This window comes from Sparus aurata, chromosome 19, assembly GCF_900880675.1.
Source record: "Sparus aurata chromosome 19, fSpaAur1.1, whole genome shotgun sequence".
Classification (NCBI taxonomy): domain Eukaryota; kingdom Metazoa; phylum Chordata; class Actinopteri; order Spariformes; family Sparidae; genus Sparus; species Sparus aurata.
Genome location: NC_044205.1, coordinates 8,849,940 through 8,910,887, shown reverse-complemented (window position 1 = coordinate 8,910,887; position 60,948 = coordinate 8,849,940). Strand labels below are relative to the sequence as shown.

General features: G+C 44.0%; 2 protein-coding genes across 4 annotated transcripts in view; both read right to left on the bottom strand.

Moving 5' to 3' along the window:
- Positions 1-1,751: 1,751 nt before the first annotated feature.
- mkxa (mohawk homeobox a) lies at positions 1,752-31,982 on the bottom strand. Its single transcript, XM_030397540.1, has 7 exons — positions 31,792-31,982; positions 30,347-30,550; positions 27,681-27,840; positions 24,179-24,332; positions 19,721-20,083; positions 4,669-4,702; positions 1,752-4,543 (listed from the first exon to the last, which is right to left on the bottom strand). Exons 1-7 carry the CDS (start codon positions 31,854-31,856, stop codon positions 4,336-4,338), a joined length of 1,188 nt encoding a protein of 395 aa, XP_030253400.1. The 5' UTR covers positions 31,857-31,982; the 3' UTR covers positions 1,752-4,335.
- Positions 31,983-44,254: 12,272 nt separating this feature from the next.
- Positions 44,255-60,948, bottom strand: part of odad2 (outer dynein arm docking complex subunit 2) — a 204,766-nt gene continuing 188,072 nt past the window's right edge. For all 3 annotated transcript variants that reach the window (XM_030398319.1, XM_030398317.1, XM_030398318.1), the window contains 6 exons: positions 58,825-59,005; positions 58,661-58,722; positions 56,145-56,259; positions 51,367-51,555; positions 50,922-51,143; positions 44,255-45,477 (listed from right to left, as the gene is read on the bottom strand). In XM_030398319.1, coding sequence (XP_030254179.1) covers positions 45,361-45,477; positions 50,922-51,143; positions 51,367-51,555; positions 56,145-56,259; positions 58,661-58,722; positions 58,825-59,005 — 886 coding nt within the window. In that variant the 3' untranslated portion in view covers positions 44,255-45,360. The remainder of the gene's footprint in view (positions 45,478-50,921; positions 51,144-51,366; positions 51,556-56,144; positions 56,260-58,660; positions 58,723-58,824; positions 59,006-60,948) is intronic.

Sequence of the window (60,948 nt, the reverse complement as noted above, 5' to 3'; positions counted from 1 at the left end):
CACTCCCTGCACTCTTGTTTTCTCCTTCGGTATCGTTCTCAGTCGTCCTTCATGACATAAGAGGGGTCTTGGCCTCAGCTTTGTGGCAGGGCTCAAGTTCAGGACGAGCCGTGGCATGGTAGAGCCATTAATATTCAGGGAAGAGAATGGAGACTGAGCCCTGAGGGAAAGGACACACCTAGGAAGCGTGAGACATAAATTCAGTCTTCCCCCGGCCTCGCTGCCTTCAGACTCACCACGCACAAAAGGCTCGGTTGTCCATTGTCGCTATCATACAGGATCCACAATACCACAAGTGTTCAAATTATATGTTCAGACTTCCCTAGGTATCCACATCATGACAGCAGTTAAAGAAAACCCAAACTTTATAAAGTCTTTATTTAAAGTAGTTTATCTCTCGCTGCTGCTGCCGCTCCCTCAAACCCCAGAGAGGCAGATTGTCATCTGATGCCGGGTCAGACAAATAAAGCGAAACGCCCGACATCCTTCTAAAGGTAGCAAAAATACACAGGAGATAGCAAACGCCGGGGCCCCGAACCACTAATGTGCGGTGTATGGCTGACGCACAACCACCGCTGTATACATTCAGCTCCTCCAATGGTTTGTCATGATTAGTTTGTTTAGCTCCTACAAACCGCTCCGCCCTGTGTGTCGTAAACAAACATCCCCTACATTGTGATCAGTGTCAAGCTTAGAATCAGGACTGTAGCCCGCTGACATCAGCAGAGGAAAACTACAATTGCCTGAATGAACGGGCCAGATTTTGTTCTTGTGTTTCCTTCCCTCTCTTTTAAAACGATGAACACACTGACACATGTTATCTTGTTGATGATTTCCATACTTCTCAATGGTTCTATAGTCTTCAATGCTACACTTCGTTGCTTATTTTCTTCCAGCTAAGCAGCTTTTTGAGCTTCTTTCAGCTAATGTTGTATGAGCCGCAAGTTTACCGTCCATGTTTCGTCCACCATTTTTGTCGACCTCCTTTGCAGCCTCAGTAAACAGACATTTTTGGTGAAAAAGCTCCGATAAACGCGGTTAGCATAGCTTGCATTGTGAAAAGGAGACAGCGCAAACGCCAGACCAACAGGGTTAGCAACCAGAGCACTGACAAGCATTTGACTGCAAAGAGCCTTTAGTATTGTAGTGTTGATAAGAGACGAAAACAAAGACAAAAGGAGCAAATGAGTCCAAAGAGGCCTCCATTCTAATGTCGCTCTTTATCCAGCAGATGTATCAACTTTTTTTTAGCATGTTAGCCATTTATAAGGTGATTGTGTAAAGTGTGCTGCTTCTTTCACTGTCTCCTCATGGCCAAAATGAATTTTTCATGAAAAATAAATAAACAAATGAACCAGCAAAATGAACATTAACGGGGCAAAATATAAAACTTGGCCACATTTCGAATTCAAATTACAAACACTGGTGTATCAACAGAGCAGCTATCTGCTCCTGACTATTACTGCCGTTAGCTACTTGGCTAAGTTAGCTGGGCAGCCACCTCCAGAGGCTGGAGCTTCACCATCAGATTATCATCTTTGTAAAGAACAACATGGTATTTCAATACTGGACGGGCCGGGGCTAGCTGGTTCACATGCTAACTTCAGTAGTCCATCTTTGAAGAATAGATGTCTTTGACATAACGTCAGCACTGTTACTTCTTTACATTCTGGTCAAATGTAATGCATTTTTAAATGTTTTCAACTTAAATTCCTACATACTGCACCACAAATAAATAAGACACACAATGCTTTTCATTTCATTCGGAGGTTTATTCATTGCTTTGACCAAGAAATGACTGTTTTTATAAAAGAAAACTTTACATGAGCAACAAGGAGATATGCATTTGGTCATTGGATTGAAAATCCAGTCTCTATCAAAACAAACAGACAGAAATCTCAATTTATATAACTTAACAATAAAAAAAAAAAACTATGGTCACCACTTTTCTTTGTTCTTTACAAAGTCTGTAATAATAATTTATAGGCTTTAATGCACGCCGTTGCTTCCCATTCGTCAGCATGGTTGTGATAGCACGGCTCGTGCTGGAGAAAGGTATGTACAGTACCAAAGTGTTGGCTGTGGTAACCCCTTTGGCTTGTACTCGTATTGTCATTGTTGGGCAGCGACTGCAGGTGGGAACAACAAAGGCTGCTCTGTTGTCTCCCGAGCCTCCTTCCCCTCGCTCGGGGTATCGTGTGAGGTGCGAGGGTCGCGAGTGGTCCAGAGGTTCAGAGGTGCGATTAGAAACACAAGGAGCTGTCCCAGCACTACCCCGCAGCTACCCTGCCTGGATCAAGTGTATAAAAAACATATGTGGGAGCTCTCAACCCCCATTGCATAAGCAAATAGTGCCCGGGGATTGGCTAGAGCGATTGATTTCATGATACTTCCATAGGCACGCTAACAGGAATAATACAGGGTTGTCCTTCATTTATTTTCCTTCTCTTCACCTTCATGTAAAAAACACATTCAACCATACCTTCTCAATGGAGTCTGTGTATTTTCTGACTTTTTTTTAACAGTTTGCACATTTAAAAAAAAAGGTCAAAAAGTCACTTTGTGCAGCATCACTCCCTCTCATAGTTCTTGACCACAAGCACAGTCCGGGTTGTCCAAACAAAACAAAAAAACCCAAAAAAAAAACCAAACAGAAAAACTGCATAATTTATGTAGGAGTGTACATTTTGACACACATAAACAGTACCTTGAAGATATACATAAAATTAAAAAGTCAGCACAGAGAGCCAACTTTCTCCCATAAGGTTGACTTGGTTTCCCCCGGCTTGTGAGTTTGGCATCGTTCACTGCAGACGTTTATAACATATGCAACGTACGTAAGGATGACAAAAGAAGCTCTTAATGCCGCACGGTTAAGTGAAACCAAGTACAGAGATTTGTTAAAAAACAAAACAACCACACATATACAGACTGACAATAACAGATACTTTGAACTGCTGCTCGGCCGACAGATAGATAATACTGGAATGTATTTTTAAAGACAGAAAAAAAAAGAAAAAAAGAAGAAGAAGCGAGGGGGAGAAAGTCAAACTCTTAAGCCTACCCTCTGGCTTCTTGTAAACAGCAATTTGAACGTAATGCTAAACAGCTGAGAAGTGCTGGGGATCAAACGGCTGGGGGAGCTGGTGCTGGCTTTTCTTTTTTTTTATTCACGTTCACTCCTGACTATCTTGTTTCCGAGCACAAACATGTGAAAAGGCAACACTGTCCACGTAAAAAAAAAAACAAAAAAAAAAGTGAAAACGCAAAGCAAAAACATCCCTTTTAGGTCGTGGCATTCTCCCGTCGGAGCAGATACCGTAATGGACCTTGCCTGTAGATCTGCGTAGATGTGTGTCACTGAGTGGGAGAACGTGACTCCATTTGGGTTCCAGCTGAGCGTTCGCGCACGTTTCAGCAACCCGAAGCCCAGATAAGAAAGGAATCCTTCGCCCGGTTGATGAAATCCACGGCCGCGATGTGGAAAAAAAGGCGGAGAACACTGGCTGCTTCCCAATCTGCTGCTCACGTTAGGGCAACTTATCTGCGTACGCAAGAGTTATTGTTGGCCTGCAGCAGTGAGAGGCCGACTGAGACAAAACAGTGTTCCGTTTACAGTCAATATGAAGACTCCAGTCAAAACAAGAACAATGCCTTTAAGGAAATTACTGCAAGGTATTTTCTGAGAGTGTGTGTGTGTGCTGTTTGAGTTCATCGATGCCTCCGACGGCGAGCTCGTTGAAGTCCTTAAGGCACAGGCTGTCGCGGGGGGAGGTTTCATTCACGAAACAAATCCTGAATCACGTCTTGCGACTCTGAACTTCGTCAAATATTTTCCTTCACAAAATTCTACAAAGAGGCACCTCAGCGTCCGTGCGTCGCATTGACCACAGGCGGCGAGTTGTTTCATCTGAACAACAAAAGGCACTTTGGCAAAAATACAAATTTTTGTAGCATAAAAAAAAGAAAGAATGATAATAAAAATTTAAAAAAAAATCAGACTTATCAAAAATAAGTTAACATTACAAAATCGTCTTGTTTTAAGGGAAATACTGCAGTGGAAGTATCATCAACACTTGTCTGTCGCACATCAACCCAGCAAAGAAAATGATGGTCAAGGCCTCTTTTTAGTCAAGAAAAGCATGAGAGTTCTCTTTTTTTTTTGTTTCACACTCTCTCATGTCAAACGCCCCTCTCCTCCTTGAACAACAGTTGTCTTTTCATTCTCTCGGGGAGGGGGGGTGTGGGGGGGGGGCCTATTCGGACACCGAAACAGGAATGTTTATCTGGTTTTTGCATAGAGAGGTGTTAAAGACGTAAGACGACGTCAGGGGGCTAGTATTTCTGCATCAGCGGCACTTTAACAGTCTTGATCTCTGCTATATGGGAGGACTTCTGGATGATGCAGCTGGTGGTACCAGAGGCCCTGTCCTTCCCCTGCGCCAAGTTGGTCAAGGCCATGGCGGCGTTGATCTCCCTCCAGTACGTCTCGTCTTTGCCCTTCGCCTTCTCCTTCTGCGCAGCTCCGGCGACGCCTCTGCCGCTGGTGATCACAAAACATGCACAGGAGAAGAACAAAACAGAGAGCGGGGAGTTTAGAGGTCAGCTCGCAGTGAATGAAAACAGAGGATTTGATCTTGGCTGCAACGTAAAAGACAGTCCACTCACTTGTCACATTTACTTGATCCATGGTCTGTGGTTTCTGTAAGCACAAAAAGGGGGGGGGAAAAAAAAAGGTTAATTTTGCAGAGTTCTCTCAGGTCAATGAGGATTTATTGAAATCTTGCTGAACATGCAGGCTCAGAAGTGTGTGTGCACGTTTTTTTTTTTTTTTTTTCGTGTGTGAGGTCTGCGTGTGTACAACCACGTCCAGCGCAAACATGTGTTGCTCTGTTTTCTCTCTTAATCAGACGCTGGACAAAACAGACATATTGCAAGAAGCCGTCAAGAAACAAGGTGACTAATAGGATCGAGTTGAAAGACAATTCTTATGACTCATAAACTCCATTCTCTAATATTTTGTTCGAAAACAAATGGGCCCGGGCCAACGTAATTGAGTTGTCTGAGGAAATTGTATCGAAAATGACTGACTGGGGGGGGGGGGGATTGATGTCTGCGCTCTTCAAATGGGAGCAATCTCTGTCTCATATGTAAAACATTAGTGGGGAATAGCAAGGCCATTAAACAATGAAACCCAACTTCTCTTCAGGCCAACCAGTGTGTTTACTTCAGCAAGAGAAAGGCCATGTGCACGTCGCGTGTGTGTGCAGTTATGCCGAACCTGTCCTCTGTCTTGGGTCGGGGTTTAGGTAAATATTGCCCAGCAGCGAGTATGATGACACAGTCTTGGCGTTTCGTGAGGCACTAAAAGAGAGCAGAGCATTTGGATTTCCTAGCTGCGCAGCCCTCCAGGCTCTTTCTTTAAGTTAGCAGCTTCAACAGCTGGAACCCAGTGAGCCTTTAAGAAGTCCGATTTTGAGCGGGCGCAGACGAGTAGCCCACCCTAGAGCGTTCAAGAGAGGGTCAACTTTCTTGAAATTTCCAGCTTGTCCAAAGGTATCAAGAATCGCTCAACAATGACTTCCCACTCTCCTACAGTTACTGTTTTCTCCAATTCCCAGATGCCACGCCACAACCACATCACCCGGGGACAAACAGCATCCTTCAGCCCCCGTGCCCGTAAAGCAAATGTCTAAACCTGAGCTGTCGCTTTAACAAGCCCTTCCTCGCGCCACCGTCACCGCAACACAGCAGTCGACGGGCGTTCCTGAGCGCTCCCTCCTGCTAATGAAAAATCTGCACCCTTCATTTTCACTGGAATTTCATTCCCATGAATGTTAGAAGGGACTGTAAAAGGTTGCGCGAGGACACTGTGTTTGGGGTTTTAGCGTCGCTGCAGACAGCCACAGAGATGGAGAGCCAAACTCCCCCAACATCGGAGAGAGCACACACAAGGTTTTAACCAATCTGCTTCGTCACCTCCAGCTTTGCCAAAGCCCTCCATGGACTTTCCAAAGATCTGGACCCATAAGTGACTAATTATTACACCAACGCTTCGCTCTGTTCCCCCCTTGTTTTCCAAGGCTGTTCCCGGTGCAGCGTGACCCATGCCGACGGTACCAGCTTTGCGAGGAGGCGGGCTAACGTGGGCTCGATTATGAAATGTCTTGTACAGAGAGACAGACTTCACTCTTCACGGTTTCCCTGTTGATGGTTCTCAGACAGAAGGGAGGAATGCGTGCGCACGTGCGAGAGGGAGATGAGGACATGATAACCCAGAAGTACGAACCGCAGAATGAGATTTTAGGTTTAAGTGCGTCAAAGGGATCCAACAAAATCCTCACATTCTTGTCCGGCCACAACTCCCCGCTGTGCTATCTCTCCCTGGGCCTTTATCTCGCTTCATCAGCCAGTCCCTTTTTTCCTTTATTGATATTTCCCTGCCTCCGTCCTCCACTCGTTCACCCCTCGCAGCAGTGATTTGCTGTAATACCTCCAGATCCAGGTAATCAAGGCTCCGACGCAGCCCAGCCAAAACAAATGCAATGTTTCCCATCTAAGATTTTTATTACGCGGCGATCCTGTGCTACGTCGTCCACGTTTCAAAAAGCTGTTTTTAAAAGCTCTTGATATTATCCATCTCCGCTTCGTCTCCCATTTGCTCTTACTCTCCATTTCACTGCCATTTTTCCAAACGTGTGAAGCCATCCCCTGCACTCCGTCTCCATCTACTCTATTGGCCCTGATTTGAAAAAAAAAAAAAAAATGCACGCCATTCCCTCATAATCACAGCTCCGTAATTACATGCCAATTACACGGTTTTCATGTGTTGCTCATGTTCTCCCAAAAAATACATTAGCTCAGTGTTTACAGCTGCGGCGCTCGGTGTGCGGATCGGTTAGTGACAGCAGGAAGGAGGTCAGTAACAGGGACATCAAAAGCCAAACAACATGCAGATGAAAGTGTCTCTGCGCCTTGTGAAGTTCGGTGTGTGAGTCTTTCCATCCGCAGATTTGAGTGTTTCCAGTGGATGTGAGGCAGCCACTGTCCAGATGCTCCGTTCAGAACATACAAAACAGTGTTTTCTGAGGTCTCAGGCAGGTGGTGGAGTTTCGGTACAATGCTTAAGAGGACCTCCAGGATCCCTCACCCCCACCCACCCCTTACCCCCTTAGACTAGGCACCAGTTCCCTCCCTCAGGAACCTAGGACCCCAGGATCTGGAAATGCACCACTGTGTAGAAAAACTCTATTTCCAAAGCCCTGTGCCTAAAACATCTAAAACTAAGATTTTTTTAAAACAAGAGCGGCGCCAAAGACTCAATAAATCGCTAATAAATCACCTCTGACTATTTTCTTATTCTTTTTTTTCTGTGTTTTTTCTACTTTTTTTTTTTTTGCTTTAATACTTGCTACTGAACACGCAGTCCGCTTCGCTGTTGCCTTTGGGCTCCACTGACAGTGGGGTTTCACAGACCGCCAAAGGGGAAAGCGAAGAAGTCTGATGGTTTCTGGCGACGCACTGGAAGTCCAAAAATACTAGCTCACTTAACATCACCGCAGCGTAATGTAGGAAAAAATGGGGAAAAAACAAACTTCGAGTAGTTTTAACAAAAACTTGATGAAAATGAGGGAAAACAAGCGGGGGCCGACAAATTAGAGAGGGAATGAGGTTACACCTGTTAACGACTGCAGAGGAGAGCGGTCGGCTATCATCGTTACCATCTGGTCCTGTTGTTAGCAACACGCAACAATAAACACGGCGGGCCATGTTGCACAAACCGAGGGCTGGGCTGAATTAGGCAGACAAATAAACACAAACACACACACATACACATTTAATACAACATTTACGTTTCAGGCTTTTAGTTGGTGGTCTTCTCCAAAGTGACTTAGTAGGTGTCAATTCTAACGTCACCGAAAATCACTCGTTGCCAGAAATAGGTCTTCGGTAAGTCTTAGTTACGGCACAAAACTTATTGGAAACCAGAAAATTGTTATTTTCTGTTGGAGTAAAGATTAAACAAACACGATACAGCTTGTTGAGCCGTAGTGGTGCTGTCGAAGTGAAATGTTTGAACTTCGGAAAAACAGGCTTGTTTTCACTTCCTGCTTACAGTTTATGCTGGAAGAAGAACTGGAAGACGTTTTGCTTCCAGTATGAACTCCGACCACCAGAACCATAGTTTATTCAGGTACATGAAAGAGGTATCGATCTTCTCATCCCACTCTGAGCAGCAAAGCTGATGAGTATTTGTCGAAAATGTAAACGTGAAAGATTGTTCTTGATCTTGGGAATAGTGGTTTGACAAGATTATCTTAAATCAGGGTCCACCTGCTAAAACAAAACCAAAGCCGCCGTCTGCTGATGACAACCGTGAAATGTGGTTGAAAGCCACAAGCTTGAAGATTAAATTGTCAATGTTTAGGAAAACTAAAGAAAGTAAAGAGAAAAAGAAGAGGAGGAGAAGTCATGGCTTAATGAATGGTTAACAAATCAACGTCTTCACATTTATTTATAGATCGGTTATAATCTATTACGCATAACAATCATAACAACTTGTGAGTTACCAGGTTGTGGAAACAATCATTTTCCAAGTAGTTTTTTCTAATACACTATCAAGTTTGAAGTTATAAATCGCGTGTAAAAAGTGTAAAACAGAAAGTTTCTAATATTACCCATGACACGTTACATTTTCATAATTTTTTCAGCTTTATCATTGAAATATATACTGCTGATGACAGAAAATACTGTCGTCGTCATTGCAGATAAAGGGCGAGTGGTTTGGAATCAAGACCAGCACACTTTGAGACCATCACAGCCCACGGTGTCTGTCGACCATCTAACCTGACTGGCTGGACCGCCCCGGGGAAAAAGAGCCTTGTTAATCTAGCTCGGGTTAAGGCTGCTGCTGGCTAATGTCTGGTCTCAGGAAAAGGAAATGGACAAAAGGGGACTCAGGCTGGCAAAACAACATGAAATCGGAGACTGTTGCGTCCACAGAGACCTGTCTCCACCACAATATCTCCGATTAAGCTGTCGCACTTGACAGGCAGACCGTTTTTTTTTTTTTTTGAGCTGGCAAGACTACAGCCGGACGAGGAGAGGTGGACTCTGTGTTTATGACATCGATGCGTGGCGCTCACACAGTCAAAGCTGTTGGACAGTGTTTCCCAGATGTCGAGCTTCTGATACGAAGATGGTGACCGCATCAACATCACCATGCCGTTTACACCCTGGCACAGATTCACAACATGTTATATTTGTATAGAAATAACTGCATGTATGATCTGTAATTTCTGTATGCAACCCTGCGTTACCTATAAATCACCTTAAAGTCATTTAAAGGGAGTTTCTCACTCAAGTCATCAGAAAAAAATAGCGAGTCATCAATAATCAAAATATTACAATGCCATTGGTAAAATCCAATAAGCCTGCAGATGTAAATGCAAGTAAATACCTAATCACAGCTTAGAAGATCAAGCAAATGTTTTTAGGATAAACACCGGTCAGGAAGTCTTCTTTCAATAGCCTAGCAACTTAAAAGTTAAAGAATAACTGAAATAACTCATCTATAAAGTATGATATACATAAAAAAAAATGCATATAATAATAAATGCATGTAGAAATCCATTACTCCAGTGGGCAGAAGGTGAAATGTGTTTACTTCGAATGAGAAGATTATTCCACGACGGGAGAAGCAGTTGGAAACAAACATACACACACACACACACACACAAATCCAAACTCAATTGTTGTGGCAAGGAAATGAGCTAAGCTGATTTCCTCACAAGCACCTGATGAGAACCAGAGTGGCGTCGCAGACTCGCCTGCCGCTGACCTGTGCAAACGCGGACCGGGTCAGAATGAGAACAGATCACTGTGTCATCATGCAGCTTCTTTGATTTCTCAGGCAGCCGGTCGAGAAGTGAGGGATGAGTCAAGACTTACTGTCACCACAGGTGAGTCACAGCGCTGCGCCGGGCAGAAAAAAATGCACAATCCTTCGGCCACACTTTCACCTCCAGCAGAGCCTGTGTCGTGAAGCCTACTGAAGCCCTACCACATGTGAAGTCGCATCCAAATGAATGCAGACACGTGACTGCGCGGACACGTTTCTTTTAGTCTCTTTGGTTCCAACCAAAATGGAGATGACGAATGCTTCAGGCGACATCTAGTGATGCTATCTTCGATTTGTCACCGACCCAAACCACAGTCTTGAGCATGAGGTAAAACACAGAGCGATCACTCACGCCTCTGGGCTCCCAAGTCTATCTTTTATACATTTCTCTAATGATCTGTGCTTTTTATAATGTCAAGAAGAGTCTGTAAATGAAGTTAGAGGTGCCTTGGCGCTCGGCCGCCGTGAACTCTGCCAACTCCACTTTTATATTACCCCTCCCAGCCATCCCTCTCCCTGCCTCGCTCTCCTCCTGTCTCTACGGGTGGTGAACAAAGTCTGCGCCTGAGGCTCCAAATAAGCGAACTGTCAATTCCACTCGGTTGGCCAAAGTCATCATACACGGCGTGAATTTAATGCCTTCTCTGATCGCCCTGACAACACTTTCATCACGTGAAAAAACATTGAAAAATTAGCTCTTTCTTCGCCGTTAAATTGAACATACACGCGGTGACAAAGCCAGACAGATACTAAGCCGCTGCCCAAAAGTGACTCTCCCATCCGCTGCATTTCTTCGTCTGTGTTGCTTTTTTTTTTTTTTTTCCACGTCTGCCCGGCAGATGACACACTGGTGTGTCTGTGGCCAGCAATGAGGATTATGCTCTGTGTCTTCTCCCCGCTGGATGGGGAAATAATAACAGTGTTTTGGGCTTTTTAAGCGCTGCCAGGTTGTCATTGTGTTTACGAGTGCCAGTAAACAGAGTGTAATCAGGGCCCCCCGTAAATTAGCCAAAATGGGAAGCGCGTCTCGACGAAGACATAAATACATTGTCACGGGTGTCTTTCTGCGTGTGTGTGTGTTTTTGTGTGTGAGTGCGTGTGACTGCCAGGGTGTCACAGACAAACAGAAAAGGGAACCAACAGGCCCGTCGTGAAGAATTGGGATTTGGCGTGACAACGGACGATCGCAACAAAATGATCGTGGCAGAAGATTGAGAGGGAGGATGATGATGGGCTCGTATGCGAAATGCTGACTTCATAACAGCAGGGACACATCAGCGGAGGGAACGGCACCCCTGATGATGAACAGATGAGCCTCTTATCGCTGCTTTGATAAGACAGGTACAGACGAGACAAAACAACCGACTCCTCCCGCTTCATCACGGGTCTCTCGGTAACATCCTCGGGGATGAGCGAACACACGCACATTAAAAAGAAAAAACGCAGAAACCACAAGTAAATCTTATTTGGAGCTTTAAGTGTTTTCCTGTGCCCCAAAAAATATCCTTTTTTTTCTGGAGCTGGAGGCCAAATGATATGTTTGCAGTGTGTGTGTGTGTGTGTGCATGTGTGTGTGCATGAGCGTGTTTGGCGTGTGTGTGTGTGTGTGTGTGTTCTCCGTCCTCGCCGGGTCACACCTCCGCTCTCTCATTAAAGCTCTCCTCCATCCCGTGGGAACACAATGGTAGCCTATTGTTCTAGACACGGCTTGCTTTTTAAAATGGAAACAATTTGTGTTTTTATGCGGACCAGGGCAGCGTGGCTCGGTTTCCCCCGGCTGGGCACGCAGCTGTGTTTTCTGAATCCGATGAGCCGATTGTGTGTGTGTGTGTGTGTTTGTGTGACCTCGGCGCGTTGATGATTTAAAAACGATCAGGTTGAGAGGGGCTGATTATTCCGCTCTCTTCCAGCTCTGTGTCAGGGAGTATAAATAGCGTCCGCGCTGGTGTTTTGTCTGTTAACACTTCTTCCGCAGGCCTGACGGCTAGAATGAACGCCGTCTCAGTCTCGCCTCGCACCCAGCCTCTGTTTAGTGGTCGGAAGCCAATATCCCAGCATCCCAATGATAGAGCTTCACCATCAGGGTTTTCCATCTCTCTCTCTCTCTCTCTCTCTCTCTCTCTCTTCCTCTGTCTTTTTATCCACCTTTCCATTCACATGAAGCTGCGCCACAGCTCGGTGCCAGCATTTAACTTAACCTCTGCCAACTCCCAGTCATTCCCACCGTCAGGCCAGCCACGCCCTGGAGGACACACACAGCAGTTACACACTCACTTGTTGCAATCTTCAAACCTTTTGTGTTAAACCCTGCTTATCTGCAACATACGGTCCTCAACCAAAGCTGACTTTAAAGGGCCAATTCACCAAACATACACCACCCACGCATTTCTCAAGAAACCTCTAAATCTCTGCACCTCTCAGTCCTCTCAGTGACACGATACTTTCTCCTGCAGCAAGAACAATCCTTGACACGGATTTCAACAGTCGAGGCAACAAACTCTGTATTGGTGAATGACATTGTCAAGAATAATCAGCTCTGATGGATTCTGTATTCTCCCCCGTGACAATGATGACATACGATCCTTTTAGCCGTCCAGGGGGGCGCGCCCTGTTGGAATTAGAAAAATAAACCACTGTTTCGCTTATTTGAATTTGGAAGACAAGCGTATCAGGATGATGAGAGAGGGCTGCACGGGGATTTTGCTTTTCGATGCAAAGACTCAGCTATAAATCTTGTTTTCAGTTCAGCATCACGCTAAAGTTCTTTTTCAGCCTACATCGGTGCGCCAGAAAATGCCAATTTCTGCGTAAAATACATTTATTGACAAAATAAAAACTCTCGATATAGGCAACAACCATCATTTTAAAAACTCTGAAATATGCCAGAATGACTCATCAGCAAGGAAAAGGAAATTAGATGCAATAATCAAAGCATACAGGAACGCTACATAATACACAACATGATGTCAAGTTTAGAACTTGACCGATATATTGGGTGGCTGACATAATTGGCCAATCACAGATACATCGGTATCAGTTACATGTCATCCGATATGTGCTGATATGAAAACTTTTTGTTTACAGATTTAAATGAAGAAAAAGTTGCCTGGTGGAATTTCTCATCCTGTAATTCCCAGTGTCTCTTACTGTTTCAGTGGAGAGAGAAGTGTATTGTTAAATTGCAAAATGCCTTTCCACTGTGACATATCCTGAATGTTCATCTGCACAGCAAGATAGCACAACCATGGTTCAATTAATTCTTTTCAAAACAATTATTAAATAAAGCCATTATATTTCTCTTAAAGATGGGATTAATGATTCCGCAGAAAGATATTTGTTTCAACCATCAACTATCTGTCTTGTGACTTACATCAGCGTTGCTTTTTTATTTTTTATTTTGTTCAAATAAATTCTTGAAGAAGAACCTTTGGACCGGTTTGGGAAGCGCTGGTTCTCTGGTTCAACTCCAGCCTCTCTAGTGTTTCTCTACCAGAGAGAACAGCTGGCAGTGTCTAATCCAGCATTACTGTTTCTGGAAAGACATCTTGCTGTTGACATTTTTTAAACTTCCAATCCTCCGAGGAGAACAAATGAAATTCTAATCACCTGTATTGCACAAGCAGACATTTGAGGAGGAGATATTCAAAGGGAGACTGTCTACATGGCCAGACAACACTTGGGGCAAGTGCAAAAATATGAACAAAAATATGAAAACTATGACTGTGAACTTACTAACCCAGTCCCTAAATCCAAGTCCTGTATTTTTGTCATCGCCGTGATAAAGTGAGGCCTTGTCAACTGTCGTCTTCTCTTTATCTCTATGGGAAGAAATACAAGGATACATAGAAATGCCTAAGTTCTTCCAACTACACCCTTCTGTCTCTTCTGTCCCAAAAGGCCACTGCTGGAGAAACTCAGCTCTACATCTGGATGGAACAAGTGCCTCCTTCTCCTCCTCTCATCCCCTCTGCACTGATTCCTCAAGTCCAACCTGAACCCAGTGAGTCTTGGCAAATGTTGCTGCCTTGGAACAACATCCTAAACCCTCCACCCCTCTCACTGTCTTCCCTTTCTCCTTTCCTATGAAAACTGTGGAAAGCGCGATTCGTAGCCAGTTCATCCACATCTCTGGATTCCTCCGATGAGGACTTCTCATCCATAACCGTCCGGGAGAGGCTCATTGTCACCGAGCGGGCCCTGGGTCGAGCATTGTCTTTCCTGTGGCTCTGCGGCCTGCAGTGAATTACGCCGCCGCTCATCAGTCAGCGAACGTGACATCAGAGTCTTAAATCAGACACAAGCACCAACCCATCCCAACAGCGCTGCTGCATAAATCATCACAGTTGGGTTTCTCTTTGGAGAGGAAACAAAAGACACATTAACGGTAAAGGAAATTCAGTTAAGTATATCTTGTTAGTCGAAAAATATGAAAACAGCCCTGACAGAAATCTCTTTTTTTTTCTTTTTATCATGAACGACTATCAGATCGTTCTACCTCGAGACACAAAATCCAAACATTCTTCTGCATTCTTTTTCCACATTAAGATCACTTTTCTTCCATTCACCTTGACGACTCCAGAGCTCCTTAAGTGCCACTAAACTCTCCAGGATTCAATAACTGTCTGGCACTCACTGTGGCCTCATTTGAAAGGCCCTCAGGACCCAAGTGGCAGCCGTCAAACGTTGCTGTTTTCATTGGGTGTATTTTTAAGAAAACTAAGTGTTGAACAGCACCTGACTTAGAACTAAGTCACTTTTTATTTACATTGGTTGATGTGCAATATAATAAACAGCAGTAACAGGTGAAAATAACTAATTAGGTCACTTTGGCAGTTTGAAGAAATTCTGGTAGTAGCCATGGCAAATGTTTATGTTTCTCTCAAACTGGATTTAAGTCCCTTTGGTAATCCATCAACTTCTCATCTGGCGTCATCACCAGGTCAAATATTTAATTGATCCTTTACTTTGGTTTATGGCTACATACTTCCAAAACTAAAGACTATTAGCCTGTGGTGTATGTATTTATTTATTTATTTATTTTTTGTGCTAATTAGCAAAGATTTAAATAGTCGGTTTTCACGTACCAAACATGGTTTCATTCAGTGGTCAAGTATTTTATAACACACATGCAACGTCCTGTTCATTGGCAAAATGTAGGCATCCAAACTACTTGACTGAGTTTTGGAAAAGATCGTGGTATTGTTTTAAATAAGTCCCTCTTTGAAACAGTCATCACTGCCAATTGGGTTTACACAAGGTGGTTTGGAGTGAAATGCCTCGGCAAATATTGGATTGGTTGCCATGACATTTGGCAAACAGTCATGTTAGGCTTAACGCTGATAAGCAAATGTTAGCATGCCAACACCCTGAACTAGGAACACTGTCTGCTCAGCTTTATTTTGGATTCCACAGGCTTTCTTGCTAAGACCTGACATACTCTACCTACAATTGGTTACCTCCGTGAGTTGGGTTAGTCGGATGGCATGAGGAGTGAGACTGGTTAAGACTTGGAAAATGATATTTGCTAATCAGAGGTAGAGTAAGGTGAAGGCAACAAGTAGCTACTAGCCGGTAAGAAGTGAGCGTGGGGTGGATGCAACCAAGACAGCTGTGGGATCAATGCTTAGCCAGTTCTTAGTTCTGGGTATTAGCATGCTAACATTTGCAAATCATCAATAAGTGGGACATGTGTGCACCATCAGCATGTTGGCATTTTCACTATGAGCTTTTTAGCATTGTTGATGAAGGTGCAACAAAAAACTCTTCAATCAATTCGGGATTTAAAGGCTTTCCGGATACTTGGATTACACCAGACGAGCACCAGAAGTTTTTTCTGTTCTTAGTTAAACAAGCCCCCATCTACTCCAGTTGTTGCTGCAATGCTTTTTTTTGCTATGAGGCTCTATAAAATATATCGTGGACCACATATTTTCTCTCCACTTTCCATTGGCATAGGAGTGAGTAGACAATGACTGACTTCTCATTTTTGAGCGAACTGTTCCTTGTTGAACCTTAATAGATGCGCCCTCGAAAAAAGGCAATCTAATCACTGGAAACTCGCTGGTGGCCAGTGACTTGCTCTCAGCTATTTGTACTTTTCCACATCAATAGAAGCACTGGCAGGCAATCTACATTCACCATCAGGCTACTGCACTCAGCTGTAACCAGAGTCCATAAAGGAGAAAACCTGAGAAAATGTACCACTGTCAACCCTGTGTAAAATGTCTGACCGAGATCTCTCCGTCTCCATCTGCAGAAACGCTGCAAGTTATTTGGCGTATAATGATCTATATGATATCGGACGGGGCCAAATCTGGTACAGAGCAAGAAGAAAAACATTGAGCCAGATTCCTGCCATTTAATATCCCATTAAAGGGTAATTTGGCATGAAACCCCTGGCATGTGCGATGGAATTCTACTGCTCCTTGTGTTCAATGAAATTCCCCACTGGCTTTGGACTGTAGGTGTGTGTACATGTGGGTGTTTGCACTGGATATGTGTGTGCATGTGCCTGTATGGAGGGCTCTGAATGGTACATGAGTGTGTGTGCGTGTGTGTGTGTGTGTGTGCGCGCGCGTGCAAGTGTGTGAGTCCTTTCAAGCCGGCAGAAGTGTAGTTTTCCACTGGGGTAAATCTACACTCTCCATCTCCTGCCACGTCTGACTGCCCTTTGTAGTCACAGATAACACTGTGGGCTCAACAACAGCCAACTGGCCCATTAATGGACTTTAAGCCAATGGGACGGTGGTTGCCAGGCACGCCACTTTTTCTTTGACCAATCAAAGTTGTTTCGTGGGCAGGAATCCGGCAAAAGAATGTGCCAAAAGACACAGTTTGTGCTCTTTGTTTCAAGTTCGAATTCTTTTCCTCCCTACAGAAAATATCAGACATTTTTTTTGGGGAACATTCATCTTATTTATTCTGTCTTTTTTCCCCTTTTTTTTGTATAATTGATATCTCTTCTGCTGCTCGGATTTTCTCTCATCATGACAACACAATAAAACTATTTGTGGCAGAGAAATGTGTTCGCTACAAAAATATCTGGGGGGGGAGGAAGAAGTACAGAGGAAATGATGCAAACCTGAGCTTCAAATTATTACTGTCTGCCTCCCTCTTTGATTTGCTGTCTGCTCCTGCGAGATCAGATGTGGAATTAAAATTTCATTTTCTCGACTTTTCCTTTCTGTTCTTTTCTTTCCTTTCTTGTTCGACCGCGGCGATCGGATCGGAGGGCCCCAGCAGGTGTTCGATCCCGTGAGTCAACACCGCCTCGGAGAACTTTCCATGTGTGGATTCAAAAGCTCCTCTTGCATGTAACAGAGTAACACTTCTGTAAAGGTGCCAGAGCCTGAGAAATCCAAGAGGGACACGCCAGAGCCAAGAAATTATATTAACCATAGAGATAAAATAGTTACTCTCTATTAAAAACAGCAGGCCGGCCAGGTGAATTAATCCTTTTTTTGGGATTTGTCTTATTAAAGTCTGGTACGGGAGGAGTTATAAGTCTCTCTTGGTCTATCCATCTCTTTCTTTCCTTCGCCATCTGTGAGTCCCAGCAGGTGCCTGGACGTGAAAAAGCCTGATGGTCGTTCAGGTCACAGGGTTTCAAGGTTTTTTGATCGCGAGGACTGTTACCGTTGCGGCGGTTGATGCATTTCATACCCCACACACGCCCCCCCCCGCTCCCCATCCCCCTCCCCGCCATCCTTAGCACTCAGATAATACGAAACACATTTGTCCGTGAGAGGACCCTTCGAATGAAACACAATAAAACCGGCTCGTCGGCTGCACGGAGCCCTCGTCCTCCGTCACTCTGTCACCTTCAACCTGACCATGCTCAAGAGAAGGTGATATCACTACTATTGGTTTTTGAACACAGGCTCTGCGCTCTCAGCTGAAGAAGAGCTTGGACGGATCCGACCGTGACCGTCCACAGCTCAGATGGGTTGCAGGCTGGAATCTCCGGAGCACGCATTGTTTTTTGCGGTTCGCGAGGGACTGGCACTTAATTTACAGTTAGGGGAGTGTCAGTGACATTACTGTGCAACATTTTGAACTTTTTCCACTTTGAAACACGAGGTTCCCGGCTGCCTTGACAATGTGAAATAACTGACTGAAAGAAAATTAATTAACAGCAATGCTGATTATCCACTGATCATTTCAGCCGTTTTTCAAGCAAAAATATCAAACATTTGTTGGTTCCAGCTTCTTAAATGTGTGGATTTGCTGCTTCTCTGTGTAGTTTATGATAATAAAGACACATCGGACACAACAGAAGCACTTTGAAGACTTCACCCAAAATGTGTTGACACCTTTCATACTAATTAATGTATTAACGATGAAATAAATGGTCAGCTTAATCAATAAGGAAAGTTATTAGTTGCAGCCTTTGCTCCAGCTAATTGCAAAAAGGTTTAGCCCCTCAAAAAATGCATGCTGGGAAGTTTACTTATATGCCATTTACTTGGTTGGAGACTGGATTTAATTAATGAATTGAACACTTTGTAGCACTTTTATTTTACTGATCCCTTTAAGTCACAACACTTAAACCCACTACACATTTTAAGTTGATTAAATAGATGAAAATAAAATGTAAATTGAATTAACTGCAAACGATAACTTTTATTTTTCCTTAAGTCTTTGCAGTTTTACACTGATTACACGCCATTTATTTCTGTCTACATCTGGTCATCATTTTGCAATCTGAACCTTTCTTTTTTTTTTCTACTTCAGTTGGTTATCATTGATTTTAAAGTGGTTTACAGAGTTGCATCCAATCCAAAAGAACGGCTGTATGACAAAAAAAGCCCCAAATAGAAACACATGCCAGTAATTAAGTCCGTGAGGCAACAAGTTGTAGGTGTCAAGAACGACAGAGCAAACTGCGCATGAGCACACATCCGGAGCGAAAGAGACAATAAAACAGTAGCTTCGACTGGCTTCATCTCACTCTGGAATGTGTTTTCCATTCTGTCGAAATATTAATCACAGAAAATGACTTCCTCTGGAGCGAGCGAGCGAGTGCGAGGTCTGAATACCTCCGACTCCTCGGATCGCTGGCGAGAGCATCTGCAGCAGAAGTGCAAAAAAAAACAAGTGACCCATATCGAGGGATTCAGCGTGGTATTTTTGTCACAGTTGCTTTTTTCTTTAACGGTGGCGTTCACTTCACGTTAAAAAAAGAAATGTATGCTTTTTATTTTAAGCGTCGCGCACACACGTAGCCTGCCAACGCGCAAAAAAAAAAAAAACACAGGCCGCTCGCTTTCGCCCCTGCTCTCTCAGCGGGACCTCATGGCGGGATCAAAGGCATGCCAAACAGTAGTCTGAAAGTGAGCGTGTTCCACATGGCCTTGTTGTGTCTGGCCTGCTAAAGCCTGGTCAGAGGAGCTGGCTGGGGGGAATTCCTTCTCTGCATTGGCTGCGGCGTTTGAAGTGACAGGACATGGGCTCCTCTGTTGTGGATACGTGGGTGCGTGTTAATGTGGGCCATGTCTTTTTTTTTGTTAAGGGATCAGGTCCCTGTTTACAGCACCTTCAATAGTCACGAAAATCACTTTCTGCAAATATGTTCAATGAAATGAAAGTATGGAGGTGGAAGAAGACAGTGTGAAAAGGCAGCAGAGCAGAGGGTGTAATACAGAGAGCGAGAGGCAGGAGGACGGCTAGAGAGGCAGACAGTTGGAAATAATGGACCAGCTGCAGGAATTAAAACAAAATGTGCAGATGGAGGGGACAAAAAAAGAACAAAAGTGAAGGATGTCGTGTGTGCGAGGGAGACTCTCGAAGGGAAAGAATGCAAGAAATGTGGCTCCTTACCAGCCCGATAAACAAAGTTCGCCTCAGCCTCGGAGGAAGACGGCGAGAGCAGCTCGTCGTCGTACTCGTTGGAGCTGAAGGAGCCGGAGTGGTTCCTCTTGCGAGCGTCCATGACGGCGTTGGCCACCATGACGTGGCGCAGCGAGTCGTTCAGGTAGCGGTGCAGCAGGCTGCTCTTGTACTTGGGGGGAGACACGTAGTCCTCGGTCAGCGAGGCGGCCGAGCGCAGACCCGCGCCCATGCCCATGCCCATGCCCATGGCCATGCCCACCATGGAGGAGCCCTCCTTCTTGATCACGCTCTGGTACATGGGTTTGGTGAGCTCCTCGGGGCCACTCTGCGTCCTCTGGGGGTTGTCAGCGTCTACATCATCGAGGGGAAAGACGACAAAAAAAAACATTTCAATGCAATTCAGAGATACATTTTCCAAGCAAAGTCTCTCCAAGTATTTCTTCCTATTTGCATTCTTCTTTTTCCTTTTCTGTGAGTAATTCAATGTATCTCCAGAATTTCATAAAACTTTGATTAGATTAGCATATTCAGTAGGTTATTACTGAACACACTGGTTTGTATATCTATTTCAAATCTTGTGTACTTCTTTGTAGACATGTTGTTGTGAATGTTTTTTGTTTTTTTTATTCCTAATATCTTAGCTGCTGTATACAGTAGAAACTCCAATTTGAATTTCAAAATGCTCATTATCAGGCAATGTTGTTTGTGTGAATCGTTTACTATGATGACATGTACAGTTTTACAGAGTTTGATGCTGCAATACATTAGATGCACATGGCAATCACATGCACTTCCTTCAGCAAAGGGCATCTTTCCAAATGTTATTTTTAGTCATGCCGATACTGTCCTGCATTTCTTCCTATTTATCTTCTTCTGTGCCTTCCCCCCCCCGCAAAAAAATCTGTGCATTATTGTATGTAGTTTCTTGTGTTTTCAAAAAAATGTCATAAATTAGCATGTTCAATCATGTTTTCCTGAAGTAGAAGATTTTTAAAACACCTCCGATAACAAAAACAACTGTGTATCAAATCATTTGAAATTTCAGCACACAAGTGTTTTCACTGGTATAATCATTTTTTGGAATTTAACATCATCTCCTATAGACATCCATTGTATTTAAATATAATGTCATTATTGCTTGCATTGATGTGTGAATATTTTCAGTATGATGACATCACAGTTTACGGGTTACATTTTGCACCAGAGCACAGAGCAATAACACACATTTCCTTCAGCAAACGTTCCGTGAACTTCTGTGCAATGCACGTTCATCCCCACTGACTCAGGGTCTGCTTATTTCCACGTTTCTCAAGTCTAAATACCGAGGCAGGGGGGAGCTGGTGCCCCTGCCCTCCTGTTGGCATCGCCTCAAGAGCAGAAAGCCCAGCCGAGACCTAAGACGCATTACCAAACCGTAGCGGATGGTAGACTACTTCCTCTCCATCAGGAGCACATTGCCCCTCTATTCCCCTGCAGAAATAAATCATTTCCAGGGTGCTCTGCAGCCGATGAGATTGAATTAAAGCGCAGGTCCGTACCTGATGAAAGACACGGGGAGGAAAGATAAAACACGGTACTGAAAAACCAGATATCCTCTGGCAGGAGGAAAATCAGGGAGACGTTTACTCTAGTTACTGTCCCTGCCAAGACTGTGATTTTGTAATTTGGGAGGTTGGACATTTGATTCAGTCTGGGCCAAATTAAAATTATAGCTCCCACATATCAGAAACACATGGAGGTAGCCGACTCGCTCTCCTTCCCCTGAGATTTCCGAGGCAGCATTCGGCGAGCGCTTCAGGATCTCCTGCTAAACCACACGACTGATAATAAATCCGACCTGTCATTATAATCCCAATGAAAGCATTCATTTACATCCACGTCTGCCACCTTTTTCAGATAAAACTTCCCTTTCCTGCACCTTCTTGACAGCGGGGCCTCTCCAGATCCCCACGCAGGAAAAACAGCATTCGCTCCCCCTCACTTGCCACCATAGCTATAAAACAAGCTGGACCATTTAAGGACAGTAAGAGGAATGTACGTCGAGTCAGAGGGGTCAGGTCTGGCCCCATAAATAGCCTCTGGAACAAAAGAACAGGCTTAAAAACATAATAGAGGGCCTTTAGAGCGAGGGTCAGAAGTGGGAGCAGGCTGCGGATAGCTTCATAACCATAATGTGACAGAAAGAAGAGTCACAGAGATATACAGAGCCTCCGGTGGTACAGTGGCCTGTGGCGGACACAATGCAAACACCATGCGCACATTCCTCCTCCAGCCACACGCTCAGCCTCTCCTCCTCAAAAATTTAATTAGAGATCCCCGACACCACAGCGCTCTTCCTCTCTGTTCGTCCTTGCGCTGCACGAGTATGTATGTTTCATATTTTTTTATTTGTTTTTGACCATGTTTTCGGCGCTGTCAGTGAGTGCAAAAAGCTGTTGCTGTAAATACACGGCTGACAGAAAGCTACTCATTTTCAATTGCAGGCTGGGAGACAGATGTTGGCTTAGCGGGGTGTCTTAATGACAGTGTGTCATAGCCCGATGGCCTCGACGTCTCCCTGCTGGGTCGCACACTCACCATTTATATATGTCCAGAACATGGCTCTGCATAGCATCAGCCCGCTCTTAGGACGGGCCGTTTGGCCTCAGTTCATGTCATAATGCTAGATTTGAATTTTGGGGGCATGAAAGTATGATGTAAGGAGCCTTTCTTGGTTACTCTGTACAAAGAGCATCAGGGTCAAAGCAGAGTTTGAATTTCCAGCCGAACTCATCATTCTCACTGCGCCACTCTGATGTGACCATCCATCAGATTGATGGATAGAGCAGCAACGCAAATGCAATGTTTATAACACGTGTGCATGTCACGTCCTGTCAGTCAAAGCAGTGTCATGGGTCAGAGTCAGACGCAGATTCAAGAATAGTAATGTAGCATTTCTCTAGAAGACAACTATAACCCCGGACTTCCTACTTTCCCATTAACAAGCAACCATAACTGAAGAGGTGGAAGGTCACAGACAAGGAGTGATAACTAACACTGCTGTTGTCTGTGAATGAGGGAGAAACACTCAATAAATACGAATATTGACAATGTCTCTTTTAGTATTTTTAGTAATAAAGGATGATATGCATTGACAGGTGGACCCCTGTTCAGCCCCAGGGCCAGTATTTACTCTTGGCACTACACTACAACCCTGATACCTAAAAGTTGGGATTCTGTAAAATAAAACAGAATCTGATCATTTGCTAATCCTTTATCGCATATTAATGCCTTAATTAATTTTTCGCAAATATGCGCTTATTTGGAATTTGATGCCAGCAACAAGTCTGAAGCAGGTTGAGACGGAGACAGCAAAAGACTAGGAAATCTGTGGAACGCTCCAAACACACCCGTTACACCTGGAACGTTCCACAGGTTCACCGCTAACAGGTGATGGTGTCATGATTAGGCATGAGAGGTGCATGCTCAAAAAGGCTCACAAACAAGGATGAGGAGGAAGGTTCAGCACTTTGTGAGACACATAGTTGTGTCTGATATAACAACAGAGCTCAGGGACACATCGTAACACTTCAAAAAAACAGCAATCTGTTCCTTTTCATGTTTTACAGTGTCCCAACTTTTTTTTTTTTTTTAAATCACTCATTTTAAATTGGTACTTAATTGGTTAAACACAGGAGGAATTTCGATTCAGGACGTCACAGTCACGAGGAGGAGTCACACGGTAGGTGAACGGCAGTCCTGTGCGCATATTTCTTCCTCTCCGTCCCTGCATCTCTTTCTCTCTCCCGCTCTCTCGCCCTTTCAAAATCGGGGTAGAGGAAAAATCGTGAAATCGTTCCTACTGATGATTATCAAATGCAAACTCAAGAGTAAAAGGAATGGTTGGCAGCGGCCACGCTGGACACACACGGGTAGAGAACCGGGCAGCCGTCGCACACTACACTACACTACACAAGCAGGCGGTGTGTTCCACGGGTAAGTATCGTGTAGTCACAATATAAACTGAAATTAGAAGCTCTCGGAATTAGCAAAAGCTTCTCTGTGAGAACAGCCCAAATGTCATGGGAGAGAGAGTGCATTTTTTTTAATTTGCCCCTACAGAAGTACTCCAGCAGTTTAGTGTGGTTGGATTGTATTATTGAATTCAAGTAAGGGGACTCAAAAGACGGGAGACGGATTTTTAAATCTATTTTTTTTTTTTTAAATACTAAGTTAAAATCTTTGCTGGAGAGGCTGAGACATCCCCATTTTTCATCTCGGGCTCCAAAAGTTGTGCACACTACAATTCCCACAATGCAACACAGGAGCATCTTTCATGAAACGCTCCTTCCACAGTTCCAACAGAGCTCTGAATAGTTCAGCTGTGACACGGGCGGTTCGTGAATTCTCTGTTGTTGTTTCACGACTCGGACCTCTTTCACTCGGAGAGAAGAGAAGGAGCCGTACCTTCTGAGCAGCTGTCGTCGCTGCTGACGCTCAGCCTCTCAGCGTTGCCCTGGACATATTTGTTGTAGAGCTTGATCCTGAGCGCCCAGCTCAGGTCTGGCTGCCTCACCGTATTCTTCAGCCGCCTCCTGGCATTTGCGAACCAGTTGGACACCTGAGAGAGAGAGAGAGACAGAGAGAGAGATGGAGGGGGAGACAGACAGACAGAGAGAGAGAGAGAGAGAGAGAGAGAGAGAGAGAGAAAAAAAAAAGAGAGAGCAAATGGACAGATATGTTATTGTTTTGATTCCAAACACCTCCACATCCATAGCAAAGCAAAGACTATCCCTTATGAAAATGTCTGCTCTCCGCCAGCCATCGGTCTCATTCAGAAAAACCAAGAGAGACTCGAGGCAGAAGACAGAAACAGAGTCAAGTTGCAGAGCGGCTCTCTGAAACCGAGCCTCGAGAAACATCCCAGACGCTCTGGAGAGACATCACAGCACGCATCTCTTCTGTCCCGGTGCCATGTAGAAACATTTAACACCCTCCCGAAGGCCGCGCCGCCAGCAGATGCAACGTTTCATTAACGAATGTTCCGACCGAGATGTACGTCCCCGATGCTTATTCTGGACCCACGCTGCCTCCCTCCAACAGTACATTTTTTCCAACAGTGTCCTCAAGATGCAATAAAAAAGACACTCGAGCCAGCGCTCTTCCTTTCACTAGGAAGGGAGACCATTAGATGTTATACTAGAATAACTTTTCATGCTCAATAGACTCCGAGCAGCTTACGGAGGGGCTGGGACAGGGGCCTTATGCTAGACTACTTATTTTTCTGATCCCCTCTTTCAGTATTGTGTTTCTCATTAACTAGGAACATCCCACATCCCTATCGTCTCCAGCTGTGGCACTAAAGGTTGAGGGCGGCACTGAGTGCACGTGACTTGGCCGGAGGGGAGGCGAGATGAGATGAGATGAGGCGAGGCGTGGGACGGCCTGCTAATGGCGACCGGAGGAGAGACAGCTGTCTATGGGGTGAGAGCAAAACGAGACAGGGGTGGCACACCTGCTCAGATGACACCCAGAGAGATTTAAAAAAGAGGAGGAACCCATCTGCCAGAGCGGCTCTCTCACCCCCGTGCCTGTCTGCACCGTATGTACCGTAGAGGAGACGGCATGCAGGCATGGTGATGGAGAGATGGCACACTAGCACAAACTCTAGAGAAATAATTTACAACATTTACATGGAAAAAAGGGACTGTTTTGCTAAAACATGACAGATTTAGTTGCTTGAAATACCTGGTGCCAGGTGGGTGTTTCCAGGGAAAACTTCACTTAAAGTGATGCAGGCTACATTACTGGCAGCGGCAGCAGTGGTCTGTTTGGACTAAACAGTGGAAGAACCGGGTAGCGCTCAGCCTCCATGACCAGAGAGGCAAGGAAGAGAACGCCGCCGAGGGCCGCACCAAGTAGTTATTTTCATATTTGATCATTCGTCGATCACTTGCCAAATAATCGATTAGTTTTAGATTAGCTGTAGAGGAAGAGTTCACCGAAAAATTCCAGTTCAATCATTGTCCACACACCATGCCGATGGAAAGTCAGGGGAAGCTTTGTACTCGACATTATTAGAAAACAGCACAAGTAGATGGGGAGAAGACATAAAATGGTTCCGTACCGCTCGCCTGGCTTGATCAAAGACTCTGGAAGCCAACATCTCCATTATAGCTGCAAAGCTAAAAGTGTTAGCATGAGCTCGACCCCGCGGTGAGCCAATAAATAATGTCTGGGTCTCTGAGCCTCCGGAGACTTGGAACACACAGGGCAAGCTGTGTGGAGTGTTTTTTTTTAACGTCTTTAAAACAATTCCCCGAGAATGCTGCAACACTGTTTTCCTGTGAAGCCGCAGAAATGTTCTGTGGACTACAATACTCCACCCGCCCACCCGTCGACATGGAGGTGAGCAGATATTGACTGAATTTTCCTTTTTTGGTCGAACTTATCCTTTAAGTTTAGTCCCGAAAATATAGGAAAATAATACAAATCCCACCCGATCGTAGATGTCAGGGTGGAGCCTCCAGTAGCTTGTTTTAATTAGTCTCAAACCAAAACCCATTTATATGTCGTTTACAAAGTTATCAATCAATTATCAATGTAGGAGTCCGTCGGCTATCACGTGACAACGATTGAGCAGATTTTTCTCTACATAAATGCACTTGTGTTTTAGCTAATAAAAAGCTAAATCTCTACACAGACTGTTCACCTGCATCTGTTCAACCAGAGCCTACTCAAACATGATTGGTCAGTACTGTTTGAACTACAAACTGACTACAAAAAGGAACCAGAACACGTCCCACACAAAACGTTTGCCTGTAGATTCTGGATTCACATGCAGGTATCTGTTAATAGAGATAAATTATGACAATTTTCTGCCGAGCAACTATTCGATCAGTCCACTCAACGTCTTTCCGTTTGAAAATGAAAAAAGCCCGAGTAAAAAAAGCTCAGCAGGCCTCCGTCGTGTGGAAAAATGCAGCAAAAGGCAATGTGCCCGCTCGTCATCGACCTCAAAAAATCATCGCCTGACCTCTGACACCGCTGCCGGTATCCCGACGTCAGCATCGATGTGTGCGTGTGTGTGTTCGCCGATGTCCGACTCAAAGCATTCCTCTGCACTCTGCTCGCCCTCCCCAAAACAAACAGCTCCATCAGGCTCCCAAAAATGAGAAACAGATTAAGCGCTGTGGCCGGCTGCCCGAGAGAGCCGCCGCAGACTGTGTGAGGCCGTATCAGTGACCTTGTCAGCCAGATGATACTGTACACACACACACGGCCGAACGTGCCAGACGCAGAACACACTCGTATACTCTACCGGCGGGTTTTCCTCTCGGTCGTCATTTTGTCAGCAGTCGGGTCGGAACACTTTGCTCTCGTATTAGCAGCAGAGGGTGCAATAAAACTTGAATTTATTTGTAAGTGTAAGTATAATTAATTAGTGGTTGGGAACCACCGAGGGGCCCCAAGATAAATATGAGAATTCATGAGGCGAGAGGAGGGAAGAGGGAAATACATTTCTGCGACACTGAAGTAGGTTTATTTTTCTAAATTTTCTCAGGATATTCTGAGGAGCTTCTCCTGTTTGTACTTCTATAATTCAAAGAAAATGTGACAAATAAAACCACTTTTTTTTTTAAAGAGTTTACACGTCAGCTGTAGCATCTGGATGAAGGTAGAAATGTTACAGACATCAACCACCACAGCACAAGAGAGGTGTAAAACAAACAGCTCAAGATGTGAAAACACTTTCTACTCGCAGCCTCTTAATTCCAAACTACAAGCAGGAGTCCTGCCTTTCAGACCTGATCACACAGAAACTCAACCACAGAAATCCAATCTCACTTTTCCCCCCTTCACTGAATCACACTGAAAAATTAAGAAGAACCTCACTTTTCCTGGCATACTTTAGCTTTAATTTTGTCCAAAATAAAAAAAAAAAAAAGCAAACAGAGAGCAGACTCACCTGGACCAGGGTCATTTGCGAGCCGAGGGCCAGCAGGATCTTCTCGGTCTTGGTGGGGTAGGGGTTGTCTCGGTGCTTGTAGAGCCACTGCTTGAGCGGCCGCGCCATGTCCTGCAGGGCCTGGCGCTTGTGTCGCACTTTGCCGCCGCTGGGACGACCCCTGTGGAGGAACACGTGGACCGTGAGCCGGACACAAAACCAAAGACCTGCTACCAGATAGCACGCAGATGCACACATGAAACCTTTATATAGTTCATGTATAGGGACACTTTTAGGGGACACTTGGACCTAAATCTGGACTTTTTGGTGTTTTTTGTCGAGGATATTTATCTTTTTCTCAATTACTCCTTTCAAACGTGTCTTATAACAAATAAACATGCAGGATTCAGTCTTTCTTTGTAGATTTATGAAGGCTGATTTGACATGTATAGGGCTGCAACTGGATTTTTTTCATTGTCGATTAATTTGCAAGTTGATTTCATGACACAAGACAAAAACAGAGGACCAAAGAAGACCAAGACGACATTTTTTTTGCTTGAAAATAATCCAAAGAAAAATGGCCACTCATTTTATTTCACTCGATTAAGCCACAGGTTGTCCCCCCGCTCACACGTGTGCACACTCCGTATTTGGAAAGTAACATGACGCTCAGGGTAACATGTTGGTGAGGTTAAATTTCAAAGTTTCCCCCTTTTTCAAATTAAAATGAGACGAAAAAATAAGGGGGGAAAAAAAATCTGGTTTTCAGAGCCATAAAAGAAAAGCAGGATTATGTTGTTTATTGAAGTCAACCAAACAACACTGTGCAGCTGCAAGCATGTTGTCTGAGCACGTTAGTCATGAAGTGAACACTGCAGGCAGCGTGCAATTTTCTCACCCAGAGCTCTGCAATTAAGAGGCTGGATTAAACGAGAGAGAGAGACACAGCCGAGAGAGAGAGAGAGAGACAGAGACACAGCCGAGAGAGAGAGAGAGAGAGAGAGAGAGAGAGAGAGAGAGAGAGAAACGGCCACTCGCAGTTTATTTTTCATTACGGGTCCCGCAAACCGCCAACACGTTGCAACGAAACAAACAAAAACATCTTTGCTCAAGGCGCACATTTCTGCCAGATTAACATTTCGCGCCCGGGAGAAGTGACTGAGGAACAATGGGTCACAGTCACAGCCAAAACCATCACACAGATGGCTGACAGAAAAACTGAAATTATAACTTCTGGTTTTCCTTTTACAAAAAAAAAAAAAAAAAAAAAAGTCCAGAGGATGCTGTAAAAAACACCGCAGCAGGAATATACCCCGACTAAAAATAGATATATTCCAAAGTCCCAAATCAGCAACTCACTCACTTTTTTTTTTTTTTTTTTAAATACTGTCGTGATAAAACGCCGCAAAATAGTCTCTATAAATTCATCCCTGCAGAACAAGGACACCCTGTGAGGTTTTTTTTTTCCTCCACTCATTTCTCGCTGAGGTCCGTCTGGTGGTTTTCCTGCTCCATCGAGGGGCTCGGTCTCACCTTAGCTCCAGGTTCTCTGAACCTGTAGATGTCAGTATGGCGCTGCGCTCTGCTCCGCTCCTCCGTTTATCTCCCCCCAAAAAAGCTCCACTGACAGCAGATGTAACATATTTCAGTCTAACCTCAGTTCTGCCTGAGGTTCGTGTTCTACAAATATTTTCCTTGTAATCTAGATCGGTATGAACATCCGAAAAGGATGTTTTAGTGCGTTCTGTAAGGTGCTTTAAACACACGCACACACACACACGCCTCTGTTTAATAATTCAATGTTCTTCATTAGAACTGATGCTTCCCTTGAGATGGAACATTACAGCCACAGAAGTTCATGACATTTACTCTTACTATTGAAGGTTACTCCTCGAGGAGATTCCTTCAGGTCACTGCGTGCTCCGTCGTCTCTCTCACACGTACGCAATTAACATTTCGATAACGGGTCACACATAATGGAGTTACATGACATTTTCGGACGAGGAGGAGAATAAAATAAAACACATGTTCCGCAAACAACGCTCTGTCCTCCTGTGATTGGCTTGGACCACACAGGGAGCTGAAGGGCACATTTACGTATTGGAGGCAGATGGAGACCTCTAGGAGACACGCTACTGAACACGGCTGACTTATTAATCTTTTTTTTGTTTTTTGTTTTTTTTTTTGTGTGGAAAATTAGCTGTGAACACCAACACCTAAATGAGGACCAGATTGGGAAGAGGCACGCGCTGATTCCCTTCATCCATCAGATCCTGTTGCAATAGAGCCACGTGGAAAGAAAAGAAGGGGGGGAAAAAAAGAGAGACTGGACGATCAGGTGTGTGTCTCAGCCTCCAGATGAAAAGTAGAAGTGGTTTTCTGTGGAAATTGTTTCTCTGAGTGCATTTTCAGTTGTATGCGTGTAAATAAAAGTGCGCACAGCTGCATCTACCCATTCAAAAATCCAATGAATCACCTATGTCATTTTTTTATTTTTTTTTATTTCTTAGCAATCTGACCAAAGAAGCCCTGTCAGAGTTTTGATGGAGAGACAGCCGCAGAAGCCCTGATAACAAAACCACCGCACACCTCATCAGAAAACAAAAACCCCCACGCTCCATATCATCCACATTTTAACACAAGCCAACACGTGCAATTAAAAGACAGCAAGAGGAAGCTCGACGTACCCGCTCCGCCTGTGCCTGATGGCCTGGTTGTCTCTGATGGTCTGGCTGCTGGAGAGGAGGTCCGGATGCTGCCCGTCGATGACCTCCAAATAATTTCTGCTGCTCATTTCCACCTCCTTCGCCTTCTCCTCGAACAGGACCTGGCTGCTCAGCTTGTTAAACACGATGGTGTTCATCTTTGGCCAGATATTCCCCCCAATTTCTCTGATGTTGAAAAATTGATAAAAAATGGGGGAAAAAGATATTTATATATAAGAAAAAAAATCTCCTTGGATGTGTCACAGTGTCCCAGTCTCTCTCCTGTGGAACGAGAGTGGATACTATAGGATGTGCGACACACTGATGCAGTCTTCAAACAGAATTATGACATTGGGTCGGTGATAATAAGACACATGACATCTACTTTAATATCCACGGTGCTCATTAACCGTTTAAAAATCAGTCCTGGTTGGGGAAGGGCACCTCTCGCATAAATTATCATTCGAACAGCTTATCTGCGGCGGGTGGTCACCTCGCAGCATGAGGATGTGACTCCTCATAGGAATGCGCATGTATTTAAATAGCAGGTGAGATTATCTTGGAGCTGGAGCGAAGCCATGCGTAAAAGCGCAGTTGGTTATGCGTCACTATAAGGTCGCTCTTTGTAAACATTTACATCTGCGATTCCAGTTCGTTGCAAAGAGTTACGATGAAGTTCATAGTGCAGATACATTTGGAAATACGTTTTGGAAAATCAGTACAGACCGCAGGTTCATTGTGGGGAATATGGAGAAATATATTTACTTCTATTTACTTTCATAAAAACTCAACTTTCCCTTGCTATAATCAACGCGGGTACAATAGAGGACTTACTACAGTTACAGTCTTCAGACTCGGTGCTTTGGATTGTAAGAAACCTGCCCGGAGTAAAAAAAAAAAAAAAAAAAAAAAAAAACACGTTAGAGTTCCAGTTCAAGCATCTCACACAGCTCCGCTCCGTCCATAAAACCCCCGATTGGTTTATTTTGACTCGTGTTCTCCCGTGTTAACGCAAACGCAAACAGCCCCGCACACCCGGACGCTTCGACAGCACGCGTTTCTGCTTCAGCTTCACTTTAAAAACATTTTCTCCGAGCAGGTTGATTATTGAATGTGTCACGCGCACGGTGATGTGGTGCCACCGGCAGCAGCTTGACCGCAGCCCACCATGGAGGGATGTCCACTGAGCTGAATCACACTAATTAAAGATCAGACTGGCGGTCAGTTTAGAGTTCTGATCTCTATATTTGAGCTTTAAATGACTAGAGGACTAATGTGAGAATAAACTCAGTCCTGCTCATTCAAAGTGTCTGCCGTTGGTTTTATCCTTCACTACATCCAAATATATTATAAGTGCATTCATCTAAAAAAAACAAAAAAAACAAAAAAAAAACAATAGTGTGTGTGAGTGTGTCTCGGTCAGTTACCTGTCCCGGGCCCCTCCTGCGTCTCTCTGCTGTGTACAACAATAATCCTGTTTCCAGTCGCCCATTCCCCGCTCACATGTTCCCCTCCTGAGATCCTGAACTCAAACCTCACGGACAGCCGTCTCCTCCTCCGCTTTATCCAGCGGCCTGCGCCGCGCCGCCCGGGACTCTGAATAGCGCACCCTGCTCATGTTTCCTCGCACGCAGCCCGAGCCTGCGAACATACTGCTGATGTATTAGGCCGGTTCCGGGGTTCGAGAGCAGCAGCCAGAAAGAGAGAGAGAGGGAGGGAGGCACCACACTGCAAAAAGTGGGCTGTCATTCACGCTGTCCCGGGGTAGAGTTTGAAAAATGTTGCTTTGGTTAAATCAGACCTGTCCATCTTGACATGGGAAAACATGGGCTGCCCCTTCAGTAATGATGCTGCTGTCAGGGATTCTGTTGAAAACTTACATCTGATTAAAAATGCATCTCTCTTAACACTTTTCTCACGAAGCACACTCATAGTCCAGGTGATGTGCGCCAAATGTGAGGTAAAAGCATGAAACTTGGCACAGCTGTACAGTTTGTGGTGCTGAACATGTTCAGATATGCAGCCATGCAGGCCATTTCACTGTCCACCATAGCCAAATTGTGTATTTTGCATCATGACTCCCTGTGTTTTCTTTCTTTTGTATTATTCTCTACATTGTAGATCAATATTGAAGACATCCAAACGATGAAGGAACACATGTGGAATTATGCAGTAAACAAGAAAAGTGTTCAACAAAGCAGATTATGTTTTATGTTCTTCAAAGCGGCCACCTTCTGCTGCGATGACAGCTCTGCTCGCTCCTGGCATCCTCTCAGTCAGATTCATGAGGTAGTCACCTGGAATGGTTCTCCAACCGTCTTGAAGGAGTTCCCAGAGGTGCCGAGCGCTCGTTGGCTGCTCGGCCTCCACTCTGCGGTCCAACTCATCTCAGAGCCATCTCAGCTGGGTTGAGGTTGGGTGACCGTGCCAAATTTGACCTCCGCAACGTTGACTAAAATATAATCTGCGGACTGATTTTGTCAACGTGATATCGTCACAACCCGGCAACTCGACCTGTGTTTTTTTGGAATGAGGCTGGAGAGCATCCCGCAGATGGGATCACACCAGCTGTGACGTCAACGGTGCAGTGGAACAGATGACATCAGAGACGTGCGACGTACTTTGTGTTGCGTGCACACAGTTATTTGTGCTGTCCCTGTTTGACATGCAACCATGGTTTCACTTAAATTTGATTGGCTGCAGACTGGCCGTGTGTCCGAATGGCGGAATTCCCCTCCTCAAACTGAGTAACGTTTCCTGCGTCCAAGCTCGGCACATGCGATACACTGGCCTGTCCGGGTAAATACGCCGGTCGCCACAAAAACAAAGACACTGGCAGATAATATGAGAGCGTTCGGTTAGTGCGAGCAGTCGGATACAGTTGAAATGCTCCGTGCTGAAATCTCCGTCAGAAACTCTTTAAAGCTGCTGTGATTAGCTGTTTCACCGTGAGATAACCAAATGCAGCAGAGTGTGTGTGTGTGTGTGAGTGAGTGTTCTACATTTGTGGGCTCAGAGAAATTAATTAGTTTTTTCAATTTGAAACAGTATCCATTATGTTGTCGTTGCATGGGTAAATTCATTTATTCTATATTATTATTATTTTTTAAACAGCCCCCTCAGTCACTTCAGCCTGCTGCCAAACTGAATTTCTCTTGAAAATTGAAATTCTCCTACAGGGGATCAATAAACATACGTCTTATCTCATTTTCTCCCCATAGCCAAAAATAGATGAATTAGCTCATTGTTATGCATTCTGCAAACAAAACATGTATTGGTTCTAGCCAGATCAAGTTCATCACGACATGAGGAGGCCCAGATGCACTGTCCACAGGGCCAGATCAACGAAAAATAAAAGTTCTCTGCCGTTCCTTTAAGGTAAGTTGCCAAGTTCATATCGCATGTCTAATTAAATATATAATTCACAAAGTTCTACACAACATGCATGCATGATATGAAACCTGATTCTCAGATACAGTGATTAGATGACAGTTCGGCTGGTTATGAATCTTTACCGGTGTGTAGTTGAGATCAAAATCAAGTCTGAAGATAGGCGTGGTCGAAGAATTGTTAATTCTTGTGTGACTGAAATGAGCTGTATTTTGTGGGCCTAATTTTTCCTAACACTCGTCACATTCACCCATTCACACACACACATTCACACGCTGATGGCGGTGGCTGCCATGCAAGGGGCCAACTGCTCATCAGGAGCAATTTGGGGTTCAGTATCTTGCTCAAGGACACTTGAACACGCAGCTAGGGGGAGCCGGGGATTTCAAAACCAGCGACCTTCCAATTACTAGACGACCCACTCTACCTCCTGAGTTACAGTCGCCCCAGTGCTACTTGTGAATTCTACCATTGGATGGAGGCAGGAGAAGTGTTTCTCTCTGCTTCTAGGTCCGTGTGCTAACTTAGCTAAGTTGTGCAATGTAAACAGAGCACAGGAATTGAATTCAGGAGACGACTGTTTGTGTCTGCTGTGAAACCAGAAGGGGTTATTTTATATAACTTACAAAGTGAAATTGCATCACTTCCATAACATAAGTTACTTTGGCGCTGTAGACATATTCGTAACTGAAGTTACATAAGTAAAAAGAACCAGCATTGGACCTAAACTGATCCTCCGACCACATCTGCAGAACTTGTCACGCTGCGCACAGAGGACAATGTTTTAATGCTGTGACAAAGCCACTCGGTGGAAATGAAACACTTTACAGCCCCTGCACTGCACGCGGAGACTGAATTAAACCTATGACCAACTGTCTGCTTCAGAAATACTTTACAGTGTAGTAAACCTGTTTTGGATGCTTGTAAAGACCGCGTGATGTTCCCTCGCCGCGGGATCACACCTTCCACCTCGGGAGGAAACGTCGCACCTGAACGAAGCCGCCCATCCTCTTGTTGTTGTTGACCTCCTTCATCCTCGGGGCTGCCTGAAGCTGGAGCTTTTGTCAGATACAGATCGGTGGTCTTGCAGCAACAATTATCCCATCAGAATCCAACCAAACAGAACAAGCTTGGTTTGGTCCCCTTCTGAAAAAAAGGGAGATTCCTACTGTATATAGCCGCGCCACCGCTGATTACTGTCGATGCACCCTCTCATTGGCTTCCATTATAAAAGCTGTCACATTATGGGCTCATGAGTCATAGGTTCTGAGGTCCTAAGCTGTGTGTTCCCTTGGGGTTTATCCAAGGTAGTGATTCGAAGGACATGACTAAGCAGCAGGAGCCATATGAAGGGTTTAGAATCCGTGTAATTATTGTTTATTTGTGCTTATTTTCATTTAACAGGGGAAGCTAACTTTTACAAACAGCTTGTGCAAACATGCTATGAATGGCCCAGTCGTGTAATCACTTTAATTAAGGCTGGGGAGGGTTTATTTACCCAGGGTTCTACACAATATGTAAGCTTTCCCCGTTGCCTGAAGTGAACTTGTTACCTCGCTTGACCTCGTCTCCGTTATCGGAACCTTCTCCGCGAGAAAAACAAAGGCTTTTCACAGCTGCGGCATCTCTTCGATCTCAATCCGTCTTCCCCACAGCCTCTGCTTTGACTCACCCCGTCCCTGCTGCCTGTTGTCAAGTGTGGGCGGACAAAACGATTCAACAGGTAAGGAGCGCAGCATAAATCATGATGTCCCGCTTCGTAGGGGTCGGTGGCAGGCAGGGCCCTGCAAGCCATCTCGGTACACGGCTGTTTCATCTCAGGCTGGAGTTCATGAATTACCCTGGCATCTGCTTGTCTTCGTAGCTCCGCTGCCGGAATTGACCAATAATAGTTTTGTGAAGCCTGGCACCCATACCAATAAAATTATATTTTCAGCTTGAAGTTGCAGACAGCTGAGATTGTGCACAGAAAATCACTCTTGTTGTGATGGTAAAAAAAAAAAAAATGAGTGACACCACACTCGTCTTAGCTTCACCTGGTAGCTGTTACATTCATTCATTTAAAAGGTTAGGCCTGCAAACAATGTTCTCTGTGGCAGCGTTTCCCTCACCTGCATTGTAGTCCCTCCGATGACAACGTAAGAAAACACCGTGAAGAGACAATGAGGACATGTGCCCGTGTACTGGGATGTCTTTTTCTCCAAGCCTCGTGTGAAGCTACATCCACCGTCTCATTCCAACGTGCCAGATATAAGAGTAGTGTTCATACATGACAGCGTTCAGCTGAAAGTTTTGAGATTTCTGTTTTAAAGACGTGTGTAAATAACGTCTCTTCATATCAATCTGCAACATAAATCTACAGGATCCACAGTAAACTCAGTATGTATTATATACACGCGTTAATCAGTCTTGTAGTTATTTATATTACATCTACTGGAGTTCATTTGCACGTGGATTTGGTCTGACCTGCCAGAGAGGTGGTTGTAGTGAAAGTTTTATGTCCTTGCTCTCATAACATTTGTTTTCTCCTGAAATGTCGCTCTGACCCCTCTACAGAACACACAAACCACGCCGCTTACAGAGGCAGTCCACATTATTCTTAAGAAATAAAATCAGCTGTAAAGACGCAGCAGGGGGACCAAAGATGAAGATCAACATTGGACAGCCTCGAACAGAGGACTCGTGTGTCGTTTATGAGACCGTGAAAGTCAAACTGAAAAAGCAGACATTCATCACACATCATGGATCCAGCAGAAAACACCCTGTTTTTTGGGGGGGTTTTTTTGCCTCGGAGTACTTCATCATTCAATGCGTATTAAAGATCTGGCTATGAAAGGTGGCAATTACATGAAATCAGTGTTAGCTTAGTGTCAACACCTTACGCCATTACAATCCAAATTATTTTTTAAAAGCCCAGTCCCTGCCCCCATAGCGTGCCCCTCATTTAAGTTGATGTTTTCGGTCTGGACCTGGCTTTAATTTTGCCATGTAAACCAAGGAGAATGACATACTGTAGCAGATGGACTGCTTATAAAGGCGCAGACATATTTGTTCAATATATTGCCAGCGCTGCTGGAAAATGTGACTGAGGAGAAAATTTGCAGGTTGTTTAAAATGACCCAATTACTGTTTTTCAGAGGGGCTTTAAACATTCGGGACACTAATCAGCGAGTAGAGACGTGTGCTGTCTGTCCGTGTCTGCCGAGGGTCAAATCAAGAGTCAAAACCAAGTGCCATTGAAAGTCACCGAGATTGCTCCTTGAAATTACAGTGGGGAATAATTGCAACTTGGAACACCCAATACTTTTTAAACCCTGCCATCCTATGTTGCCTCTCCAAAAATGGCTTTCCAAGAATACACAAATGGCTACTAAATAGGCCAATACCACTTCACAGGGCGGAGATGCCAGTTCAGTATCCAGTGTACATGGAGGTGATGGATACATCTGTCAGAGAACATGCTTTCATTGCGAACCCTCTGATTTTCTTGCATTGTTGATCCAAGTCGAAGTCAGACAAAGTGTGCTTTCTGAGCCGCCGAGCCTCGCCAGAACTACTCACTCAGGTTGGAATAACAGACACGCTCGGCTGTGTAGTTTGTAATGCCAGCGTGAAAAAAATTCAGTCAAATGTGTCAGTTACCGGTGTGTCAGCGCCTCTATAATTCTGGTCGTGCTATCTTCGGTTTGCCGAATCTTCAGGTATTTTTCTTTCTGAGTAGACAGTTGCAAAGCTCTGAAGTATTCGGGAGTGCTCGGGCAAACTGACAACAGTCAGCTCGACTGGAACAGCGGGGTTATTTATGCACCGCGTCGAGCGAAAGGACATTTGTTAACGTCAGAATCTAAGCTGAGGGTTCAAACAGAAGAGAGTAATAGTCGCATATGAACACGCGCCACACCAAAGCATAAAAAAAAAAAAAAGAAAAAAAAAAAGCATTTTGAACATTTTCACAAATATTACTCCTAATTCCGTGAAGAAACTCGAGCCGACAGCGTCTACTACAGCCCTGCACTCTGCTCTCATGTCTGGGAGCACGCAATCAGTTACAGATTTAAATAGGATGTTCCATAATGCCTTGCTGATGATTTGTTGATTTGGTGCTATTCCCCTTGGTTGCATGTCTTCCCCCCAGGTCCAGAGTTGTGATAGCCTGATGAAAAGATTGTGATGAAAACACTGGGATAATATAATTCTTGGTGGGGTGCCATACAGAGCTCTCAGGTTGGTTCACGATCCAGCGAGGGGGGAAACCTGGCCGAGCTTATGGTTCACAGCTGTGCAGCCGGGAGCATGTGCCAACTCATCACTGTCTGCTGTGTGAGGAACTTGGCATTTTTTAGCATCTTTACTTGACATTATCCTTTTGTCTGCAAATGAATATAACTGCCTGTTGGCTACCACCGCCCTCTCCTCTCCAGCTCGCCCGTAACCGTGAGAACGAGAGGTCCAGAAAAAAGGCTTTGGGGCGTGCAAAAAAAAACTTCTGTGAACACAAAGACGGAAAGTACGCCGTACATCACCGCGTGACGCATTACGGGGAAGGTCGCACAGCGATAAAGACAGCAAGTCAGTGCACAAGAAAAATACATGTTGTTCCTCTCAAAAAAAAAACAAAAAAACACGCCTTTGCGGCCAATCAGTGTGATCCTAAAAACTTAGTCATACCTTCCAAGTTTCATCAAATCAGAGCAATGGTGTCTAAGATTTCACAATTTCCTCAATTTCAAGGTCAGTACAGAGGGAGAAGCTATGATCTCTTAATGTGGTTGACAGGCATATCCAACAACCCCATGCCTCCCCCCCCCTCCGTCTACCATACGCTGACTACAACAGACAGACATCAGATCTTTGCCGCGAGTAACGACTGCTTCATTAGAAATGCGAAGGCGTTGAGTGCTGGAACAGTTTCGGGATGAGTCAGGATGAAGTCTTTGCGCGGACCAGCCTACAATCTGATCCGGTTCATCGGATCATCAGAGAAAAAATGTCGGGGTGTTGATAAGAAAGAAAGTTGCGCTCTTGAATGTATTGCAAATTTTGGCTCGCGCAGTTGTTAGGGTCTTGTCAAACCAGATGTACGAACCAATACATCTTTGTAAACGTCTTTGTAAAATACGTGATTCTAAAAAGCCTGTGACGAGGGAGTGCAAGGTCAATTCACTGTCAGTTTTTAAAACAATGTATGACAACAATATTATGATTGAGTCCCGCTGCATTTATGTTGGACAATGGAGTGTTGAGGATGAGCTCAGGAGTCTCGCGGCCTGGGGAGTGAAGCTGCTCTGTAATCTAGAGGTTTGGCAGCAGAGGTCGTGTGGCTCCGGCACCACTCGGCGATGCTCCGGCCTGCTCAGTCGTCTCCTGGATCCGCACACTTTACACATGTTATGTAACTATTTGTATCAGATATTCTGCCAAAGTTCATATTTAGCCATCTCCATTGGAATGGAGATTTTGCTGCCATCTTTAATTTTGGTGTGAACTTCCGTCTATGATGCAAATATGGTGCCGACTCAGTCCAATGAGCACTGCTCACGTGGCACATAGGCAGAAAAGTTCCTAGCTTCAAGGTTTACTTCCTGGTTGTGTTGCCCACTGAATGTGGCCAGCAGGTTCCCGCTTGGTTTATAGACTTTCCATTGTGATGACATTACAGCTTTTTAAATCACTTTCTTTGGACCAGAAAGAGGGTTGACAAATTTAAAACCTCCATGGATCAAGAGTTAGAAAGAGTCACAGCTGACCTGTTTGCAGTGCGAGGTGTCCTGTCAACGGTTTTACAGATGTCTCTTTTATAATGGTGCTCAATGGGGAAAAATACTTTTTGGGCCACAGGGGAATTTTATTTGCTGCAGTATCATAAATGGCTAACCGGCAAGATTTGCAGCCAGGCTGAGTCACCATAGCCAGGTCCAAATCATACATCCATGCCTAAAGCTAAGGCCACGGTTTGATCATTGTCGCAGGCAGTGGCCAGGTGTGACAGTGGCACTGAGATTATTTAATGTGTGCAACTGAATGAAACTTCAAATTTAAGGTCTTTAAGGTGGGACCATCCAAAAGTGTGCGCTGTTGTCCCCACTTATACAACGCCTCACTTCCTGCAGGTTTGTCGGACCGCGTTATTCACATTTTCTGCCAGCAAATATATAACCGCGTGTTTAGAAGTGAATTTATCACAGAGGGAATGATTTAATTTGAGCAGACTAAAATACACTCTGTACTCAGTCAACGTATCTGCTTGTTTGCTATCACAATCTAGTCTCTCTCCTTAGTTTTACCCCGCTGCGCTCTGTCTAATTCCCTAAAAACAGCGTTTTCAGACTGTTGGATGCTGACTCACAGTGTCTCTCAAATGAGAGTGACACTGGGCACTTACAGCACAGTGCGTGGATAACAGCAAACATGCAAATACAGACGGCATAGAACGGATTTTTGTCTGCTCCAATTTAAACTAATCTTTGCACGATTGTGTCCGTAGAAAACCCAATTTTTGTGCACGCAATAAATCTTTTTCGGCATGAAATACCCAGAACTGAAAATTGTTGGTTTGTTTTTAACTTACATGACCAAAAGCCACAGCTTTCACCACCAATGAGCCTATTACTAATATTTTTATGGAGAATCGTTGCACCCTTGAAATCTGACTCAGACACTGCTGTATTTGCCCGCTCACGTCTTTGTTTTGTTTTTTAATTGTCATACCAGCTTGTCATTTACATTTTATGGATGGGACTGTCAGGATTCATTAGTGCTGTGAAAGCCCTATAAAAGTCCTGGAATACTACTCAGAAATGCGAGAGGGGAATCACAGGACGGCACTTCAGCCTTTTCAGAGGAGCATGGAATTGGGAGATCTCCTGGAGGAAAGGAAACGGATGCAGGCCGCTGAGCAAACAGCAGATGAGCATGACACGCGAGGCTCGCTCCAACAGACCTGGTGGTGTGAGCATGCTGTAATGTTATAAAAACCTAATTTACGGATTGAGAAGAGAAGCTGTGTTCGCCCGGCGGCCGCCGGCGACCAGAGAGTGCTGCTCTGTTTGGACGGAGCTCTGAGAGGCCGTTGTGTACATGCATGTTTTTGATGGCAACACCGCCGCTGCCGCTGCTGTGCAACAGTTTGTGATTTTATATTAGAAATGGTCCTCAGACACTGTAGGGAACGGAAAAGCCACTTCTAATATCTGGAAAGAACTTTTACTGTTCACTAGTTTCTTTTATGAAATATTTCTGCAGAACGCCTGGGGAGATGTGGGATCTTTAAAAACTTCAAAAGAGCGGCTCCATTTCAAAACAATTGAGCTAATATCACAATATGCAGCACACTCTATGAAGAATAGCCTGACTATAAAAATAAGTGATATATATTTATAATCCTGTCTGCCCAAAATTGCGGACAGACAAATTTCAGAACTTTGACTCAGAACGCTTTTTTTCCCACACGTAAATCTTGTGTGATGCGAAAAAAAAATCCTCGGGAGCGGTTGCGTCCATCACCCTGACCTCTGGGAAACCCCTGTGAGAGTCAGGACAGGGTGAAGGTTAGGCCAATGGTGCGACACACTAGTTGAGATACAGGGGTGCGGCAGATGCCAGGACCCACGTTACCTCAGAACAGGAACAACAACATCAGGGATATCCCTCCACTATTTCCATCCCTTCCGTTAAGCGATGAGAAGCATCGGATCTTGAATGGTGACCAGAACGGCAAGAGCTGGACGTAATTGCTGCCTCTGCTGAGGCGTGGAGGCATAACCTCTAATTTCCCGTGAATAATGTCCCCGTGTCAGACGGCTAGCCAAAGAAAGTGGCAGTTTCTTTTCTCAGAGGGTTTGTGGCTCGACTAATACACTCAACTGTGGCTTTATGACCAATGGGCCCGAGGGCCAGGCTCCTGAAGCTTACTACCACCTCTCAGCCTTTCCCCTGTGCTCTGCAAGGAATAACAGGAGGTTCAGAACGGACAGTAAAGCTCCGCTGCCTTTAACATTGACCACCAAGGCTCATCAAATTCTGAAGACATGATCGGAAGCTAATTCGAAGAGGAAGGGTCTCTTCTTATTGCAAAACATATATTCAGCTGGCCTGTGCACCCAGAGAGCCAGTTCCATGTTTACAACGAAAATCACATTGTCTTTTTTTCGCATTTTCAGAAGCAGCCACATTATGGGAGGTTGAAACGAGGGGTATGTCATTGGTTGCAATCTGCAGCCTCACCACTGGATGCCGCTAAATCCTAAAAAAAAATGCAGCTTTTGAAGGAATAGCTGAACATTTAGGTTAATACATTTATTTATAAATTCATAGTTTCCAATTTTTTGCGTTCGCTGTGGAGCTGGAGTCGGGACGCATTTAGCCTAGCTTAGCATAAACACCAGAGGCCGGGGAGGAACAGCTAGCCTGCCCAAGTACAAACAAAGAAAGTTAGCCTAGCAGCCTTAGCTCGTGGTATTGTGTTTGTTTAATCTGTATAGGAGGTGAAATCTAATCAGGACAGGTTTTTAGTTTTAGGGCAAGCAACATTCTGAAAATAATTCATGGCGAACAGTCAGGAGCACAGAAGTACAGTGTGGACAGACCAACACGTAACGCCCACTAGAAGTGCAAATTGTACATATGTTATTACATTTGTGTTTGTGTGCATACAAATAAACTTTAGGTTTCTACTAATTGGCTTTTTAAGCGTTGCGTGTAGGCATATATTTTCCCTTTGGGGAGAGCATTGCTAGCTGCTATCCCCCTGCTTTCAGTCTCCACGCTATTTTAACCTTATCCAGCTCATAACACACTGGAAAATGGAAAATATAGCAAATAAGCCACTACCCAAACCGTTGAACAATTCTTTTAAATTTTCAAAGGGGAGCAGAAGGAAAAGGTGCCAACGTGAAGAGAAATTAGAGAGCTAAATATAAAAACATGAAGAAAAAGAAATCTGCAGGAGAACAGGAAAAGCCTCAGCAGCCACAAAGAAAACAATTTCCCTCTCTGTTTGTTCAAGTGCCTAAATGCTTTCCCTTCAAACCTTTTCAAACTCATTCTGACTTTGGTCATGCTGCAGCCGCTGTAAAGCTCGCTGCATGGAATTAAAGAGCCATTAATCACTGTGAATTTATGAGACGGTGGCTTCTTTCAGCTCCTAGTTTTTGGAGGTTTTTTTTGGAGGAAGTTGCTTCTTCACAGTCACCCATCCACTCTCCTTCATCCGTGCTCTAACCGTGACCCCCGCTAGCAGCTGGTAGCGTTTAAACTTCAAAGAGTGATGCAGATTTTCGACCGCATATTTTCAATGTTTTGCTAATTTTCTATTTCAGCACGCGTCTGATATTAATAATGAAAGTCCCATGAGACTGCGGCAGCCTCTGCGGTTGAGGGCAGAGCATCTGAGCTAACCGGGACCAGGACAGAGGGATCAGAGAGACAGAGGGCAGCGGTGTCGGAGGCCAGCGGTCTTTGACTGAATTCTGCAGCGCACGAGGTTGTCAGGCCTGACGTGGCCTGTTTATAATGAACAAGGAACAGAACACAAAAGGATCAGACCTGAACATTACCACTGCAGTGTACAGTATAGGAACAAGGCAGGATTATAATGAGGGCAATAGCGTTTTTAAAAAAGATATTCTGCAACAAAGACAGTTAAAAACATAACTACTTATGGGAAAAAGCTGCTCAATTTGCAGCATTCTCCCAAAAATCCTTTATTACATTGTTTTATTGTTGGTGCTGACGAAATGCCACGCATGTGCTTTGGTACAGAGATGACCCCAACTGGCAAAGTTTAATATAACATTTTTGTTTTTACTGAAAAAAATAATGAGCTTGTTTGTTAAAATCTATTTTATTATTTATAATAAATATCTCTACAAAATCTGAAATTACTGTAAATAAATTGCCAGTAATGTGGAAAATCCTCAGTTCACTGTCATACATCATGTCTACGGTGGAGACACACTGTTGTATTCCTGATTGTTACAGACATTTCTTATCCACTTATGATAACACTGCTCGAATTTATGTGTTCATATTAATGTGCGGTATTTATACAGAACATTTTTGCAGACTCCACTGGTGCTGCGTATCCAACGGCAAGTTATTCTACGTGTCCAATGGGTCATTGCTGGCTGTGTTGCTTTCTGAGTTTAGACGTCTCACGGACATTCATGTAGGTACAGGAGCATACAGACTGTATAAGAAGAGGTTGAGCCACTCGTGCGGATGTGGCTACTGTTTAGATCCTGTGGTCTTGCGTGGATTATTTAAGGAATGTTACAGCAGACAACACAGCTTCGAAGCGTTTCACACCGAAAAACGTATGAGGTATTTGGCGTGGGATCAAACACGACAGATTATTTGTATCGGTTTGACAGTCAGCTAGCAAGAAGACGGCTTCCTAAAAGGTTTTCACTATGTTTTGGTCGGGTAATTGATGTAAACACAGAGCTGGGGATCAAAGGATGTTCTAGAATGGAAGCAGGAGCAAATAAATACACTCATCAATCAAGATAAAAGATTTTATTTGAGGACCTTACTCAGATCATCTGATACAACATATTATAACACTTGTGATGCTAATATTTAGAACACTTTTCTCATTCTATTTATTTGAAACCTTTTTTCAAACACATTTGAAACAAACTCATTGACAAAGTTTGTGTACAACACGACAGATGCTGAGGTAAATATTTGCCATTGATGTCAGAACCAGCGCTGTAAGGGACTGTACGATAATTATTGGGAGTGGCATCAGGAACAGGGTTTGACAATGTTTTCATTTTGTTGAATGGAGGACAGTCTGGAGCGTCTTTCACTTTTCTTTTACACTTAATAATTACACTGCAGACTGCAATTTGCAGTTTTGATAAACAGTAGGTGTTAATCATTACAGTCAGCGGTGATTTAACATTTTCTATCTAAAAAGGGCACCATTTTTTTCTGAAAGCTACATTTTCACGCAAGGTTTACCCGCAATATAGTCGTATAGCAAACAACGGGTTTGGTTGTACTGAAAACGTATTACAACTTACCGCGGTAAGAGCTGCTGCCTATTACTTGTTGTGAGCAGTTCCAGGCAGGATTTTTTTCTCAGCGCATCGCGGCACAGACAGAAATGCGCATTTACTCATTGACGAGAGGCTACCTTACTAAGCTAGCTAAAGTTACAGCTCAGCAAGGAGGGCACCACTAATGTTTACATCCTGCATGGTCACAAGCACGGGACTCTCAATCATAAGTAAATGTACATTTCCTTCTGCATGGTGATACAGTTGGAAGGGGTCATTCAGTACACAGAAAATGGTTGTTTTAAAAGTTTATGGAAAGACACATTGCTGTTAAGTTGGCCAAATGAATTTATTGAGAACCTCAAGCGTGTTTTAGTTCCATTATATGTGAGAGATAGCAAATGTCTCCAAGGCTTAATTTTGGGGTGAACCATATCGCTTGAAATTATTGTTGAGTTGAACTCTCAGTGTTTCAGATTTGTTGTGAGTGGAGTGTCAAAAGCATATTAATAACCCTGAGCATATTATTGCCATTTCAAAAAATGCTCTTTTCCTCACCCAGATAATTTTTTGGATGTGAAGAGCTGCTGTGATAATTGATTGTCAGTGAAATAATCGGGCCTTCGTGTTTGCCAAAGCCAGTAGACGGATGTTGCGCACACAGCCAGCAGAAGCTTCCTGGAGCATCTCGTCTTCAGAGCCTATGAAGTGGATGAGGGGCTGCGGGAGTACAGAAGACAGATGTTACAGCAGGCATCACTGTTTTCCAACAGTGTCCTTACAACTAGTGCCCAAATAGGTAGCTGGCTGCTAATGTTGCCATGTCAGCAGTAGCGGTGTCAGTGACTACTGGCTGGCTGTACGGTGACAGGCTGCACTAGTCCCACGTGTCCCTCTGTGTGTGTGTGTGTGTGTGTGTGTGTGTGTGTGTGTGTCCCAATTTACCCATCCAAACCATGCCTCAGCAAAGGGGTTACAGCTGCGAGCACACATGCTCCTGCAAGTTTGTTCAGATGAAAGTCATGCAGGGCAGGCTGAACATTAAAAACCTGAGTATGAACCCACACCACTTGACAGCCTTTTCCGCCGCTCCAAAGGTCAGATTCTATCCGACTATTAGTGGCTTGTGTAATGGATCTCGTTAGATCTTATTGCAGAACATGGTTTTGCGCTCTCAAGAAATCTCTCGCTCTGGAAGTTTATTTTTTGGTTACATAAAAACTCGACGTTTGAAAGATTTTCATGCGTTCAAAGAGTCGCGCATTGTGCACAAATGCGCTCAAAGTGAAAAAGCTGGATGGAGGGTGAGCTGTTTTCCTATTTAATCTGCAGCAAAATCACTACATTATGTTTGTGGGCAGCTGCGGGGCTGAATCAAAGTAAAAGTAAATGTAAGCATAAATACTCTGGTGCACTGGCTGAATCTAAATGTGTTCAATGTGTGCTCCTCGGTAAAATCACAATGGTGTGCCACTGAGGTTTCCTTAAGCCACACTTGTAATTATTTCGGATCGTCTTGTTTACATCCATAATGAAGCAACTGCAACATTACATCCCTCAGCTAAGCACTTAAGGACTCCCTGCTTCTAAACATAGTGAAGCTTTGATAAATACAGTTACTGCTCAGACGTCTCAGGCACTTTTAAGCCCCATATATCAACGCCTTGTTCTCCACTGAGTGAAAAGGGATTCTGAAGAAGGTTTCTTTACCAAACATCGTGCTGCTGCCGGCTTACAAGGGGTGTTTGAACTCCATCTGGATCGTTTCCCCGGTTTCTGTGCAGCAATGTCACATCCTTGTTGATCCTGAGCAACACACAAGACAATATCTACACTGCCACTGTCCAAGGAAGCGATCCAAGACCTAATCCTGTTTAAAATGTACACACAGCCACAGATTTTTAGTTTAAGGCATCACCGGTCCGTTCAACACTGGAAGTGATGGGATGCCTTTGTCGGTTTTTAAAAAATTAAATGCCTCTCTCAACCCCGTACAATCAGGAATATTTCGTAAGCAGACGTTGCCTAATCTACATCCATCTGATCAGTGCTGGGGCAAACCTGACACTGTTTTCCTCTCAGGTTACCATTGTGTTCACAATGCATGTCAGAGCGGAGCTGAGGTTGACCCTGACCCCTCTCCGTGTTACATGCAAACTTTAAACGCTGCTCTACACATTCGTGTGGTTAGCAAATAGCCAAAGAAGGCGGGAGAAGACATTCCCGGGATTTTCAGCGCAAAGACAAACAGTGAAAGGAAAACAGATGAAAGATGAGGTGAGCCTGCTCGTGTGAATGAGCAAGAAAGGGCAGTGAACCTACACTATAAGTCCTGTTGAAGCCCAGAAAAATAATATCCTTTCCTAATCAGCAGTCCAGGATGCCAGCCTCTCTCAGTGCACCAGTGTGGAGGAGTAGATGTGAAAGATTTGCCCATCGGGTTTTTATATGATTCTTAAATAGCGTCCAAAACACCTCAGCAAGCAAACTTACATTCTGAGGCTACAGAAAACATGCAGCTTGCTAAACAAGTCTCTTTTGTGAAAGGAGAGGATGCCTGAGGAGTGCCAGAGGCAGCGTTTTTGCCAACCTCATAGCATGTTATTCAGACGCCGCCAAATAAGGTCTCCTGAAGCGCGCAGCTAGGCTAAGATAAGCGTGTCTCTCTTTGCTGCCTTTTTTCCTAGCTTGCTCTTTCCCTCCCAGCTGGGATGTGGAGGAATATAATACGCCACTTGTTAGATATTCCCTGACTGTGGCAGCATGAACACTTTTGTCGGGTTTGAAAACTGCACTGCATTTTTTTTTGCACTTCAGAGAGCTCCAGCGAGTCCTGACCTCCAAGAAGGGAGCTGGGGAACATGAGGCGTGAGGAGAGGGAGGAACGGGCACGCAACTCTGTGAGGGCTGCATATATTTTTGCAAGTGCACATCCTGCAGCACATGGACGTGTCATGGTGTAAAGTGCACGCTTTGGACTGCGTCTGCCTGCAGGAGTTCAGATTTGAACAGCAATTACAGCTCCACCAACCCCTCTCCATCCCAGCATTCCCATGTTTTAGCCTCCGCCGTGGAGGCAAACAGCACAAACAGACAGCAGTGTTTAGCTGAGGTTGAGGGGAAGTTAGTGAGGGAAGTCAAGGTAAACAACATTCCCTGCTGCATCCAGCAAGCCAGAAACTGCCTTTTCTGTGTCTCTAAAGAGGAAGAGGAAAATAAGGGAGGGCAGCTTTCAAATCCTTAAGAGGAACATTTCTGTCCGAACCTAAAGCCTGTTCAAACCTGAGGAACATGGACTTGGGATTTCTCGTCCCAGCATGCGGGAGAGAGCCTCTAAAACATTACACTCGACAACATGGTAGTCATAACAGAGCAGCCAGGACACGGTGCCTGTATCATCTGCTCACCACACCCGCAACCTGATGTCATGTTCCCCAAAAACCAACAGGAAGCTGTCGAAGTAAACCTGTGATGCTCTGCTTGGTTTTATTCCTTCCCTAACATTTAGTGTAATTTCTGCCCCACACAGCCTCACTGAGCACTTTCACTTCTGAAGTCTGACCATGTAAGAGAGAAAAACATACACCAAGTGTGCCGAGCAAGGAGTGTGCACATGGTGCAAACACTTTTCTCATTTACATTAGCAAGAGCCTAAAATACATACCAGGACCTGGCAAGAGCCACGCTCTGGCACACCTTCAGTTGAAAATTGCCAGTAATTACCATCCGCATTTTGTAATTTTCACCAATTTACTTCATAAAGCTTTTCTTATGAAAGAGCCTCTTTAATACAAATAGCTGGCTGAAGCTGTCTCCAAGAATTTACGATTTCAGCAAACAATCCCCAGTGCTTTTTGGAAGCGACGTACAGCGCAGAAGGGGGAGGCGTGCTGATTTTGTGCCCGGCACAAAATGAGGCACATCCGTTTAAAACTGCGAGATACCAAGAGGGGATGTCAAATCAAACTGTGAGGGCGATTCATCTCTCAGGGCTAAAATTCTCTTTTCCATGGTAGGAGCTTCCTGTGAGAGTGAGCACCTCAATTCCCTTTTTCTCCTACAAGGTCTGATTTGGGAGGAGATTCCAAGGAAAATATGTTGTCAGAAAATTTAGGAAATAAAATAACAGATGACGGCGAGTTGTGTCCAAAACAAATCAAAACCTTTTATATAAAAATGTGTAACACCTCCAACTTTATACTTGGTACTTAGTATTTACTTTTGATAAAATAATTTAATTGACTCCAGACCAAAACAAAAATAGACTAGGAGGGGTCACTAATGTGTTCTCCAGTGTGATGTATTTTCTTTTCAATGCTTAATTCCCCCAGTGAATCTTAAGGGACTGGGCTTACACCATTAAGTGTGCTGCAGAGGGAAAGTTACTTTCTAAACCAACTCCGGAGTGAGAAACCTTCGCTTAGTGGAAATAGTATACTACACGTGGGTGAACGTGTTTTGAGAGCTTCTCCACGGCACAGAAAAAGCTCTTTGATATACGGTTGCAATAATACGAGAGGCAGTCCAGAATTTTACACAGGGCCGTAAATTAGATGCAGAGCCTTGTATCAGTCCTCGATACACCCTCCCCGGTCCATGTATTGGTGATAGCACGCTCTCTCTACCAGCTGCCTGTATATCATGGAGCAGGGCATTACAGTCCGAGCCGAATCCGGGAGACTGACAAGCTCCCACACTGTAATGTGTCCTTCGGGGTCAGGCAGGTATCAGCCTCTGTTCCAGACTGGCTGAGAACCGAACAATGAGGCTGCCTGTGCTACATTTCCACGTCCGAGATTAAGAACAAATGCAATGCTGGGTGCAGTTACGTGGCCTTTGGTGATTAAGCTCTTTAAAAGTCCAAAAATACATTATGCAGTAGTTTTGCAACTCTTAACTGGTACATTAATAAGGGCAAACACAAAGACAGATTAAATAGGGCGGTATGTCATGGATTTGCACACACACACACACTCACGCCCATACGCAGAAAGACTCACACTAGAATTTCAAATATAGACATGCACGCACACACGCACACACACACAACACACACACACACACACACACACACACAAAAGGAGGGCTTGTCCAGTTTTTGTCGTGGCTCACACTACAAAAAGCATTCATCTTAACGACTTTTGCAAATTGGACATAACTCTTTCTGAACACCCAATGTTCAGTCCAGCTACCAATTATGGCTAGTGTTGAACCACATACACTGTAACAGCAGATCAAGCTAAAATACACCATTTAATGAACATGGGAAAAAAATATCTGGCTGCAATGGCATAACCACTTTGTAATTTATATTGCAGTTGTTATTTTGGGGGAGGGAAAAAAGGATTTAAACTCGCTGTAGCCACAGACAGATTTCTCATGTGAAAGTCTCTCTATGTGAAACATGATAAAAAAGTTAGCGAATGATGCCGAAATACGGCTTCATGATCATCTGTGACAAGACATCAATTACAGCAGAATCTTAGTATAAAAATCTCTGCGTCTCTGTCAAACACAGACAAACATAAACAGTGTCTGGAGCTGAGCATGGAAACACGCTGACAGGCTCAATGTTAGACAAAACAATGCTTGTTTCTTTTTGGAAGAGCACTACACAACTGCGATGATGAGGAGAGCTGGCAGGCGTAGCTTTACAGAGTCAGAAAAAAAATGATCCATAAAAAAAAACATTGTTCTCTTTTCGCCTGGAACAGCTCTGCCCCCACGCCACTTGGCCTGAACCATATCGCTGCTACATTCTACCCTGATGTCCAGGAACAGCCCTTAGCAACAGTTACCCCCCACTACAGACCTTTGACTTGATCTGTAATGGCATCTAGGGTCTACCGGAGAAACACTGAACTGTTTGCTTTTCTAAATTCCCATGAAGGCTAGAAAGTGGAGTCATGTTTCCGCGGCAGAATAAAACCAACTTTGTTTCTGCTCCATTGGTCAAAGGCTCTCAAAATAGTCAGCTTTTCAAAGTTTATTACTCAGTGTTTGTCACACTTCACTAGAACAAGTGCGGTGGGAGGGGAAGGCAAATTTTCCTCAATCTAATTAAGCCAGATTTAGTCGCAAAAACAAATTAACTAGATAAAATAACTACTTAATGATTGATCTTCAAAAAAGCAGAAGTAAGGAGTTGCAGCTCTACAACTGACCTTGACAACTCCTTTCCCGTGCATGGTGATGCAATTGTTGGGGTCTTTGGACAGCTGGTACAAGGCCATAGCTGTGCTCTGGTGGACTGGTCTCTCTTTTGACTTGAGGTAGCGCACAAGGGAAGCAACTGCTCCAGCTTCACCGAAGGACGCCCTGTTGCTGCCCCACATGCAGCAGTGGCTGATGGCCTCAGCCAGGTGGCGACGGAGCCTGTCATCAGTCTGTGGAGAGGAGAACATCCCATTGGTCCCTGAAGACCAGTCTTTACAACTTAGACAACAACAAGCTCTACTGCAGCTCTGCAAAAGGTAAAATCTAACAATGTTATTCTCATTAGCTGAATGTTTGTTAGGAAAAGGCCGACTAAAACCCATTGTAAATACTTTCACAGTGAGTACAGGGATGTTGAAAAGTTGTTTGTCTCCAATAGTGAGGTGTACTTACTGTGTTTGTCAACTTGGCCAGCAATGGGACAACCCCGTGATCAGTGAGAACGGCCAGATTTTCCTTGTCTTTGGCTATTTTGGAGATGGCAGCGCAGATGCTTGCCAGCACTTCGTTGTTTGCTGACTTCAGCAAATTAACAATCAGTTCCAACCCACCGACAAGGGAGCGCACCATTTCCCCTGCATCCTAAAGTCAAAGAATGTGTTATTAGCTGGTGCTCGGTCAAAACAAACGTGGAGGATGATGAAGAGAGAGGTAGTGTAATGTCTGAGGAAAGAGGATAGCAAGCAGACAAAACAAAGGATGCTAAGTAAGTATTTCTACCGGCCAGGAAACAATCAAAGTCCCATCAGTGCAAACTCCTCAACAGAACTATCGCTTTCTTGATTTTCTTGCATGAAGGGACATGGGGAAATCTTGTGTTCTCCCACAACAGGATTTCTTAAAATATCTGCAGGTTAAGAGTTCTGCGAGATCATGTCTGCCTGGCTGAATTGGGTGGTATGGTAAAATGTAAACATTCATCAGAGCATATATATGTGAACATCTGTTCGTTTTATTCGTTTTTCAAGACATTGTTTAATACAATTTAAAGTACTGCATAGATGGCAGTATTCAAAGACTAAATTACACAGGATATTACTCAACATCTCACCGCTAAGAAACTTGATGAGGAATAAAGTGCCTACTGTTAAAACTCTGGCGACCTGACCTGGGATAAGTAATCAACTTCAGGGATACTGTATACTGTCATGTTAAGTTTTCTGATATATTGTTTGTTTGAAGGTGCAATATGTTGGAAATTGAATTTGAAAACATTGAAAAAATGTTCTAATATTGTGTGAAGAAATAACAGTGTTGACGTCATGTCATAGATGTCTATGTACTGAAGTTAGCATGCTAACTAGCCAACCTGTGCTGAAAAACTCCTTTCTCCCAGCAATCCAAACATTCCCCTAGTAGTCCGACTTTCTGAACAGCTAACTGAGCTAACAAGCTAACAGTAGCTATAGTCATGGAATACAGTAAGCAGAAATTAGCAGTTACTCGGGTGATAAACTGCCTCTATGCGTTTGAGGTATGAATTTAAGGTTGCCACTTCTTATGTACTGCACCATTAAAAAAGGAAACATTTTTATTTAGATGCTTTGTATGACGAGTGTCCTGTTCTCCATGTTAAACATAACTATTGAAACATTTTTTGAAACAGAACTATAGTTTTCTGTGTACAACAGATGCGTTCAAATATAACAACACCCTCTCTTACAGCAGAACTGTGTTGTGGATCTGAGCGAACAAACCAATAAATTTGACATCTTTGTCAACCTCTCCTACTCTCACCCTTACTTGTCATAATGAGGAGGAAACATAGAATTTAAAGCTTACTTAGAAGTGTCATTTAAAGCCTTGGCCCCAGACCGACGCACAGTGTAGATTCAAGGCTTCATGGTTTGATTTCAAGGCACCAGCTGCTACCACAGGACTCTGAGCCACTTATGGGGCTGTGCCTACCAAACCGACAGGCTGGTAGGCAGTGCTGAGAGAACCACAGCGGAAGAGCTGGCAGAGACGCAGGCTTCAATATGGCTTGGCACATCAGGCTGCTGTTTAAAATCAGAACTCACCGTATCGCCAGCCATGGAAGAAGAGATCGAGGTGGCTGAGTCTGTAATGTTCAGTGGTTTGAAAATAGAACAGGAATTTCCCCAAAGGCTTACAATTAGGGATGCAAAATCACAAAGTATGCTTAATTGGAGTCCTTCTCAACATCGGTCTACTTGCCCAAGGCTGATGTATGGCACAGTACTGTGGAGTACAGCAATCACAGAATATATTATGAGCACTTTATGACGTTCATTCTCTAAATTAATGTATTTCATCAAATTCAGCACTGACAAAAACTGATATACAGTGTACAGAGTACAGCCAGGAGAGCTGGATGTTCTGGTGTGTTCCCCTCTCTAACAGAGAGCTCAGCTGAGATCAGGCCAGGGTGCTGTATATGGGCCCTGTGATGCGTTGCCAGAGGATGAGCCATGTGTGCGGTGCCGGGGGGGGGGGCTGCCCCCCTGACACACAGGAAGCCCTTCCTCAGGAATACTGATGATGGCTGGCCAGGAGTCCCTGAGACAGAGGAAGCTCTCTCAAGCCACCAGCTGCGACTGACCAGCCAGAATCTCTTTCATGGCCTGGGCAGGCCCCCAGATCTGAAAGCCACAACATTATGAGGCTGCACACGGAAAGGTCTTTCTCACTACCCCCTCTCTCTCCCCTCCTCTTACCCAGGATGACATGAAATAGAAAACACACTATCCGCTGTGCGTGATCTCAAGCTGAGGGGAGCAAGCCAGGCTCAGACAGCAAGAACGTGCCTTGACATTCTCTGGAGCAATCAGGCTACTATGCATCTCAATGTGCTTTTACGTCCAGGTGAATTAATGATACGCCCCATTACGTGTTGCGGGGAGGGTTCTACTTCTTTGACTGAAGAACGAAGATGGTTGAATGGTTCTTTACAGTGGTATTAAGTGGGTTTAAGTCATGGACCTGTGGGCATAGAGCACAGCGTCTGTGTCTGTGGAGGGGCTGCAGTACAGTATGGAGCATCTAGCAGATGCATTTATACCACGGCTCTCTCATAAATCCACTATGGAACCGCTAACTCAAACCACATGGGATTTTTATCTAAATAACGACTGCACCAAAGCAGCTGTATCAGGTTCCGCAACTCCATGGGCAAAGAGTGCTATTTAGCTCTTTTCAATGCCCCTGTCTCAGAAAAATCACTCAAAAAGCATGTTCATGAATTTCCCTCAAAATTGGCACACTGAGGACCAGACAAACATTGTCAAACTTTGTTAGCACTCAATAGCGGGTACGTGGTCTCTCTCTCCCCCATATGGTTGCCATCCATCATTTTCACTACATTCCTGGGCCAGAGAAATTCCTGCCAACAAAAAAGAAAAAAAAAAAAAAACGGCTTCACCCCCAACATACCTGCCTGGGCCTAATATAAAGTTTAACCAGATTGTGCCACTGACAAGTGTTTCCCTAAATCACAGCAACAACCTAATAGAACAACATTATGTTTATAGTTGGAGACGATGTGATCAGAGCATTAAAGACGTGCTGATGTGCAACTGGAATTAGAGCTGAATGACAACACTGCTCTGTAACACTAAGCCGAAGGCCTGACAATGTCATGAAGGGGCTCATAATGTTCCATTCAATTTAGCACTTCTATAACTTTGTCTAACTTTAGATGGACAGTTTTTAAAACTGTATCGAAAACAATGTGATAACAAGCTTTCTTCTCCCTTGTCAAAACCTGTGCCTGCGCCTGTGTCACCCAAATGCAACTCGAACACCAACATGTTTAGTCAGAGATTTAGGTGTGCTATGCTGGTAGTGGCAAAGTGTAAACCAACACTGATGTCACTCATTGATTTGTTGACTGTTTTTCTGAGGCCTTAAGTTTGGCATTACGGCCAACGCCATCTAGGTTTTCAGAACCAGAAGCGGCCATATTTGGATGAGATGGTGGATGTGGGGAGAATATGCATTGTCTGTATATTGGTTGGATCCGACTTCAAACCCGAGGACCCACCATGGTAGCTACCCAAATCTCTTGAGGCAATATATGAGACTTCACAGTGCTTTCTCTGGAGATACAAAAGGCTTTCTGCATTATTTTCCATACAAGCAGCAGTGTTCCCCAAAACCTATAAACAGAATTTGATGGGTAAAATCAATAATTTTCTTTAAAGGAAACATCTGTCATGTTTATGGACCTCTAAACTAGGCATCATCCGATTAACAGCCTGATTATTGGATCTGATATTCAGCATTATTCTGATTATCAGAATTGAAGGTTTCTTTTCTCAGATTTGCAGATCAAATAAATTAATAATTAATAATCAGCAAAGTAACTAATTAGTGCAGTTATCAAATAAATGTAGTACAAAATGTAATATTTGTCTCCAGAATCTAGTGGAGTACAAAGTAGCAGAAAGTGTAAAAACAAGTACCACAGAATTGTACTTAAGTACATTACGTCAGTAAATTGTACTATCGCTCATTATTCTAAAGTTTGACAGTAAGATTTTTATTTTTACTGTAAATCTAAACCAGTTCCAAAGGCTGGTTCAGTTTCCTTGATTACTAATAATCTGTATCTGACCTGGAAAAACGTATCATTTATCCCTATGCCAAACTTACAGTGTCGTTCCATAAACAGTTATATCTAAAATGATATAAGTAGTATTCATGGCAGTGTAGCAGGTTCTTTTGCAATCAACGTGTTCAGTGTTTTTATCAGGGTTCACAGAAACTCTCTATTACCCTATGCCCTATGCTTGGATCGTGTGCCTCTGTAACAAGTAGCATGTTGAAGGGAGATATTCAGCTGGGAAATCAGAAGCCGTGCTACAGGATATTACTCAGTCTTTTCCCTCTGCCTGCTTCCCAATTCACCAATCCCAGTGTGCCAAGGAGGCTTCTCTGCTTCATATTAGCCCGAGGTTCATTTAAGCCTCCTCTGACACAGCTCTGCCCTTGCTAACCTCCCAGCAGCAGTAGGTTAGAGGGAGAGCTCGGCAGACGAGAATGGTGATATAAGCAGGTCTCTGTTTTGTCAGCAGGATGACCCTTCTTTCTGAAACAACACAAACATCTGCAGACCTCTTTGATTTAGAGACTATCTTTGTGCCTTGGGCGCGTTTTACTCATAGGTCACAGGACAGAGGCAGAAGCAAATCTATTTCACTGGACTGTACCTTTGCATTCTCAATGCACGGACAAAGGGCCCATGCAGCACTGGACTGCACATCTGCACTGGGGTTTTTCAATAAGGACCACACCAGGCGGACTCCGTCAAGCTGGTCGATGATTCTGTCGGCAGAGAGAGACAGGAAAATAATGTAAATAGTGATGAAAGGGAAACTAATAATGAAGGAAACAACAGAAAGTAAATAACCATGGAAAGAATAAACAACAGTGAGAAAAGTGTTGCAATTTCAATCAGTACTTTCATTAAGAGTTGATTTCTGCTTGAAGGATTTAAGAGTGTTACTGATCTGTTTCTCAGAGCTGGGGCTGTATCAGCCTGGCCACTAGCAGTATAGCAACTAAAGCCAAGTTGGATCAAAGCGTCGATTGATTTCAGCATTGGCTTTTCATCACAACTTGCCTTCAGTCCTGTTCATTTCCTCTCCAGGCTCGCAAGTGGGTGCACTGTCTGCTCACTCAAATCAATCTTCACAGAAAAGCCTGGCGATACTAGGGCCAGAGGTTAACTCGCAAACATCTGTTTATAGTCCTTCATACATGCGTTTATAAATAGAAACTGAGACAAACTTACACTTTATGCTGGTGGCTTGTTTTTCGACCAGAGCCAAAAAGAGGACCTCTTTCCAAATCAAACAGAGCCAGAGACAGGTTGCTCTATATTTCATATAGTCGGAGTGAAGTTTACTTAGGCACAAGCTGTATTTCATGTCATATACATGACTGTAGTCAAAACTGCAGTCAGGGTCTGGGAAGCCGAAGAATTACGCCACAGTGCACCCGTTGTCTGGTGTAAATAACATGTAACGTATTCCCCATGTGTGCTTCCACCAACAAGGCCGACATTGAATGCTGTCATAATTACTTAAACACTCCCTAATCACAGTATCTCCGTGACTGGCAACGAGCGAACACTCATCGGGGACGTCCCCTGCACCATCTGTCTTCCGTTTGCACATAAATCAGTCTGGAGGGATCATAACATCAGATTCCAGTCTGCGGGGCCTCTTAAATCCGGACCAAAAACAAAAGTGAAGCGTCATATCATCCGCCAAAACAGCTCCGTCTTCCCATGAAGCAGGTATGAAACAGATTACCAATGAAGTCGCAGATGACAGTGATGGATTAGAGGAGGAGACCACAAACCCTGGAGGCATTAAACAACGTGTGTTCACTGTTGTAGCTACACAGGACTCAGTGGAGGAGGCGCAATGTCATTAGCCACACACTGCCTACTGGTCGAGAATGAAAACAAACATGCGAGTACTTCATGGAAAACTTGAAAGTGATGAGGGTTTGTTTTAGGCTTTTTTGCAGTTATGGATGACCTGCATCAGAATGATGATGAGAGAATGATTGAGCTGATCAACAGAAGGCGGTATTTGAGAAAAAGTTCCTGTTGGGAGAATTAAGTCATGTTAACTGACAATAATTCTGTAGCTTACTGTGTGGTATTATGCATCATCATATTTGCTGGCAGGCCAAACATTGTCTAATCACAGGGAATGTGAAAAACAGCTCCAGCAGTGTTGGTTTGGAGGAGGAAACATTCACATTTGAGTTATGTTAATTGCTCAGCAAACTACTGTACATGTCATACATGTCTAAAAATAAGAGAGTGCCACAAAACATACAGAAAGCAGCCATTGAAATAAGAATTTTCTGTTTACAGCCGATTGTTAAGGCTGAAAAATTACAGTCTGGCCTAAATATATGCACTGTGAGAAAACATGGAGAACATGATGAAGCAATGCAAAACACGCCTCTTGCGTGAAGTCAGTGGCTTTAATTTGACATGCTTCACTTTTTATTGAACCCGTTGTTTTTTTCTTCCAAACTATTGTAAAAGGCTCATATGATAGCCTTAACAGCTAACAAACAATATAAACTCAGTCATTAAGTTGTATTTGTGTCCAGTGCTAATTAAGAAGGGTCTTGCAGTCCATAACAGCCTTGTAAAAGCAATGAAGCACAGATTGAGGGTGAGGTTAAAGGAACATTGAACAAAGACTGCTCTGGAATGTAGTTTGCTGTGTTTTCTTGGCCATGTAGTCTTGGACAGGCCAGGGCTTTAGGTATGTTCGTCTGACCAGCTCAAGTCCTAACAGTGACCACAAAGTTATAGTAAAGCACTGGGAATGGAACCACAACCGTATTTAACACAGCAGGTACAATAAACAAAGCTTTTAAATCCTGTCATTATGCCGTGGATGAAAGGGAAAAGTACCTGTATAATTACAAATTAAAAGAACATAGATTTTCTTAAGCATCAGCCCATGACACGTTAATGATATTGTGTTGAAATACTGGAATTGATGTTTTTCCCTTGTCAAAATATATGACATCAATAGACGGCCAAGAATATGTGTTTGAAGCTTTTTCAGTAATAACAGTGAGTAAGCAACGAATTGCATGTTAAAAGACACTTCGCATTGGGCTGTTTGCCTTGTGCAACTGTACTCTGAATGTTAGCTGGCTGGATGCCCTGGAAGAGAGGGACACTTACGCCATGTTGTCCTTGTCTGTGGCACAGGCGCCCACTGCCTTGGTTACATTTACCAGCAGCGCCTGGTTAAATGACACAAATAGAAAATACATGCATGAATCAATGTAGGAGCACGTTCCAAAGATCAGATGAACATTTATGCGGCAAGAAAAAAAAAAACATGCCTGGTTTGTTCCAGTGAGCAGGTTAACTAGCAACTTGATGCCTCCACACTTGCGGATGGTGGCCTTGTTGGCAGGTATCTGGGCGAATTCTCCCAGGGCTCCCACCACATTTACCAGCACCTCTTCAGGTTGATCAGTCAGCAGGCCAACCAGGGTGTCCAGGGCTTTGTACTCCTGAAGCCTTTAATGGGTAGAGAAGAGGAAGACAGGCATCTTATTAACTAATTGCTTCACATAATTGCATTCATTACGTCAACTGATAAAGAAATCAACAAACAAAATAGATGACAAAGACTCTAGCTCTAAGAGGCTTTGACAGGGGGGCTTTGTGCCAACTACTAACTTCACAATGCTAACATGCTCAGAATTACAATGTTAAACCTAGCATGATGTTAAAGAGGTACAATAGTTAATATGTTTACCAACTTAGTTTAGGAGAGGCTGTACTTAGGCAGAGCTAAATGTGAAACACTTGATCCAAAAACACAATGGGCGGTTCCTGCTCAGGCCTTCATGAGCTGATTAGTCAGAGGAGATTGGACTTTTCAGGAGAGAGGCCTTAGAGACACGAGTATTAAAGCAGACCGTCCAGACAGAGGGTGAAAGGAGAAAATGATGTGTTTTTCTAACGTTAAAACATGCAAGCATTTTCTTGTAGACTGCCAAGTTTGAACCCGAATATGAGCATAATATGGGCATGCTACTTCGCTAATAAGCACTGAGCGGAAAGCACAACTAAGAGTGATCTTAATGTCATTAGTTTTGCAGGATGTGTGGTCATAAACAAAGACCTGATTATGGTGCAAGCAAAAAAGTTTTACAGTTCATCCTGAGAGGGAAATGAATGCAAATGTGCCTAATTTCATGGCATTCAAACCAATAGTTAAAACACAAAACACAATAAATAAAACACAAATGTTGACCTCATGGTGGCTTTATAGTTAAGTTGGTGGATCAACAATTGTTTTGAGGGTACATCACCAGTGAATCATGAATGTCTGTGCCAAATTCTGAAGAAATTTAGTGGACATTTTGACTGTGGTGTGACTCATCCTCTCAGGACAATGAATGTCTGCAAAATCGCATTGCAATCCATCCAATAAAAATTGAGATATTTCAGTCTGGACCAAAGTGGTGGACTGACCAGCTGACAGACAGACCAACAGACCGGCATCATTGCCATCCCTGGAGCCACACCACTAGTGTGGCTAAACATGCTATTACTTATCTAAGTGCACACAGCCATATAGGCATAAAGTTCTTGCTGCAACCCAGTAGTACAGGCAGTTTTCCCACGGCCGCTCACAGTTGTCCCTTGTCCGTACTTCCATTTCCAAAGCTTTGCTGCGGTTTGGAAACTCTCTCTCCCTCTTTAGCTGTGATTTTGCCTTGTTTGCCCATGCTATAGAGTGGTAAACTATAGTAAACATTTAAAAGGGATATAACGTGGTTGCAAAAAACCTCAACAAACCTCTGATGTACAGTTAAATTCTATGACTGTTTTTATTCACAGTTACGGTCGCTGGCAGCGCAGCCTGTAAGCTATTGTAGATGGCCAAGGTCATTTGGTTTTGGTCAGGGTCCACTGACACACCTATTCTTACAAGTGAAAACACTGCTAATGATCAGAGGAGCTGCCAAAGTTAAGTTCAGTGAAAATCGCCATAAAGAAAAACAATAGTTTTCCCATGCCAGTGCTGAAGTGTCATCTGCAATTGCCTACAGTAGAATTATCCTGTAATCACAGACATAACTTTTGATAAATGAACGGTAAGTCATGCCTATTTTTGTTAAGCCAATCCCAGCTAATTACGTTACGGCAAGAGTAAAATTACACAAGACTGCCTGGAGCGGCTTCCACTGCAAACACTGGGCTCCACACAACGGGAAGCTTATTAAAGCCTGTCGGAGGACACAGGAACCACAGTGGGACTTCTGTGTAGCGCAATTTTATGACTGATTTCCTCTCTTTCACTTTTCTCATTCTTCTGCACTAGATCACACATTCAGCTAAGTGCAGAAGCTTAACTACTGCCTTTCATTCTAACTATGGCTCTGAGGAAAAACCCATGTCAAAGTAAGACATTTCAGGGAACCAGAGATGCTTGGCAATCATGACAATGA

What these genes read in the sequence shown, in the direction of transcription:
- mkxa (XM_030397540.1), bottom strand. Translation starts at nt 31,856, where the DNA reads ATGGGCGACTGGAAACAGGATTATTGTTGTACACAGCAGAGAGACGCA. An exon ending in CGCAAATGACCCTGGTCCAG is followed by an intron (nt 24,333 to 27,680) that starts GTGAGTCTGCTC and finishes TCTCTCTCTCAG; the next exon opens with GTGTCCAACTGGTTCGCAAA. An exon ending in GGATCAAGTAAATGTGACAA is followed by an intron (nt 4,544 to 4,668) that starts GTGAGTGGACTG and finishes TGTGATCACCAG; the next exon opens with CGGCAGAGGCGTCGCCGGAG.